Source organism: Chiloscyllium punctatum, chromosome Y, assembly GCF_047496795.1.
Source record: "Chiloscyllium punctatum isolate Juve2018m chromosome Y, sChiPun1.3, whole genome shotgun sequence".
Classification (NCBI taxonomy): domain Eukaryota; kingdom Metazoa; phylum Chordata; class Chondrichthyes; order Orectolobiformes; family Hemiscylliidae; genus Chiloscyllium; species Chiloscyllium punctatum.
The window spans coordinates 2,358,300-2,430,388 of record NC_092792.1 but is presented as its reverse complement, the minus strand read 5'-3'; the positions used below and the strand labels follow the sequence as shown (position 1 = coordinate 2,430,388).

General features: G+C 42.6%; 1 pseudogene; it reads left to right on the top strand.

The window, feature by feature from the left end:
* The first annotated feature begins 36,451 nt into the window (after positions 1-36,451).
* On the top strand, positions 36,452-56,136 carry LOC140471382 (Ig heavy chain C region, membrane-bound form-like; annotated as a pseudogene).
* The last annotated feature ends 15,953 nt before the right edge of the window (positions 56,137-72,089 follow it).

Genomic DNA, 72,089 nt, shown 5'->3' with positions numbered 1-72,089 from the left:
GTTGGGTGTGTTGAAGTCACCCATGACAACAACCCTGCTCCATCTGCAGTTTTCTAACATCTGCCAGCCTTTGAGTTCTTTGATCTCCCTCCTGCAATTTGGGGATCTACAAAAAAAAAACCAATGAAGTAGCTGCTCATTTGCTGTTCATAACGTCCACCCGTACTGACTCAGTCGACAAGCCTTCCTCAACAATTTTCATTTCAGTAGCTGTGACGCATTCACTGATTAGCAATGCTACACCCTCTCCACTTTTTCGACTCTCCCTGTTCTTTTTAAACGTTCTAAATCCTGAAACATGTAACAACCATTCCTGCCCCTGTGCAACACATGTCTCCGTTATGGCCACCACATCATAGTCCCAAGTACTGATCCATGCTATGAGTTGACCACTCTTCTTCCTGACACTCTTTGGGTTAAAGCAGAGACACTTCAACCGATCCCTTTGTTTCATTACGTGAAAAACCTTCCCGATAGGTTTACTACATACTGCACCCTCTTCAAAACTTTCCCGTCCTTTTTGGCAATGTGACAATCAGAACTGTACACAGTGTTCCAAATGTGGCTGAACCGAAGTCTTATACAACTGTGACATGAACTGCCAACTCTTGTACTCAATGCTCCGTCCGATGGAGGAATGTCTTCTTGACCATTCTACTGACTTGCGTCGCCACCTTCGGGGAACAATGGACATAAACACCCAGATCTCTCTGTCCATCAAGTTTCCTCAGGACATTTCGTTCTTTCTTAACAATTCGCTCTTGAATCGGATCTTCCAAATGCATCACCTTGGATTTGCATGGATTGAACTCCATCTGCCATTTCTCTGTCCAAATTTCCTCCATATGTTTATTCTGCTGTATTCTCTGACATTCCCCTTCACTATCTGCTACTCCAGCAACCTTAGTGTCCTCTGCAAACTTGCTCATAAGGCACCTATACCTTCCTCGAAATCACTTTTATATATCGCAAGTAACAGTGGTCCCAATACGGATCCCTGTGGAACCACTGTCACATATCTCCATTTTCAGGAAGTCCCTTCCAACTACTACTTTATGTTTCCTGTTTCCTAGCCAGTTCTCTACCGATCTAGTTCAAGTACCCTGGACTCCACGTGACTTCAACTTCTCCATCTGCGTACTTTATCCAAAGCCTGGACAAGGTCCATGTCCATGGAATCTGGATCCTTTCCCTCATCAATCAACTTTGTCACCTTTACAAAAAATTCTATTCGATTTGTAAGATACGACGTTCCCTGCACAAAACCATGTTGCCTCTCACTGATTAGCCCATTTTCTTCCAAATGGAAATATATCCTAATCTTCAGTATCTTCTCCAGTAACTTCCCTGTCACTGACAACAGCCTCACAGGTCTGTAATTACTGGATTATTCCTGCTAACCTTCTTAAACAAGGGGACACCATTAGCAATTCTCCAGTACTCCAGATCCTCACACGTGTTCAATCATGTTGGAAAGGTATTTGTTAAAACCTCGGTTATCTCCTCTCTCACTTCCCTCAGAAACCTGGGATACATCCGATCCAGACCTGGAGACTAACCCACCTTTATGCCTTTTGGAATACCCAACACTTCCTCCCTCCTTATGCCAGCTTGACCTAGAGTAATAAAACATCTATCCTAACCTCAGCATCCACTATATCCCTATCCTTGGTGAACAGCGATGCCAGGTACTCAATACGAATTTCACCCATTTTCCCTGACTGCACGCATAAGGTTCCTCCTTTGTCCTGAGTGGGCCAACACTTTCTCTGGTACCCTCTTGCTCATTATATCTGAATAAAGGCACTTTCTTTTACCCTGCTCACTGAGGATATCTCATGACACCTTTTAGGCCTCTTAACTCCTCGTTTCAGATTGGCAGTACATTCCTCATGTTCTTTCAAACGTTCGTCTGTCTTCAGTCACTTGGACCTTAAGTACGCACCCCTTTTCCTCTTAGCCAGGCTGGCATTTCACCTGGCATCCATGGTTCCCTTGTCTTGCCATTTGTATTGCTCATTTTCCAGGAACATCATCTCTCCTGAACGCTAATCAACCTTTCTTTAAAACCACCCACATATTGAATATGGATATACGTTCAAACACTTGTTCCCTTTTCATCTGCAGAATAGTCTCTACTTGCATTCGAGCATTTACACATTGCAAGAAGACATTTCAGCCCATCATGCAGTGCGGCTCATCAGGCATCCATCTAGACTCGTCCCAGCTACCAGCTTTGACCCATAACCTTGTGTGTTCTGATGCTCCCAGTGGAAATGTCAATGAGATTCCTCTTGTGATCTTAAATAACATAGAAATGGGACCGACATTTGGCCTGTTCACACTGTGCTGTAACCCCACTGACGAACACATCTCCCTTTTCACCCACAGAGGGAGATAAACAGACTCATTCCCTGTGAGGGTCAAAGGTTTCAGAATTATATCCGCCCTTTGCGCTTCACTTGCGCCCTTCACATACAATGTTCTCTGACAAAAGGCAGCTTTAGGTGGAACACAAGCCAGTTGCAGAGTCAATGAGAGACGTTGAGGTGAGTTGGAACTGAAAATGGGCAATGGGTCCAGGTGCATCTTTCAAATTCAAAAATACAGTGATCCAATCGCTGCAGCTCCTCAGACCCTGACATAACAGGACCGACCATCCAATTGTCTGGCAATGAAATGCAGTATCCACAAATGCAACTTCCAATTTCAATGAATCCCTGCACCTCCTGGAGAACCCAAAATGGACGTCCAACTCGCACAATGTGCCGAAAAACTCATTGTGCTCGCCCCAGGTATAACCTACGATCTCCTGAGCCGAAGTCAGATGCGTTACCCATCACGCCGTTGGCCCAATTCCCTGGTACAGACCCCAAAGGTTGTCATTGTGGAATGTAAACGCGGACATTGGGGAGAGAAAGCATTCACGAGGTGTACAACCAGCAGAGATAATCCCCGTCACTGCTTCACTTGGAAGTCCCCACTTTGTGAAGCAGTGCTTTTCAGTGGAAAAGGGAAAGACATCTGTTCCCATGTGCCTACTTCGGGGTCGCCTGTTCCTCTGCTGGACGTTTCCAGCGTTTTATTCACAGTCACTGCGCGATTTCACGATCCACTCCAGTGAAATGTCCTTGCATACTTGGCGTCACGGTCTCTTCCAGTCAAAGCCCCGTCCAAATTCAGCGAGAAAACGCTCGTTATTTCTCGCCCCGGGATCGGGAATCAGACGAGTTGAATGACCCCATTTATAGATGGCGCCACTTCACCACAACCCATCGCCTCAGAACGAGCCCTCGTTATCATCAGCCTGTTCTGTACCTTCCTTCAGTGCTCCTCCCGAACAACATCAATTTATCAAAGCTCCACCTCGTTCACATTGAAACCCAGGGCGATAACATGAACTGTTTGGAAACTTGGAGAGAGAAACATTGCTGCCGAAGGTGGTTATAACCCAAAGGACAGGGACAGGGTGCTCCGGTTTCCTCCCAAAATCCAAAGATGTGCAGGTCAGGTGAATTGGCAGTGCTAAGTATCACATAGAGTGTTAGGTGCATGAGTCAGGGGTAAATATAGGGGAGGGGAATGGGTTTGGGGGGGTGTTTCTCTTCGGAGGGGCGGTGTGGACCTGTTGGGCCGAAGGGCCTGTTTCCACACTGTAGAGAATCTAAACTAAAAAAAATACTGTGTGTAAGTCAGGTCAGAATGGTTACAGTCAGCAGCACTGGAGGGAGTCACTGGTTAAGAGTCCGAATTTGCATCGCACAGACTTGGATACGATTCCCAGTCAGGGAATGAAGATTTATTTCTCTTTGTGTGAATTGCCTGAATGAGAACACGTTTCTTCGTTGCACATAGAAGAAGCATGTGGTTTCTGCCAGAATCAGTCCAGTGATTGTCTGCATCGATCTCAAAGGACACTGGCAGCAAATACACGGGTGAACCTAGCACCGGAAATCCCTCTCCAATCATCTCACCGTTCTGAGATGGAAATGTTTCGATGTCCCTTCAGTGCCGCTGGTTATAATTCCTGGACCACCCTCCTGAGCGTTATCATGGCTGTACAACCGCGCTGAGGAATTCAAGTGTTCGGGAAAGTAAGGCATTACCTGCATCTCTGGGGTAATTAGGGATGGGCAGTGAGTCCTATCCCATTGAGTGACAGCTTTATCCCAAGAATGTTTTTCTAATAGTGTTAGGGTCTATTTGGACACCTGCAATCGGCTGGTTTTAAGTTGAGAAGTGGAGCGGGGAAGTGAAATAAAAATGAACCGTGTTATGGACTCGGCCAGACCTGCTCAAAACATTCTTGACCAGGCAGCCCAGGCCTATAACTTTGCGATTTGTATCGGTAAGTGTACAGTTACAATTACCCAGATTAAGTCAGCGAAGTTGACTACCAGGTTTACATCAGAGAATCAAATAATTCACAAAATTACACAATGAAACACGAACGACAGAATTAGGAACCGCTGCAGAACTCAGTCTAGCCAAACTTGATCTAAACCTGCTGTTCTGAATATACACAACAGTCCCAATAAGCAAACCCCCTTTAAAACAGAGTACAAAAACAGGTCAAATGCTTCCAGGTTGAGGTTAGAAGCGCAGAACAGGGAGTTTCCACACAGCTCACTGTTGAACTCCCAACCAGTTCTGGACTGAACTGAACTGCTCAGCTACAGAGATGTCCACTCTCCTTTCATTGCACAGGTCACTTCTAAAACATGACCACTTTGGAATGAAGTCTCATCTGTTTATATATAAACAAAGGCTTCTCAAAACCCTTTACATCTCTGTACCAAACCGGTCTCATCGTAAGCCTGGTCTGCTGTATTATCCATCTGAAAAAAATCAAGGACAGAGTATGCTTGAGAGAAGGAACAACTTTTGGAATAAAAGGGACCAGGTTTATGACAACAGCAAAGATGACTGGGAGGCATGAGGCAGGATGTGAGGTGGAGCTGAGTGTGTATTAATATGATTAAGGGAGGCCAAGAGATTGAACACATCCTCTTTACCCTGTCAGTACAGACAGTTGGAAAGAATCATGTTGAAGCCAATGCAAAAACAGATTGTCTTTTTTCCCGTCCATTTTCAGTGAAGAATGTTCAGCTGTGAACTGTTTTTGCAAAAGTGCAGGTTGATTGCAATTCTCACTGAGCAACATTGATACAGAAAACACATTTCGGAGTTAGTGACCAGGTGGTTACAGGACTGCACATATCAGTAAGTGAATCTGCTCACGTCCTGGTGCTGTGATTTAGTTGGTTAATGCACCTGCGAAGTAGATGGGGGTTATTCCGTTGAGATCTGCGTGGTGATCGCTTATTGTGTTAATGGGTCGCTGTGTCAACTTGTTGCAAGTGTGTGATCTCTGATCAAACAATTCCGCATCCTGTTTGAGTCGGTGATCCTCCTTATGTTTCCTGGTTTAATACCACGAGTGAATTATATTTCTCTCGAACTATTAATTCAACTTGGAGTTTCTTTCAGTTGTTTCACAAGCATTTCTGCTTCCGCTCCTCTTTTACTCCACCCCACCCCTAGCCCCGCTTCATTCCCAGTTTGGTGGAAATGACGAGGTGAGGCAGGAGACTCTGCAGACTTGCTGGCGAATGATCTGGTCATGGCACAGACACCACGAGCCGATCCCCTGATTCTCTACTGTCACCGTTCATTCATTTTACACCCACAGCAAGGACTCATTATGCTCCTATAGTTGACCTGTAATTGTGCTTGTTTTCCTGGTGGATTAGGAATTTTATTTTGATTTCGAAAGGGTCATAATTTATTGAGGAGGAAATGTCTCCTGACCTCAGGTCGAAGGGACAGACACATTAATCGGAGAACGTGAGCCCAGTTCTACAGAGTCCAGCCAGTGTGGAGAAAGCCACTCAGCCGCTCCACTCTCAAACTGCCTCCTAACGTCAGGCTTGTGAAGAACAGAAATGGGAAACGAGGGATATGGACAGAGAGATTCGGAGAATGTGGAAGAGGGTCAGGTGAGTACACAGAGAGAGAGACACAAATGGTGACACATGTTGATGTACACACTGAAAGGATTAATTCTCCTTTTGACATGGCTGCGAACCGACAGAAACGAAACGACAAAAAAAAGCAAACATTTAATCACAATCTTTCAGCAGCTCAGGGCAATGGAAACAGCATTCCAGCCGATAGAGTCCTTTTGAATTTGTAATGCTGCAAGCGCATGAGAGTTTTTGATGAATATTGTGACAGATAATTTTTTTCCCGACAATATTACATAGAAATGTAAAACTAACCTGGTTCTGTCGCTCTGAAACACTAACCCTGCTTCTCTCCACAGATGTTGCCGGGCCTGCTGAGTTTCTCTGTCAATTCTTGTTTCGGATTTCCAGCATCTGCAGCTCTTTGTTTTCTGTTCAGCTTATTAACGTTTGGGACAAATCCAATGAACTGGCAGGTTTGGAAAATTGGTCAGAAACACTGTTACCACGATATGTTGACAGAACAAAATCCCCATTCCCTGACAGGGAATAAAACCAGTGTTGAGGCGGTGAGAGCACCGAATCTGAACCAGGAGCTCACATGAGAAGGTGAGAGAAGCATTCGCATTTATTCTCAGTGAAACTGCTTTTGTCTTTTTCTTCCTGATTATTTTTTTATCTGCCCATTAGTTTAAATTTGTCTTTGAACTTTTGCAGAATAGGAACCGACCATTCAGCCCATCGTGCTGTGCGGCTTAAAGACACCCCTCTATTCTGGTCCCAGCTTCCAGGTCTTGACCCATAACATTGCATGTTCTGAGGCTTGCAGTACAAATGTCCAAGAGATTCTCCCTGTGATCGTACATGGCACAACAATGGGACTGAAGTTTGAAATGGTCACACTGTGTTGTGCCCCCCCCTTGAAGAACACATCCTTATTTTCACCCAGAGAGAGAGACACACAGACTCATACCCTGGGAGGGACAAAGGTGTCAGGATTACAACCGCCCCTTGTGCTTCACTGTTGTCCTCCGACCCCACAGACCTGCTTCTCCAAGTTTTAGGTGTAACTCAAGCCAGTTAGACACACAATGAGAGACGCTGCGGTGAGCTGGAATTTTAAAACGGTCAACAGACCCAGTTGCAGCTTTTAAATTTAAAAACGTACTGATCCAATCCCTGCAGCTCCACAGACCCTGACATAAGAGGAGCTGTCATACACCGGCCTGACAATGAGCTGCAGTGGACACAAATGCAATTTTCAACTGCTAAAAACACACGGTTCTTATCCCAGCAGCTCCTCACATCGTGTCAACTCAGGACCTGCCACACATCGGTCTGACAATAGACTGCAATGGACCAGAATGCAGCTTTCAAATTCGGCGGAGCACTGATCAAATCCCTGGAGTTCCTCAGAAGCTGACAGACACCTGTCTGACAATGAGCTGCATCGTGATGAAAGGCAACTTTCAAATTCAAAAAACGCACGAACTCAATCCCAGCACCTCCAAACAAAAATACAACAGTTAACACGCGCTCGAGCCAAGTAGGACTCGAACCTATAATCTTTTAATCAGAAATCAGACGCGTTATCCATTACGCCACTGACCCCATTCGTGCAAAGTGCTTTCACAGGTTGTCCATATGTAATGTGAACATGGACTTCGGGCAGAAACGGCATTCCTAAGGTGAATAACCAGCAGAGTTAATCACCGTCACTGCTTCACTTCGAGGGTTCCCCTTTTGTGAAGCAGTGCCTTTTACTGACCAAGGAAAGATATTTCTCCTCACGTGTCTCCTTCAGGATCTCTTGCTCCCGTGCTGGAAGTTTCCATTGTTTTCTTCACAGTCACTATGCGGAATTCGGTTCCACCCCAGTGAAATGGACTTTCATACGTTGAATCATGGTCTATTCCAGTCGAGGCATTGACCAAATTCAGCGTGACAGCTCTCGCCAGGGCTCTGCAAACAGACGACTTCAAACAAAGTTGGCAATGCAAGTGTGAATCCGCGCTGTTCAGTGAGTGTATGGGAGATTGACACCATTTCTGACCTGAAAGAAGTTTTTCAAGCGCCGGGATTGGAGTCCCAAACAAAGAAATGCGAAACAAGCTCCCTCTTGCTCTGCCTTTAGCCAAAAGGCAGCAGGATTCGAAACCGCAACGAGAAACAGGACTGCCCGTTTATCGGTGCAATCACTCAGCGAAACCGACAGAACCACGTCACGGCGCTGCTTTTCTGAGTTTCTCTGTCTATGGAGCTGAGGGAAGTGCATCGTTCTGCATTTGTTTTAATTCAATTACCTAAGCTTTGGAAAGATTTAAATATCGGTACATGGTGTGTCTGGGTGTATCATTCCGGTCAATGGAATAGACATTCAGCTAAAAGCAAAAGCAGAAACTGCAGGGAAAAAAAAAAAATCATCCGGGCTGGCAGCATCCGTGGAGAAGAGAATCAGAGACACCGTTTCAGAATTTCGACAGAACTTTATGAGAATTCCGTTTCCTCCCTCAGGTACTGCTGCCCCTGCTTGAGTTCCCTCAGCAATTCCAATAGCAGATCTTGTCACAACTATCCCCTTTATTTCAGTCCGGACACCTGAGAGGCACAGGTGTGCTTGCAAGGAATTATACGATCCTGGAAGGTGAAGAGGGAGGAGTGAAAGACGTGTTGGGTTTAATTGAGATGTGGACGAGAGTATCCCAGTTGCTCTGCTGAGGTTTGGAGGTGAAAGTACAAATTCTCACATTCGGCGCCCTCTCAAGTGCGGAGTCCCTAAATCATCAAACAAGTGTGTCTGGGCATGAGTACGGAATGGATACATATGACTTGTGAATTTACTTTTTGCATGGTGAGATTTCTACAGGAAGGCAAAGGATCCTCCTCAAGAATGATTAAGAATAATAGGGTCTTGCTCTTGAGGGAGTGCAGTGAAGGTTTACCAGGCATGTTTCCGGGGTTGGTGGGGCTGACCTATGAGGAGAGATTAACTGCGTGAGGATTGTTTCCTCCAGAGTTCAGACGGATGAAAAAGGAATCTCTGAGAGACTTATAAAATCTAAACAGGACTAGACAGGATAGATGACACATTCCTCAGAAAAGGAGACCAAAACTGCACACAATATTCTAGGCGTGGCCTCACCAAGGCGACAACACATCCCTGCTCCTGGACTCAACCTCTCACAATGAAGGCTAATATACCATCCCTTCTTCAAGCAGCCAAGCGACATTGCATGAAAGCACATTACCTGAAATGCACTTGAGCACCTTCCAATGACGAGAGCATGCTGGTGGCCTCTGATATCCGAACTGGTTTCAAGGCAATATGATGTGCTAACATGGCAATAGACACAGAAATGTATATGCAGTTACATAATTAAACACACGCGCTGCTGTGGAAAATCACTGCAGGCAGAACCTTGAGCATTAATCAGTTTATTGCACGATGCATCATGGGGACACACTCCGTCCCAAGAGTGGCTGAGTAGAACTCCGAACTACCGCAGGAAATTACAGGGTTATAGAGGAAACAAAAACGACGTCTCCAATTTGAATGTTCGAGTGATATCCGCTGCTCTCCAGTCTGCAGGGACTGTATCGGAATGTATACAACCCTGACAGTGAATGCATTCTCTACCGCTGGAACCACTTTGTGAAGTACGCTTGGGTGTAGATTATCAGGCCCTGGCGGTTGGTCCACCGTCCATCCCCGCAATTTTCAAAGCAACATTTCTTTACTAATATTGATCAGCGTCAGTTCTCCCACTCAGTAAAATTTGCATTCTCCAACATTTCTGGTATCTGATTTGTATCCGAGAGTGTTAGAGTTGCGCATCACAGAGGCAGGGCTTTGGCCCAAACTGATCCATGCTAAACAAATTATCCTTCCACGATAATCTTATTTCCCTGCACTTGGCACTTTATCCTTCTGAAACATTCCTGTGCATGTATTTGTCCAAATACCTTGATAAATATGGTTAATGTTTCTCCCTCAATCACTTCCACTGGCAGCTCATTCCATATGCTTAACAGTCTTAGTGTATAAAAGTTGGACCTCAGGTTCCCTTATATTATTTCCATCTTAACCTTAGACTGATTCCTTCTAGTCCTGGATTACCCAACGCTGGGAAACTACTGAGTGCATGCCTCTCATAGTCGATTACTTTTGTATAAGATACCCCGTAAACTTCCTACCCTCTAAATGAAAAATTGAAAATTCAGCACCCGAGTCTCCGCATCAATGATCTCACTCTCCATTTTGATTAAGAAGTTCTAGCGTGTCATAGTTGCTTGCCCCCAAGGGATCTGCTACAGTTAGATTAGCAATGATTGACTTCTCATTACACAGCATCCAGTGTAGGATGGCCTGCTTTCTAGTTGGTTTCCGCACGTATTGGTCAGGGAAACCATCCCACGTACAATCCAGAAATTCCTCATCTCCACCATTGTAACTAAATAGATGAGTCCAGTCAATGTGCGGTTAACATCATGCATGATCACCAAAATATCCTTATCTCATGCATCTCTAATTTCCTGTTTACTGCCATTCCCAACATCACTACTGCAGTTTGTGGGGGAGTGGTGGGGGGAAGCATGTGACACCCACTTATATTTTTTACCCTTTCTTTTCACTCTAGCCATGAAGACACCAAATTGTCAGAGCTGGTATCCTTAAAAGAGATGAACAAACCTACATGCCAAGTAATGGAGACATTTTGCTCAAACGTTGACCTTGATTTGATGCTAATTAGTCTTATCCACTTCCAATGAGTTGTTTTATAATACGATAGCTGCCAGTGGTGATGAGCTAGAATAAGCGTGCACTTGCTTTCTCAATAGATTGACATCAGATTCGTATCATTGAATTTTCACCATCAGTGTAATGTCAGTGCTTCTCCAGCAGATGGAAGTGAGGACTGATAGTCGCTTCTCTGATCAACACATTCAGGCCTGTTGTGACACACTGCTGGTAAAACTGAGACTGAAGTGCCGGGTTTCTTAGTCACGTCACAACCATTAGATGTTTTAGAGTTTTTGAAAGACATGACGGAAAGCAGGCATGTTTAAGTATTATTGAGTCATAGGCTTGGTCATTAGTCGATATAGAATCCATGTAGGTGAAGGTCAGAAAGACCATGGGAAAGACAACGTTGCTGGAATAAATGCTGGAATCATGGAATTATTAATAAAGCATGACAGAGATCAGAAGATAATGAAGCATGGAAAGAAAGGCAGTGTATTAATCATTGGCTAATTAATCTTCACATCAATTGACAGACAGTCAGAAAGACTTTTACACTTAATGTTAAGGTCCCAGGGAGTGTTGCTGAACAAGGAGACCTTGGACTGTAGGTTCATAGTTCCTTGAAAGTAGAGTCACAGGTAGATAGGATAGTGAAGAAGGCATTTGGTATGCTTTCCTGTATTGGTCAGAGTATTGAGTACAGAGGTTGGGAGGTCATGGTGTGGATGGACAGGACATTGGGTTCGGGGCCCCTGTTGGAATATTGTGTTCAATTCCGGTCTCCTTTCCATTGGAATGATGCTGTGAAACTTGAAAGGGGTTAGAAAAGATTAACCAGGATGCTGCAAGGGTTGGAGGATTTGAGAGGTTGAATAGGCTGGGGCTGTTTCCCTTGGAGCATCGGAGGCTGAGGAGTGACCTTATCGAGGTTTCCAACATCATGAGGGGTATGGATAGATTAAATAAACAAAGTCTTTTCTCTGGAGTGGGGGAGTCCAGAACTAGAAGGCATACGTTTATGGTGAGAGGGGGAAGATATAAAGGATACCTAAGGGGCATCTTTTTCATGCAGAGGGTGGTACGTGTATGGAATGAACTGCCAGAGGAAGTGGTGGAGGCTGGTACAATTGCAATATTTAAAGGACATCTGGATAGGTATATGAATAGGAAGCGTTTGGAGGGGGATGGGCCAGGTACTGGCATGTAGGACTAGACTGGGTTGGAATATCTGATCGGCACGGACGAGTTGGACCGAAGTGTCTGTTTCTGTGCTGTACATTCCTATGACTCTATCAGCAAAGGTAGTCACAAAGAAGAATTCAGATAGATTCCTGAAACAGTATGTCGTGGTTCAACCTGGAATCTTGATGTACTGAATCTGGTAATGTGCAATGAATCAGATTTTATGCATGGTGACAGACTGAAAGATTGCCTCGGATCAGCAAAGTTTGAGCATTCATTTGGAGAGCGAGGATCTGACATCCGAAACAAATGTGTTCAGCTTATATAAGAGTAAATTGTAAATGGATGAGGGCAGAGCTTGCTGGAGTGGACCAGGAAACGGGTTTAGAGGCAAAAACCCTGTGAAGAACAGTGACAATCCATTCAGAAAAAAAAAAGTTCAATGCTCACAGGAATTAAATAACTCAAGTGAGAAGGAAGAAATCTAGGAAGGGGACGAGTGTATTACGTTTATGTAGAAAAGTTACAAATCGCAATAAATTGAATTAAACGGAAAACATGAAATGAGGGAAATATTTTCGGTGAGCAGGACATTCGGAATGTTTATAGAAATATCAATAAGCCAGCAAATTGGACAGGCAAATGGACGTACATGGAATTGTGTAGGTGGGATGGGCTTCAGGTTAGTATGACAGGGCGGCGCAACATCGCGGGCCGAAGGGCCTGTACTGCGCTGTAATGTTCTATGTTCTATGTAAAGGTTAATAAGGAGGGAGAAGTAAACATCGAAAGCGAAGCTGTAGCTCATATTAAAGTGGACAGCAAGAGCATTCTTAAACAGAAAGAACTGAAGAGAAAAGCCAATGTGAATATAGGCCCATATTGAACGAAGCTGGGAATTCGTGACTTGGAACCACGAAATAACAGAAAAGATGAATAAATAGTCTGCATCTGCCTTGGAAGAAGCAGGCAAAGAACATTGCATAATTACAAAATAATGAAGGGCAAAAGAAACGGCGAGCAATGCGATCCAATGACTTTCACAACAAAGAAAACGTCTGAGAAATTTACAGGAGTATTTACCGCAAAATGGACTGGAACGAAGGAGGTGCAATCCAAGATAGAAAAATAAATAAGAAAAAAATGTGTTGGATGCACTAGTTGTAACTTTCCAATAATCATTAGGTTTCAGAAAAGTATTACTGGATTGGAAAAGGGACAAGGTAACACCTTTACTCAAAAAAAGTATGGACACAAAAAAAATGACTCAGGCCGATATTGACCAATTAACATAATGTATTGGAAAAATTGCCAAGGCTATAATAAAGCACGTAACACCAGAGCATTTACATTTACATGTCATGATCGAGAGGATTGAGAATGGATTTACAAAAGGGAAATCTTGCTTGCTAAATGTATTAGAATTCTTTGAGAATAAGGAGGAAATTGAGATTTTTTTTTGTTTTCTGAAGACATTTGATAAGATACCACACGTCAGATTATTTAACAAGATAACAGCCTGTGGTTTCGGAGGTATTATGTTGCCACGGAGAGACGATTGTGGGAATCACAATCGTAAGAGTATTTGATGACGAAGTTTACTTTACAGGATGTCAATCAGTAGCTGGTGAATGCCACATAAATCCGTTTCAGGGGACACAAATATTTACAAAATATTTTAACGACTTAAATGAGGGAAGTGAATGTACTGCAGACAAGTTGGCAAATGGCACAAAAAATTGTAGAGGAGGTAATTGGTGGGTACGAAGCAAACCAGTTTGCTGAGGGCTATAGATTGGAAAAGAGAGGGAACAAGAAACTTTGCATATTAATATAACGTGGTGAAGTAAATGAGAAATGCCATAAAAAATGAAGTTATGAATTTTAGCAGGAACGGTCGAGCAACTGAATATTATTTACATCGAGATTGAATTCTGAAATCTACAGAATAGGTTTGGGAATCCTCATCACAGAATGACGAAAAGCTAGCTTTTAATTTTAACTGCAACAAAGGCAAACATAATACTGGGCTTTGTTTAAAAAGGAATGGAATATTGAGAGTTGGAATTAAAAAAAAGACCGAGCTGATAAATGTGTGGCTGAGGAGGTGTTCCAGGGGCAAGGATTCACATTTTCCTATCACTGAGATCTCTTCAGCAACAGAAATGACACGTATGAGAGGGACAGGTTTCACTTGAATTGGAAAGGGACCACTACTCTTGCAGGAATTCTGCCTCGTGGTACCCTGAAGACTTCAAGCTGGTAAGGGTGATGCTGAGAGTCAACACAATAGTGAGAAAAAGGAAAAGGTTGAGGATGGTAAAATAGACACGGTGAGTCAAGGCAGGCAACAGTTTGGCATAACTGAGGTAAGACTGCAAAGCAGCATTTACTTGAGTGCAAGGTGCCTGATAGATGGGGCAGTTGAACATAGGGCATGGATGGGAATGTGGGATGGGAATATCATAAACAATACAGAAAGGTGACTCAGGGATGATCAGGACTGGCAGCTTAATCTTCAGGGGTGCAGATGCTATATAAAGGATAGACGGGGTGAGGGGGGGAAACAAGAGAGGAGGAGGAGTGGTACTTCTGGTTCGGAAGCACATTATGGCTGGATGTCGCGAGGAAATTCCTGGGAGACTGCCCAGAGACGTGACATGGATGGAACCTAATTTTGAGAAAGGGATGATCCCCTTGCTGGGAGTGTGATATAGTCCTCTCAATAGTCAATTGGAAATTCGCAAGTGAATATGTAAGGGGGTCTCAGCTATGTGTAAACACAATCGGATAATGGTCGGTGATTTTTAAGTTTCCAAACATAGTTTGGGACTGTCATAGTGTTGAGGTCTTGGAAGGGGAGTAATTGGTTAGGCGTATACAAGTAAAATTTCCTATTCAGTGTATGGAAGCACCTCCTAGAGGTTGTGGAATACTTGACCTTCTGTTGTGAAACGGAGCAGGACAAGTGACTAAGATGTCCTGGGGCGCAGATTTCGGAGCAAATAATTGTAATTCTATGAGTTTGAAAACCTTTATGGAAAAGGGTCGAATTGATTAAAAAAATGAATGTTTCAAATTGGAGAGAGGCCAGGTTTGACGTTATCTGACAGGTACTTTGAAAATCTTTTTGGGGTGGGGATTGCGGGCTATTCGCTGGAAAAGGGACGGTTGGGAAGTGGGAAACATTTAAGCATGAGATCATGAGAGTTCAGTGGATGGTCTGTTCCAGTTTGTGTGAAGGACCAATCTCGTCGGTGCAGGGAAAGCAGAATGACAAGAGAAATTGAGACTCTGGTCAAGAAATAGGAGATATATAAATCAGGTGTAGACAGCTGGGATCGAGTGAATCCGGAAAAGGATATAAGGGCAGTCGGAAATCACGAGGGTCAAAAAGGGGTATGAAGTCACTTTGTCAATTGGAGTTAATGAAAATCCCAAACGATTCCATAAAAACAGAAAGGGTACAAAATTAATCAAGGAGACAATACAGCCGCTTAAAGGCCAACATAGCTGTCTATGTGTGAGACAACAAGAGATGGATGAGACACTGAGCAAATATTTTGCTTTAATAGGTCCATGGAAACTAAGGAAATCTGGGAAATACATAGCGATGCCTTAAAAAGAGTTCATCTCAGAGTAGAGGAGGCACTGCATGCCTAGAAACCAAAAACAGAGGGAAATCCCTGAAATTCCTGACATCTGATCAGGTGTTTCCCAGAACTTAGTGGGAAACTTAGGAGAAGATTCCTGAGCCCCTTGCTGAGATATTTGTATGATTGATAATCATGGATGAGGTGCTGGAAGATTGGAGATTGGCTAATGTGGTGGCATTACGTAAGTTGGCTCGAAAGGAAAAGCACGAAACCATGGAGAGTTGAGCTTTCTCTCCCACAGATGCTGCCAGACCCTCTGAGTTTTTCCACAATTTCCATTTGTTTTTGTTTCAGATACACGACATCTGCAGTTCTTTTGATCTTTATTCAGCGGTCGTGGAGTGTTGTCTTCTGGATTGGAGGTCTGTGAAAACATAACAATACCAGAACGTAAGAAATGTGAGAAGGATTCAGCCATCTGACCCTACGAGCCTGCTCCTCTGTTCAGCAAGACCATGGATGATCATTCCATGGACTGAGCTCCACTTACCCACCTGGGGGATCCCTGCCTCCATTCCTGATGAAGGGCTTTTGCCCGAAACGTCGAATTTCCTGCTCCTCGGATGCTGCCTGACTCGCGGTGCTTCTCCAGAAACAAACTCTCAGCGTTTAATCAATAAGGTGACCCTGAATAGGCGAGGGCTCTTCTTTTCCCTGCAGCACGAGGAAAGGGGGCTGAGGGTTGGCCTGAACAAGATCCAGAAATCATGAGGGGCATTGTTATGATGAATAGCCGAGGTCTCTTTCAAAGTGTTGGAGAGTCCAAAACTATAAAACAGAGGATTATGGCGAGAGGAGAAACGTTGGAAAAGGTCCTGAAGGGTAACGCTTTCACTTAGATGGTGGTGTATACACAGAAAAATCTGCAAAAGGAAGTGGTGGAGGCGAGTATCACTTTAAAATTTAAAAAGCACCTGGATATGTGCACGAGACGGAAACATTTAGACAAATTAGATTAGATTAGATTAGATTACATTACAGTGTGGAAACAGGCCTTTCTGCCCAACAAGTCCACACCGACCCACCGAAGCGCAACCCACCCATACCCCCCTACATTTCCCCCTTACCTAACACTACGGGCAATTTCGCATGGCCAATTCACCTGACCTGCACATCTTTGGACTGTGAGAGGAAACTGGAGCACCCGGAAGAAACCCACACAGAGACGGGGAGAACGTGCAACCTCCACACAGTCAGTGACAAATATGGGTCACCTATTGGCCATATGATACTCGGTCAAATTCGGATATCAGTTCAGCACAGATGAGTTGGAACGAAGGATCTGCTTCCGTGCTGTATAACTGTATGACTGTAAGTTTTGTTAAAACTTAGAAGAAGCTCTCGTCATATCACAGCTGAATACTGTCAACGACTGTGGGACTCGGATTAAAGGAAAGATACTCTGGAAACCGAGACAATCCACATGAGGTTCAATGGACTGATCTTGAGGATGGAGGGACTGTCTTGAGAGTAGAGATTGAGTAGTTTGAGCTTGTACCAATTGGAACATAGATTATTCAGTGGTGACATTCTGAACTTTCAGGAAACATGGTGCTTTAAATGCAGAAATGTTGTTTCCACTTTTGGGAGAGTTCAGGACCAGGGAGTGTAATCTCTGGCTTAGAGGTCACAGATTTAAGGAAGAAGAGAAATTCTTCTCCCAAAATGGAGTGAATCTGTATAATTCTTGACTGCAGGACACCGAGGTTGGGCCATTGAGTACTTTAAAATGTAACTGGGCAGATTTTGAATTTGTAATGGAATCAGTGCTGATTGGGAAAAGGTTGAAAAGCGGAGGTGAGGATTATCAGTTCAACCACAACGTCATTGAATAGAAGACAAAACTCCATTGACAAAATTGCCAGGTTCTGGTTCCTTATAATTGACCTTAAATCCCCAGGACCTGATCATGTGTAGGTTCGAACTCTATGGGACGCTAAGGAAGTGATTGCTGGTCCCCTTGCTGAGGTACTTGTGTAACCAATAGTCACAGGTGAGGTGCTGGGAGACTGGAGGTTGGCTGACGTGGAACCTCTGTTTAAGAAACAGTAAGGACAAGCCAGGGAACTGTAGACCAGTGCGCGTGCCGTTGGTGGTGGGAAGGGTTTTGGAGGGAATTATGAGTGACAGAATGTACATGTATTTGGAAAGGTAAGGACTGATTCGGGATCGTCAACATGGCTTTATGCGTGGGAAATCATGTCTCACAAACTTGATTGAGTCTTTTGAAGAAGTTGCCAAGAGGATTGATGAGACGAGAGCAGTGGATGTGATCTATATGGAATTCAGTAAGGCGTTCAACAAGGTCCCCCAAGGGAGATTGGTTAGCAAGATGAGATCTCACAGAATAGAGGCAGAACAAACTATGTTGATACAGAACTGGCTTAAAGTTGGTGGTGGAGGATTGTTTTTCAGACTGGAGGCCTGTGACGAGTGGAGTGCCACAAGGATCGGTGCTGGGTCCACTATTTTTCATCATTGATATAAAAGATTTGGATGCGAGCATAAGAGGTATAGTTAGCAAGTTAGCAAATGACACCAATATTGGATATGTAGTGGACAATGAAGAAGCTTAACTCAGATTTCAATGGGGTCTTGATCAGATGGGCCAATGGGCTGAGGAGTGGCAGATGGATTTTAATTCATATAAATGCGAGGTGCTGCATTTTGGGAAAACAAATCTAAACAGGTCTTATACACTTAATGGTAAGGTCCTGGGAAGTGTCGCTGAAGAAAGAGACCATGCAGTGCAGGTTCATAGCTCATTGAAAGCAAAGTTGCAAGTCGATAGGATAGTGAAGAAGGCGATTGGTATGCTTTACTTTATTGGTCAGAGTATTGAGTACAGGAGTTGGGAGGTCACGTTCAGTTGTACAGGACATTGATTAGGGGTCCCTGTTGGAATATTTAATGAAATTCTAGTCTACTTCCTTTGGGAAGGATACTGTGAAACTTGAAAAAGGTTCAAAAAGGATTTAAAAGGATGTAGCCAGGTTTGGAGGATTTGAGCTATAGGGAGAGATTGAATAGGTTATGGTTGTTCTCCCTGGAGCGTTAGAGGCTGAGGGATGACCTCATCGAGGTTTATAAAATCATGAGGGGCATGGATAAGATAAATAGAGAAAGTCTTTTCCCTGGGTAGGGGAGTCCAGAACTAGATGGCGTAGGTTTAGGGTGTGCCGGGAAAGATATAAAAGGGACCTAAGGGGTAACTGTTTCACATAAAGGGTTGTACATGTATGGAATCAGCTGCCACAGGAAGTAGTGGAGGCAAGTACAATTGCAACACTTAAAAGGCATCTACATAGATTTATGAATAGGAAGGGTTTGGAGGGATATGGGTCGGGTGCTGGCAGCTGGGATTAGAAATTGTAGTTTTTTTTGGACTAAACATGGAAATTGATATCACTGTGATTTTAGTATCAGACAACTTGTATATTTAAAGGGACTAACATCAATTAGTATGGAAATTCCCTCCTTACCGGCATAATGGGTTAATCCACAACGGCGATTCAAGAAGGCAGCTGACCATCACCTTCTCGAGGTCAAATAGGGATCAATTCGAGCCACCCAAGAGATGCCCAGGTCCCAGAACTGAATAATAATTTTTAAAAATCCGTTGTTTTATTTGCATATTTGCCATAATTTGTGTGCTGTGCTTGTGGGGAAATATAACCTGGGGTTTTGTTGTTCTGTCATCTATTCTGAGAGTTCTATTTCTGTGTTTATTTACATAAACGTTTCACTGGTTTCAAAGCAGAGTTGATGACAGTAAAGCCAGATGAACGGAGTTTCAAATGATAAGTTTCAAACCAAACCAAATTTATTTGAAAAATGTTGACAGTTTGCAGAAGTGAATGCAAATTTCATGACTATCGGTTGCAACAGATATTATTTATATCTGGAAGATCAACCTAATTTAACATTTGAATTTAGCTTAATATTTGAATTCTGGAAGTTCATGCAATGAAACATTTCTCTTCAATTGGATCCACGTAGAACATTGATTTATATTGTCGTCCTTTAGACAGTAAAATTTCCAACAGTGCAACATAGCTCAAAGTGCGTTTTAGAATATTCATATAAAATAGTTGAAATGAAATCAAGAACTGCCATAACAATTTCATCGAATTGATATTGTTGTTGCGAGGTCACGCTTATATTTTCTTTTAATCTTTCCTAAAACGTTGATGTTGCTGGCTCAATCATCGATGGAACCCTATCCCGAATTACCTGCTGTGTCAAATGCTAATGCCACTTCAGAAATCATCAATTACCTGAAAGTGGGTGCGGATTCTGACGATTAGATTCTCTACAGTGTGGAAACAGGCCCTTTGGCCCAACAAGTCCAGGCCGCCCCTGCGAAGAGGAGCCCATCTCTCTACCCTTTCTTACCCCTGACTAGGGCACATAACACTGTGAGGAATTTAGCATGGCCAATTCATCTGGCCTGCACAGCTTTGGATTGTGGGAGGAAACCCAGACAGACACAGTGGGAATGTGCATACTCCAAACAGACAGGGGGGAGATCGAACCCAGGACCCTGGCGCTGTGAGGCAGCAGTGCTAACCACAGAGCCACAGTACCATCCATGATGCTAGCTGATGAGTTAAAGGCGATAGACGGATTTTCTAATGGTAATTAGTAAACCAGCTGTTTTAGTATTTTTCCATTGACTATGGTTCCCTTGTCACCATTTATTCCCCTGATTCCAGGATTACTTTGTATTCAAATTTCCCCTTGGCAAGTGGTGTATTCCACCTCCTGTCCACTCAAAGTCCAACTGCAGTTTGGAATACTGTTCCAGTGATACTCCCACTCTGATCCCCATGTTGAAAATGCAGTGAGAAAGCTCTCTCAAACAGAAATGCAATAAATCTGACACTTTATATCATGAATAAATATTGGAATGGAATACTGACAGCATCACAGGAGACTTTGCATCCAATAATCAATCTAAAATCTGTATCTGATGCTCTGGCTGCAGAACCTGATTCACCTGGTACATAATTCCCAAATTTCTGTTCTGTTTTCCTTTCAGATTTCCATGCTCCCCCATAATTTGCACGTGTTGGGTTCTTGGTTGAAATATGAAAATGTTAGTCACATATTCGAATGTTGTCGTCAGCTATCTTTTCGAAAGTCTGCCATCTTGCTATACTAATTAAGGTTAATCTTTCTGAAGCAGCTTTAATACAAATGTTTGGCTTCTGAGTCACGTTCGCCACATGCAAGGAACAAGCGCCTTATTGTTGAATAGGGTGGGGAGATCAGGTCGGAAGGGCAGGCGTCACCTGAAGGACAATACTGAGCCATTTAACTTGCTTCAGAACTTTGGAAAGTCCATGATCATCGTTCATTACACCAAAATTTTCATTTCATTTCCTTCAATGAATTGAAGCTACCATGGTAGAGATTGAACCCTGAGTCTGGAACTTTCGATTGTTTTTCAAGTATTCATAAGGCCTGCTTAACCACTTTATTGAACTGATATGTTCGCTTCAAGGATCTTTTTTTTAATGACATATGCGACACAATGAACGCTATTACCCTTCTGTAGGTGTCCTTCATCAGATTGAAATAATCTGCCTTTCTGAAATGCTGTGGTCCAAAATGTTCTTAAGAAGGGAATTCCTGGAGTTTTGATCCAGTCACAGTGAAGGATCGTTATAGTATTTCCATGTCAGGATGATGAGTAGTTTAGAGATGAGCTGACAAGTATTGCTGTTCTCATATATCTGCTGCTCTTGTCCTTCGAGATGGAAGTGATCATGGGAAGGTACTGTCTAAGGATGTTGGTCAATTACTGCAGTGTAGTTTTTAGATTGTGGATACTGCAGGTACTGAGTATTAGATTTGGAGGCAACGTGTGCTTGTGAGAGTGCTACTACTGAAGTGGGATGCTTTGTCCTGGATGATGTCAAGCTTCTTGAGTGTAGCTGAAGCTGCACCCAACCAGTCAAGTGGGGAGCTGTGCCATCACACTCCTATCTTCTGCCTTTTATAGAGTCAATTAGCTTTGGGGGTCAGGAGGGTGAATTAGTTGCCACAGTATTCCTAGCCTCTGGCCTGCTATTCTAACCGTTGTGCTTATATGGAATGTCCAGTTAAGTTTCTAGTTAACAATAATATCCAGCATGTTGATCGTTGGGGGTTCAATGATGGTAACACCATTGAATGTCAAGGCGTTTTGCGAGATTATCTCTTATTGTCTGGAAGTGGTGTCAATGCCACTCGTCAGTCCAATTCCGGATATTGTCCTGATATTGTTACATTTGAATGTATACTGCTTCCATGTACGAGGTGTCATAAACAGTGCTATCATCAGCGCAGATATCAATTCTGGTCTGATGATGAAAGGAAGATAATTGATGACACAGCTGAAGACGCTTCGGTCAAGGATACTTCCTTCAGGAACTCTAATGGAGATGTCCTTGAGCAGAGACGATTGACCTCCAACAATCAGATCCATCTTTCAATGTACGAGGTGCGACTCCAGGCAGTAGAGAATTTGTCACCTGATACTCACTGATTCCAGTTCCCATCGTGCCCTGTAATATCAATCTCGGGCGAATGTGACCTTTAAGTCAAGTGCTGTCGCTCTGCCCACACTTCAGGAGCTCAGTTCTTTGTCTATGCTTAAATCAAGTGTGTAATTCGGTCAGGAGCTGAGTGGAGCTTGTGTAGCCCACATTTCATGTCACTGAGCGGGTTATTGCTGAGCCAGTGCTGCTTGATTACTCCGTTGACAGCATTTATCACACACCCAACTCAGGGCTGAGCATGGGAGCAGAAATTGGTCAGTTTGGATTGTCCTGTTTTCTGTGCTCAGGACGTGCCTGGCCTATTTCCCACACTGGGAGAAAGTAAGGACTGCAGATGCTGGAAACCAGAGTTGAAAAGTGTGGTGCTGGAAAAGCGCAGCTCGCCAGGCAGCATCCGAGGAGCAGGAGAATCGACGTCCTGATTCCTGAAGAAGGGTTTATGTCCAAAACGTTGATTCTCCTGCTCCTCGGTGGCTGCCTGACCTGTTGCACTTTTCCAGCACCACACTTTTCAACTATTTCACACACTGTCGGATTTTTGCCGGTGTTGCAGCTGCACTGGAAGTGCCTGCCTCGCTCAAGTCATCAGTACTTTTGTTGGCTACATAACGTTTGAGTAACCAGTGCTTCCCAAAGTGTCTTGTTATCACGTGGAGAGAAGCGAATTGGCTGAATACATATATCTGTAATATTGCTGATACTTGGACAAAGCCGAGATGGATCGAACAATTGGCACTTCTGACGATAGAATGCTGTGAATGCTTCAGCCTTAACTTTTACACTGATATGTTGTGCTCTCCATCAGGGACGATAGAAATATCTGTGGAGCCTACCCCTCCGATGAGTTGTTTAATTATCCACCAGAAAAATGTTTAATGTGACCCTTTACTCAATGCACATTTGGAAGATTGATGGAATGTTAGCCCTTACTTTAAGATAATTTGAACACTGGAGCAATGAAGCTTTGCTTTAGTTACATAGCAGTTTGGGTAGACCACAATTGGCGAACGGTGTGCACTGTTCTCAAAGAAATCCCCCACTGCAACGTCTACCACCTGGCCTGGATCTTCCCTCAACCTCAGGTCCAATATGGCCTCTACCCGCATTGGACTATTGACATACTACTCTCGAAATCTTTACTGGATGCTCCTTCAAATTGTGCCCATCCAGACCTCTGACACTAAATGTATCCCAGTCAATGTAGGGAAAATAAAAATCTCCCTTCACCATCAACCTGTTGTCTCTACATTTTTCCATGATCTGTTTACCTATTTGTTCTTCTACCTCATGGTCACTGTTGGGGAGCCTGTAGTTCATCCCCAAAAATGGAACTGCACCTTTCTCATTCCTCAGCTCTACCCATAATGCCTCGCTGCTCAAGTCCTCATTAGTGTCCTCCTCTAGCACAAACATGATATCATCCCTAGCCAGCAAAACAACTCCTCCCACCCGCCCAACCTTCAATTTTTACTTCCCTCCCTGTCTTGTCTCAATCATCTATATCCTGAAACATTTAGTAGACAATCGTGCCCTTTCTTCAACCACGTCTCGGTGATCGCAATAACATCATTCTCCCAGGCATCAATCCAAGTCCTCCATTCATCTGCCTTACTCACTATACTCCTTGCATGAAAGTGTGTGCCCTTCAGACTGCCAGTTCTTTTGTGTTCATCAGTTCTTTGCCTACTCTTCCCCTCGGTAATGCTAACTTCATGATCTTTACAGTGTATAGTTTCCACCTCACAGTCTACGAGTTTCTCTTTTTCCCAGCCCCCTGCCACATTAGTTTAAAGCTTCCTTACCAGCAGTAACAAAACTTCCCAAAGAACCTGGCAGGTTCTGGTGTAGACCTGAATTTGTAATAGCCCAACCTTTCCGGGATCTGGCCCCAATGTCCGACAAATCTGAACCTCTCCCTCCATCACCGTCTCTCAAGCCACGTGTTCATGCTGCCTATTCTTTCATTTCTATCCTGGCCAGTACGTGGGATTTGTAGCAATCCTGAGATCACTACCTTCGAGGTCCTCATCTTTAACTTCTCTCTTGGCTCCCTGAGTTCTGCTTTCAGGACCTCATCTCAATTTTTACTTATATCATTGGTGCCTGTATGCACCACGATAACTGACTGTTCACGCTCCACTTTCAGGATGCTCTACAACCGATCGGTGACATCTCTGACCCGAGCTCTAGGGAAACAACATTCCATCCAGGAATCTCTTTATTGGCGTTAATAATTGGCACACCGTTATTAAGTATTCCTTTGAATGATTTACCAACTGTTTTTAATTAGTTCTGTGTTTATACCTTCATAGTTATCCTTATTTAATTTAATAATACGAGTCTTAGCCCACTGTTTGTGCCCTCAGAACAAAGAGAAAATTCACAGCAAGATCCCTACTCTCTGGAGTCATTATTTTACCAAATCTCGTGGCGTAACACCAGAAGCACTTAATCTCTTCACGTTCTCTTAGAAATACCTGTGATTCACTAACTAAAATCTTAAATTGCTTCTTGATATCTGACATGAATGAAAACAAAAAGTGAACACCAAAATCTGACTGAAGATAGGTACAAGGTAGAAATACCTGTGCATTGATGCAAACTCTCCTTGCCTTTGATCTGAGATGTGGCCGAAGTTTGCGAAAGGTTTCCCTGTTCAAACAGAGAATTGCAACTGAAACTAATAATTGTCTTTTGGCATGTTTCGCCCAGTGATAACTCTCAGCTGACAGTTAATGTACTTTAGCTGAAATAATCCTGGGTGTTTTATGTTTCATTCTGGAAGCTGGGAATGGAATTGAATACAATGTTGAAACCAACCGTAATCTGCCTATTTGGTTTCGATGCTGTCAGTGTGTGTTCACCCTCACAGGCAGGAAGACTGCTCGCATTGATAACAGGGAATTGTTGCCCGATGTGTCATTCTCAGCTGACACAAAACTTCCTGTTTCTGTGTGCCACACATTTCACTTCTGATCAGAAAATAAAAACACAGGGGAAACAGTCTGAGGAAACATCTGCTAATGTGGCCTGTATCTGGTAACAGGTTCATGAGGCGGTATGCAATCACGTTGAAGTAGCATTTACAAATCAACCCTGTCGAACTCAGTTTAACAGTCTGATTCCATGACGTTGTTGGACGAATCTCCAAACCATCGAACAAGATCATTCAATTCTCAATATCTGGAACACTTCGACTGCACCTTTTAACATTTCTGATCTTGCACTTTTTGTTACTTTGTCTTATGGTGTAAAGTAATTTTAATCAGTTTTAGATCCTATATTCTGCAGCCATCATCTCCCCAGCAGTGTGGGGAGGTGTGGAGGGAGACGCACAAACTCCCGGGAGCGGGGATGGAGATGTGGGGCCAGGGAGACACACAGACTCCGGGAGTGGGGATGCAGATGTAGGGGCCAGGGAGACACACAGACTCTGGGAGTTGGGATGGTGATGTGGGGCCAGGGAGACGCACAAACTCCCGGGAGTGGGGATGGAGATGTGGGGGCCAGGGAGACACACAGACTTCGGGATTACGGATGGAGATGTTGGGGCCAGTGAGACACACAGACTCCGGGAGTGGGGATGGAGATGTTGGGGCCAGTGAGACACATAGACTATGGGAGTGGGGATGGAGATGTGGGGCCAGGGAGACATACAGAATCCGGGAGTGGGGATGGAGATGTGGGGGCCAAGGAGACACACAGACTCCGGGAGTGGTGATGGAGATGTGGGGCCAGGGAGACACACAGACTCCGGGAGTGGGGATAGAGATGTGGGGGCCAAGGAGACACACAGACCCCAGGAGTGGGGAAGGAGATGTGGGGGGAGGGAGACACACAGATTCCGGGAGTGGGGATGGAGATGTGGGGGCCAAGGAGACACACAGACTCCGGGAGTGGTGATGGAGATATGGGGTGAGGGAGACACACAGACTCCGGGAGTGCGGATGGAGATTTTGGGGCCAGTGAGACACACAGACTCCGGGAGTGGTGATGGAGATGTGGGGGCCAGGGAGCCACACAGACTCCAGGAGTGGGGATGGAGATATGGGGGCCCGTGAGACACACAGACTCCGGGAGTGGGGATGGTGATATGGGGGCCAGTGAGACACACAGACTCTGGGAGTGGGGATGGAGATGTGGGGGCCAGGGAGACACAGAGACTCCGGGAGTGGGGATGTAGATGCGGGGGTCAGGGAGACACGCAGACTCCAGGAGTAGGGATGGCAGTGTGGGGTAGAGGGACACACCGTCTTTGGGAGTCAGGATTGGGGTGTGTGGGGAGGATGATAAACACACGCTGCCGAGTGTGGATGGGGTTGTGGGGTAAATGGGAGCACACTGACTCTGGGAGTGGGGATGGAGATGTGGGGGCCAGGGAGACACACAGACTGTGGGAGTGGGGATGGAGATGTTGGGGACAGGGAGAAACACAGACTCCAGGATTGGGGATGTAGATGTGTGGACCAGGGAGGCACACAGACTCCGGGCGTGGGGATGTAGATGTGGGGACCAGGGAGACACACAGACACTGGGAATGCAAATGGCAGTGTGGGGGGAGAGGGAGACACATTCTTTGGGAGTCAGGATTGGGGTGTGTGGGGAGGGTGATAAATACTGCCTCGTGGGGATGGGGTTGTGGGGTAAAGGGGAGCACACAGACTTTGGGAGTGGGGATGGGGGTATGGTGGGGTGGAGGGAGACAGAGAAACACGGGGAGTGGGGATGGGGCAGTGGAGCCAGGGAGGCACACAGTCTTTCGGAGTGGTGATGGGGGTATGGAGGCAGACTCACAGACCTTGGGAGTGGGGAGGGGTGTGTGAGGGAGAGGGAGACACATAGACTCTGTGAAGGGGTGGAGATGTTGCGGGAGGGAGATACACAGTCTGTGGAAGTGGGGGTGAGTATGGGTGAAGAGACGCACAGACGCTGGACTGGGGAGTGTGGTGTAGGGGAGGGAGTCACACGGACTCTTGGATTAAAGATGGGGGAGAGAGACACACAGACTCTGAGAGTGGGGATGGAGATGTCGGGGGATTTTGACAACAGACACTGGGAGTGGGCATAGAGGTGTGGTGGGAAGAAGATGCATAGACTCAAGGAGTGAGGATGGAGGTGTTGGGGTGGGAGAAACACAGATTCTGGGAGTGGTGATAGAGGTGTGGTGGGAGGGAGACGCACAGACTCTGGCAGTGAGGATGGGGGTGTGGGAGGAAGGAGACACACAGACTCTGGGAGTGGGGATGGAGTTGTTGGGGAAGGAGATGCATGGACTCGGAGATTGGGGATCGGGTTGTGGGGATGAAGTGAGACTCACAGACTTTGGCAGTGAGGATGCGGGTGTGGGAGAAAGGAGACACACAGACTCTGGGAGTGGGAATGAAGTGTGTGGTGTTGGAGAAACTCGAACTCTGGGAACTGGAAATGAGGGTGTGTAAAGAGGGAGGCCCTCAGTCTTTGGAAGTGCGACTGTGGTGTGTGGGAAGCCATACAGATTCTGGTAATGGGAATTGGTGTGAGTTGGGGAAAGGGAGCCATACAGATTCGGGGAGTGTAGTTTGGGTTGTGGGGTGAGAGACACACTTCGACTCTGGGGAGTAGGGGTGTGGGTATGAGGGGGAAGGAGACATGCAGACTATGGGAATAGGTTGGGGGTGTGGGGTTTGGAGAAACTCAAACTCTTGGGACAGGGAATGGGTGGCGTGGATGGAGGAAGACACACAGACTCTGGGAGTTGGAAAGGGGGTGTGGGGAGCGTGAGGCACAGACTCTAGGGAGTGGGGATGGGGTGTGCGGTGTGGGAGAAACTCGAACTCTGGGGACAGGGCATGGGGACGTGGGGGGAGGGGGACACTCAGACTGTGGGAGTGGGACTGTGGTGTGGTGGGGAGGGAGACACGCAGAGCCTTGGTCGTGGGGATGAGGAGACATGCAGAATCCGTGAAGTGGGGAATGGGATTTGGGGTGTGGGGATGAATAGGCTGGGGCTGTTTTCCCTGGAGATTTAGAAGCTTAGGGGCGATCTTATAGAAGTTCATAAAATAATGAGGAGCATGGATATGATAAATACACAAGGCATTTACCCTGGGGATCGGGATTCCCAGACTACTGGGCATAGATTTAGGGTGAGAGGGGTAAGATATAGAAGGTTCCTAAGGGAACAAGTTTTCAGGCAGAGGGTGGTACGTGCATGGATTGAGCTGCTAGAGGAAGTGGTGGAGGCTGGTACAATTGCAACATTTAAAAGGAATCTGGATGTTTCCACAAGTATTAAGGTTTTAGAGGGATATAGGGTAAGTGCTGGCGTATGGCGCTAAGATATCTGTTCAGCATGGATGAGTTGAACCGAAAGGTCTGTTTAAGAGCTGCACAACTCTACGACTCGACGAATGTAGTGAACAGCAGTCCCAGCTACCAGAGGCAGGAGTTGCACTCGAGTCTCTGGTGCTGTGAGGCAGCAGTGCTAACCACTGTGCCACCGAAGAAGAAACTGGCACCACCATGTTCATTCTAAAATATGAGAGACTTAACAACCAATCCAGGTCTTTTTCAATACACAATTTCAGTTAGGTCACACTGTAAACTTTTGTGATAAATTCTGTGTCTTATGGTCGTATACTCTAAAACCACCCAATGAAGGAGGAGCTCTCTGAAAGCTAATGCTTCCAAATGAACCTATTGGACTATAACCTGGTGGTGTGTGATTTTTAACTTTGTAAATCACAGTCCAACTCCAGCATCTCCAAGTCAAGGAGAGATTGAATTGCTGAAAAAGCACATCCTGTGATATAAGCTGACACCAGATCGAGTTGGGTTACTACTGAGAGAAAGTATGGTGTATTTTAGATAGAGTCCTGTATTCATTAAATAAAGGAACTATCTTAGCTCAGGAGAAGACATGGTGTATCAACCACAAACAGATAAAGACACCAGTATTTTAGACTATAAAGGAAAAGTAATTTATAGTGGATGGAAATGCAAACAGAGACGTGGATTTGTGTTTCTGTGTCCTTCCGAGCTAAATTAATTATGTCAAATTCCCTGTGCTAAATGTTATTGTCATCTCATCGTCCCATCTGCAAACCTCGCTCGGTCCTTACTCAATTTTGTATTACCGTCTTCCTGGTTCCCAATGGTTGGTGTTATAGCAACTTGAGAAGCTGTCCATTGTTTGCCAAGAGCTTAGTCAAAACTAAAAATGAAAGCAGTCACAGGTCCAAACACTTCCCCCATTGGCTATGCTAAATTGCCCATAGTGTTAGGTGCAGGGTAAAAGTAGGGGAATGGCTGTGGGTGGGTGGGCTTCGGCGGGTCGGTGTGGACTTGTTGGGCCGAAGGGCCTGGTTCCACGCTGGAAGTAATCTAATCTAATCAGATCTAATCTCCACCTGCAAACTATCACTATGGATCTTTCTTGAGTCGAAAAAAGCCAACTGCCGATTTTGACCCATAATTTCGAAACTTTGCTGGCATGTCAGTTGTGAAGAACGTCTTCAAATAACTTTTGACGTGTAAATGGTTCACATCAATCGGATTAAAGTAACATCTCGAGTGTTACCCTGCAAGAAATTAAACAACTTGGTTCGCAGGAATTAATCTCAGCATGTCTACGATGGATTATTTTATCAAACAAAATAATTTCCAATGTTATGAGGTCTCATCTTTCTTCACTACATTGTTCTGAATGTTAAGTTGTGTCCACTGAGACATGAAACTGTCTGATCTGCCTAAATGTATGGAGTGTGGTTTTCACTTTGTTAATTACATTTATTGACCTTAGTTGAATAAACTTAAAAATCACACAGCTCCAGGTTATAGTCCAACAAGTCTTATTTGGAAGCACGAGTTTTCGGAGAGCAGCTCCTTTATCAGATGGTTGTGGAGTATAAGATCGCAAGACAGAATTTATAGAAAAATTTGATAGTGTGATATAATTGAAATTATGTAATGAAAAATACCTGGATTGTTTGTTAAATCTCTCATGTTTTAGAATTATCATATTGGTTTCAATTCTTTCATATGTAAATCGCATCCTCAAGTGAACTTTAACAAATGGTATCATATTGGCCCAGATAATGTAGTTAAGGTGTGAGGTGCCCTGTGCGAGATTGTCCATGAGAGTGATTCTAATCTTAATTAAAAACTGATTCTCATCCTAAAAAATAACTGATTTACAGAATCTTACATGCATTCAGGCAATTTTTGAGCAAAATAAAATCTAATTCTGCAAGTACAAATTCAACTCACAAACTTATTTGTGTTTGTGTGTGTTTGTGTCACGGAGGGGTGGAGAGTGTGAGAGAGTGGGCATATGTGTGTGAGCATGAGTGTGAGCGGGAAGGGGTCTAAGTCTGTGAGTGGATGCATGCGGATGTGGGAGTGTACGTGTGACCGTATGAGAGAGCACGTGTGAGTAATAGAAAATAGGCAATAGACAATAAACGCAGGAGTAGGCCATTCTGCCTTCGAGCCGACACCACCATTCATTATGATCATGGCTGATCATCCTCAATCTGTATCCTGTTCTTGCCTTATCCCCTTAACCCTTGATTCCACTATCCTTAAGAGCTCTATCCAACTCCTTCTTGAATGTATCCAGAGACTTGACCTCCACCACCTTCTCGGGCAGAGCATTCCAGACACCCACCACTCTCTGGGTGAAGAAGTTTCTCCTCAACTCTGTTCTAAGTGGCCTACCCCTTATTTTTAAACTGTGTCCTCTGGTTCGTAACTCACCCATCAGCGGAAACATGCTTCCTGCCTCCAGAATGTCCAATCATTTAATAATCTTATACGTCTCAATCAGATCCCCTCTCAGCTTACTAAACTCAAGCGTATAAAAGCCCAGTCCGCTCCTATCTTTCAACGTAAGATAGTATCACCAAGCTGGGAATTGACCTCGTGAACCTACGCTGCACTCCCTCAATGTCTTTCCTCAAATTGTGCATCTGTCGGAATGTTTGATGATCTGTAGGAGTGTGTGTGTAGGAGTGTGTGCATCTGTATCTGTGTGTGTGTGTGTGTGTGTGTGTGTGTGTGTGTGTGTGTGTGTGTGCCTGTGTGTGTGTGTCTGTGTCTGGGTGTGTATCTGGTTTTCTCTCTTTGTGTGTGTACATGGCAGGCATGCATGTGACTCATCCAACGTTGTCTATCTCATACACTGTAGGCAAGGATGCTTTGCGGCATAGTAATTTTAGCGGGAATGAGCAGAAGCTACTGCAACATATGAATGGACACCATACAACAATTAACAGACAGGAGTGTTCCCTTCCAGACGGTGAACCCTTCAGTGGTACAGGACATTCGACCTTGGATCTTCATGTGATCGTTCTCCAAGGTGAACTCCGGGGTGGGCACCAAAGCTAAGTGGCCAAGCAGAGGCTGATAGCCAAGTTCGGTACCTGTGGGGATGGCCTCAAACGGGACTTTGGGTTCATGTCACACTAGAGGTGACCCCACTACACGACACACACACACACGCACGCACACACACGCACACACACACACACACACACACACGCTCATAACCTCCCCATTCATACACTCACACAAACAGACGTACACCCAGATAAAGACATGCGCACACATACAGATGCATGCACACACACAGACACAGCCACACACATTCCTAGACACACGCTCCTACATACACACACACAATCCTACAAATACACTCATGTGGGTCCTCTCATGCACAAGATCTCTCTCTCATACACTCACAAACTCACATGGTCAGACGTGCAGCCTCTCACAGAGTTGTACCCGTTTACACTCACAATCACACACATACACACACGCTCACACGAACGATCATAACCTCCCCTCCCCCCCACACAAATAAATTTGTCGGGTGAATTTGTACTTGCAGAATTACATTTTATTTTTCTCAAAAACTGCACGAATCCAAGTTAGATTCTGTAAATCCTTTTTCTAGATCAGAATGAGTCTGAACATTGTGTCACAGACAGTCTCACAGAGGACATCTCACAACTTAAATGCATTATCCGGGCCGACATGAGACTAATTGTTAAAGTTCACTTGAGAATGTAACATTAAGAATGTTCTGCGATTTACAAATGAACGAACTGAAACCAACATGTTCATTCTAAATGATGAGAAACTTAAATTAAATATTGAACTGGATTGTCTTAAGTTTCTCATCTTTTAGAATGAACATGCTGGTTTCAGTTCTTTCATGTGTAAATCGCAGATCATTCTTAAAGTTACATTCACATTGTAAACTTTTGCTGCAAATTCTGTGTCTTACAATATTGTAATCCACAACCACCTGATGAAGGAGCCGCGCTCCAAAAGATAGTGCTTCCAAATAAACCTGTTGAACTATAACCTGGTGTGGTGTAATTTTTCACTTTCTACACCCCAGTCCAACACCGGCGTCTCCAAATCATTATTTGAGGAAAGGAATGTTCTGCCAGGCATCATTTGGGATCATTAACTGGACCATTAATTTCCACATCACGAGACATAGTGTCGGGTGGAGTTTATTGATTTGTGATATCATTGAAATGAAAGTTTGAAACATTTCCCGTATGAATCATATGAATTACAGCCTTCGAATTAAACAAAGTAGGAAGGGTTGATTTAGAGTAATAGAAATGTTTAATGACAGAGAGGGATCACGTCGCCCATCAGGACTGTGCCACGTAAAAACAGAACCTCCCAAACTACACCCACTTCATAGCATATTATCCGTAACTCTTCAGGTTATAGCACATGAAGCATATAGCCAAGCTTATTTTTAATGATTTGAGTGTTCCTGCATCTACTATCCTTTCATGTTGTGAGTTTCCCGAATCTTCCCCGTGAGTTTGCTGTCTATCACTTATGTCTAAGCACCTTAGTTATCCAACTCGCCACCGTCTCCCTCCCCCTCCCCCAAGCTAAGGTGGTTTTTCCCATCTATTTTATCCTTGCATAACATTTGAGTGTTTCTTTAGAAAAATATCCCTCAACCTCCTCTGCTCCAAATGAACAGCTCCAGGCCACCTCGAATTTCATTATGACTTTTTTGTTTCCAGTCTTAGCAGCATCCTCCGAGATTCATTCGAAAATACTTCCATTCTGACAGTAATGAAGTGATCAAATGTGTGTGTGTGTGCCCACGAGTATGTCTGCGTGGATGTCGTATTTTTTGTTTTTCAATTTTCATTGTTCTTATGTTTAGTTGCATTAACGTTAACTGATATTGTGTAAACTATCACTTCACCAGCAGCTGGGGAAATTCCTTGTATTCACGTCAAAATATGATGGAAATAGTGCAAAAGGTGATGCAGAGCCATTACAATCCGGATCATTGTGTAAGGTCAAATCCATTGTCCACTCAGACATGATATCCAATTCTATTAAATGCTGGCTTATGGGAAAACTGTAGGCAGAACTACATCACTATTCAAACAGTTGGTGCAGCCCTGAGAATCTTAATGACCCGGTTCTAATCGTCGTTTCTGGAGTTATTTTAACTGTTCTTGATTAATTATTAAATTTAAGTTAACATGAAAATTAATGCACACATTAATGCTGACAACAATATCCCTGTTTTCAGCCAAGATCAGCAACATAAATTAAGAAAGTCAAAACAAAATATATTTATTTTACTTAATATTGACAATACCGTTTTCACAAAGGGCAAAGGAGAAGTTGTGGCGACGTGCAGAGAGGGTATTCACTCTTCCCTGGTGTATAATTGCGTTTGTGAGCTAGAGGTACACTTCTGAAGTACATTCGGGATGTTAATGTAGTTATTTCAGGAGACATTGTGCGCACAGAGATCTCCCATGAATCAGCAATGACATGCACAACTGATTTTGTGATGATGTTTGGAGCAAAATAAAATTGAACAATACAGGAAGGACAAGTCCCTTTCAATTCTTTAAAATATTGAGAAGGAATGTAATATGTGGACCTGGGGAGGCAGGAGGATCTCTAATTGAAACACACGGGAGAACGTGAGACACACATCCACCGTTGGAAATCCAGATGGTTGGAACTTCTTTCACTGGAGCGTAAGAGTTCCAGAGGTGACCTTGTACAAGTTTGTAAAAGTCAGGAGTGGTAATGAAAATGGCAAATGTCTTTTCCCTAGGGTGGGGGATTTCAAGAGTAGAGAACGTTTTTTCAAGGTGAGAGGAGAAAAGATTTAAAATTGTATCAGCGGCAACTTTTACACAGAGAATGGTTCATGCAAGGAATTATCTTCCAGAGGAAGAGTTAGATATGAATACAGTTATAACTTTTAAAAGACTTTTAGTTAAGTCCATGAATATTTGCTGTTTGGGAGGATATGGGCCAATACAGGTGGGATTAGGTTCGTTTGGGATTATGGTTGCTCATGGACTGTTTGGACCGAAGGATCTGTTTGTAAGTGTTTTCTCTCCATGACTTCATGAACAACTATCTATCTGTTTTTCCTTAATTTCATAGAGTGCTGTAGTGATCCTCTCGTGAAATGTTGATTTTTCCGTTGTGACTAAGACTCTGTGAATATTTGTTTTAATGAGAGAAGGGACCAGTTCTCCAAGTTGCACAGCTGAAAATTAATATTTTCTGTAGCATTGCTGCTGAGTAGATTTATTTATGCCGAGGCAGTGGTTATGGTTTGACGTTGGCTTTCTGGCAAGTGGTCAACAGTGAGACAAAATATCTTTGATCAACTGCAGAGACTCCAGATGCTTCCGGTAAATGTAACTGGAAACTCGAGAACCATTTCTGCAGTCGGCTCAATTGCTGCCAACGACTGTATCTGGCAGATTAAAGGCAGTATGAATCAAATAAAACAAAATCTATCCAAAAAAACTGTATTTTCCCGTTTACCCAAAATGGACACACTCAACTTGGCATTTCTTCTTTAACAAGGATGGCCACTCAACGCAGCATTCACTGTGTGACAATCAGAAAACAGGAAATTGACTGCATGACAGACATTTATATTAACTCTGGCTGAAGATCAGCCTAGTTAGTAAACCGTTTGTTTTGAGGATTTTTAAAGCTCTTGAATATAGCGTTAATGCTCCCAAATTCCCACATTGCACTAACATATGTCATTTTCTCAGAGTAAGTTGATAAACTTGAATTGGCTTGAACTCCCTTAACCTGTTGCACCATTCTCTGATTAATGCATCTCATTAAAACCGACTGGGCCATTTATACTTAGGGAGCACCGGTGCAGTGTAACGCATAGGTTTAGCTGATTTCTACTCGTTGACAGTCCCGTGTCACAGTTACCAATGCGCGGAGAAATGTGCTGTTTATGACCGACATCCGTGGCAATTATTGATGTAATACTCTGTAACTTGCCAGACACTCCTGATGTACCCAAACAGGTACCTGCAATGGTTTAGATGTTGAGAATTAATTTCTAACTTCCCACCAGCCTGCTCCACTTTATTAGATTCTCTTTCAAAGGTTTACCTGAGTGTTAGGTATCACTGTCAATCCACTTTTTATTTCTCGGGCACACAGCTTTCCTTTACAATACATTTTCAAACATCTATCTTGTGGTCGGTGCATGTTGAAAAAAGATACAAGGAGAGAGATTCTGTAATATGGTGAGGTTCTTCTAATCTCCGTGCCCAAACAGTTTAGTCACATACACACACATTCTTAACATATTCATTTTAGACATGCTCGATATTAACTTGCCTAAACTGAATTTAGAAACGCCAGTTAGAAATGATATCTTATTTTGTAATTTGAGGGGAACTTGGAGTGGTTGCAGAAATAAAGTCAGTAATTGTATTGTCTGACAATGGTATTAAACTTCGTTTTAGCTTTTTCTACTTGTGGTTGAATGTAGAATTAAAGGGAGTTAATTTCCAGCTGAATATTCTAAACATAATCACTTTGAACACGCTCTGTATTCAGTTGCACAAAGTGAATTTAGAAACATCTGGTATGATTTACAAATTATTTTGTCGTGTGACAGAGACTTGGAGTGTCCAGAAAAAAGTATGGCCAGTTAATTATTTGGCTGATAATATCTTCGAACTTTACTTTTAGATTTATTTACTCGTGAATGCATGTTAAAATACAGAGAGCCAACTTCCAATTGAAATTGTTTTGTTGGTTTAAACAAAATATCTGAAAAATACTTCAAGCTGTTAAATTTCACTTTCCCCTTTCAAAAAACACTGCCTAGATGGCTAATCAGCAAAACAATATCCCAAGGTGTGTCTATATCCATGTTTAAGAATAATCTCGTGTAAATATGAACCCATCTGTTAGGGCTGTGCAAGGTGATACAAGGATCCTGTCTCAGACTCCAGCAGGAAACCAACAGGCGGAACCTGTAAACCTGCCCCTTCTGATGATCATATAAATCCGGGTCACTGTGCTTTAGTTCAACACTCCTGGATCTGGTTTGTTTAGAAAGCTCTTGACAGAACCGTTTTCCACAAGTTATCAGAATGATCAAGTCAACAATTTTTCTCAGTTTGTTACTGACATTTTTATCATGTGAGTGTTTTTTTGTTCATGTCTCTCTTTGTTACTGTCTCAATGTTAGTCTGCCTCAGGAATGTAAAAGACTCAGGCTTCTTTGTATCAGCATTAATTCTCATGGGTTCTTTTTGTTTTCATTTTTAAAGGTGTCCAGTCGGAGATTGTTTTAACTCAACCAGAGTCAGAGAGTGGCCATCCTGGAGCCACCCTGAAACTGACCTGTAAAACCAGCGGCTTCGATCTTTCCAATTACTGGATGCACTGGGTCCGACACGTTCCCGGACAGGGGCTGGAGTGGCTGCTTAATTACAAAAGTTCATCCAGCAGTAACTATGCACCAGCGATTAAGAATCGATTTACTGCATCCAAAGACACTTCAAACAACATCTTCGCGTTGGACATGGAGAACCTGAAGATCGAAGACACCGCCATCTATTACTGTACAACACACCACAGCGAGACAAACCAGGGATGGACCCATTCAAAAAACATCTCAAGGGGACATTTTGCCAATTTCATCGTTCACTGACGGTCAGTACCCGTTTTAAATTCAGTTCAACCAACTGCGATCTGAAACACACGTCCGGCTGCCTTTTACAAACCGATCACAGAGGAAACAGACCATTGAAACTAACAAACTGTGTGATATCACAGGACAATGTTTTTGGCATGTCGTATGTACTGCTGATACTTCCACCAATTAAAGGCTTGGACATAATGTTAGCTTTCATATATCTGACAGTTCGGGAAATGTCTACTAATCGTGGTCTGCAAACCATGCCGTTAATTCTATAGACTATCAGCACTAAATGTCCATTTCACCTGAGAATTGAGACCCAGAGTGTATTACAGAAAATGTACGGGTCTAAATCACTGTGATACTACAGTGGGTCACAGTGATGTGCACAGTGACATCCTCATACAAAAACCACTGACAAGGGTTTGTCTCAAGCTGGCGATTTGTACCATTGAAGGACCGGGAAAATAATGTGAGACTTAATTTAAATCCCATCCAGGAGTGACTAGTTTGGACAAATGTATAAAATGATTCTACTTTCCTCATGTTTATGGCTACATTAATGCACGCCAAACTTGCAAAAGTATTCCGACCTTTTAAAATACAGTGAATATGTAAAGCTGAAATATTCCAGTAAATAATTTTTAGAGGAGCCTGAATCACTTCTTTCCAGGAATTAATGAAATTAAATATCTGCATTTTACAGCTTGCAGCCCGCCATAGTATTTGACACAATGTGTCTCACAATGACATACTGGGGTGACACTGCAATTATGATCAATACAAAAACCCGTTCCAGACCCCATTGTTTGAAACGAGTCAATGTTTCCCTGTACAGACTACCTAAACTCACATTTCAGTATTAGTTCTGTGGGGTATTGTGCAATTATGGCTGTTTAAATTGTAAATTTAATTCGCAAAATCGGTGATTATTATTGTAGCAATTGGTGATTTTGAGAATCAGCTCATGTGTTACTCTGTGAAATATAAAACATTATAATAATTTAGTAAGAATGATCAGTATCCACTGTACAATTATAATGTGATGAAGATTTATCGTGACTTCATTTTGACAATGGTTCTGAATATTTAGAATAATGCAGGATTTTGTTTGTTTTTAATCAGAGTCAGTTATTGTGTGACCCAGTCCACAGAATGTAACGCTGTGAAAATTTTGGTTACTGGGGCCAAGGGACCATGGTGACGGTGACTTCAGGTAAGAACCTTGAACTTTCTTAGTGACTTTATTTTTTACTAACGTTCTATTCATGTGAATAATTCCTGAATTAAATGAAACTTAGATCCTGTGCTGAGCTTGATTTGGTTCCGTTTGATTATTGTTAAAACTGATTATAGACTTACATTAAGTCTCAGAAAATGACTGAAGTCGTTGTGGCGGATTCAGATGCTCAGTGTATATCTTTTTAAAAATCAGATGGGCATTCTGTGTGGCTGACTTACTTGAAACACCCAAACTCTCTCAATCAGTCAGGTACAAGCAAAGTTTAGTGACACCCACTATCTGTGAGTTTTATTATCGACAACAAATGATAAGAACTTAAAGATATTGGAAATATCACTAAACAGGATGAAAATATGTTAATTTATTGAATATATTCCCCGGGTGCATAATGCTCTTACCATGATTGCATTTTGTCATTTGAGTTGTTAATTTTGTTAATGACAAGCACGTTGGATATTGCCATGGAATCTTCTTGCGGCATTACGTTTCATTCTTTTGATTGGATGCTGTTTGTGTTTTATTTGATTTTGTTGAAAAGTTGATTGGGTTCTGGCTTTGCTTTATTTGATTGTGTTGAATTGAGTTGATTCATCTTGTGGAATTGAACTGAGTTTTCATGCTTTCAGTAATTGGTGTTTTATTTCGGCAAAGGGGATTGTCTCTCTGGATGACTCTCAGTTACGAATATCTGTGAAGTTCTTTGTACTGAATCGTTTCGGCGTTTGTTAAACGAGGGGCAATATTTTTTCTGATTGACTGAAAGCACTATATCCGTTTGTAACTGTCTGAAGACCAACTTAACGCAGAAATACGGAAGTGTGAGAAACGGAAAAAAAGCGACGTCTTTTTAGAGCTTTTTTTGAGATACACAATCTCAGTTCTCATTTTAAACGAGTTAAAGTCTGTTTTGAGCAGCCTCATTCAAAATAAAATTTGGGACTAAAATCTTAAGCTACCGAATTCATCAGATTTCATAATTGAGACGAACTTATCATAACATTCAATTCTAATGTTTGTCCATTGAACTCATTTTATTTTGACCTTAAGGCGATTAATCAATAGATGCCTTAAGCTGCTCTGCTGTGCACTGCACAAGATTGACATGATCAGAAATACTAAATGGGTTGGTAATAAATTGAGTTGTTGCCGAAAGTGTTAAAGCTTTAAGCGTTGTTCAATAAGTTATCTCAGAACCATGGCAGCTGTTCTGACTTTTTATTTCTATTTGATTTAATTATTCGCTTGTGTGATGGTGAGCAGTTTTGATGGTTTCCAATTTGGGATATTTGTTGTGAGGTTACATTATGTTCTTGGTTCTTTTGAAAATGTTTGCAAAGAGACAGTTTTGCTGCAAACACATCGTTGATCCTCAGTGTTGTGATTTGGTCATCGTTGTTCAGTTGGTGAGCGAATGTGCTTCGGTAAAATTAAGCTAATATATTGTTGAAGCTGTCTTTGATTTCTACATTGCTTTAGAAATGTTTACATGGTTGTTGATAGTGAACTGCTCCAGTTTCCTCATTCAATGCAATCAGCATTGGAGTTGAACTTTCATTAAATCTAATATTTTAGTGAAAGGCAAATCGCAAAGGATTTGGAAATGAAGGGAAACCAGACACGTTAGGGTGCGAGTTTTATTTGAAAGTAACAATTGAGGACTGGTCTAATCCAAACCTTAAATTCGAAACTCAGAACTTAATTTACTACTGAAATCACAAAGTTTGTCTTGAAACAGTTTACAAGTCACAAGAAATATAAATATAATTTTAAAAGTATAATGTTCTAATTTTTCTTGTCATTGAGCAAAAATGCCATTACTGAGATATCATTAATCAAGAATTACTTTTCAATTCCGCTCTACCCGACACACAAGTTTCCTGGCTGGAAGAGATCATTGGAAAAGACGATTAAGAAATTCTGCTCCAAATATTTCGATGCTGAACAAATTGGTTTCACTGAATTGATCAGCTTTTCAGTTTAACTTGAAATGATTAATTCTTGTATATCTGATTAAATTTGATTTACTGGATTAAAAAATGAAACATTAACTGAGTGATTAAATCCATGCCATGCTTTAGATGTTCCCAATCCGTGTGTTTTAAGTAAATAGATACATTTTACAACACATCGGAACTGAAGAATCATTCATTAGGAAACAGATGCTATAGTCGATTGTGTCACCAAGTCTAGATTTCGAATCAATTAAAATAATCCATCATCAACTCACCATGGGAATAAATGATGCAAAATCGTAGATTTTAAAGATTCCCTTCGGCCCAACAAGTCCAAACCCACGCTGAGCAACCACCCAGACACGTTCCCCGACGTTTACCCCGAACACTATGGGCAATTCAGCTTATCCATATCGCCTAACCTGCACATCTTTGGAATGTGGAAGGAAACGGAAGCATCCACAGGAATGCCATCCAGACACGGGGAGAATGCGTAAATTCCATGCAGACAGATACCCGAGGTGGGAGTTGAACCCGGATCCCCTGGCACTGAGAGGCAACAGTGCGAACCACTGAGTCACCGTGCCACCCCCTTAATTTTCCTGTGCATGCATTCCAAAAGTTGCAGAATTAACAAATTTAGAGAAGACAGAAACTGGAGGGTAGTAGAGCACATTGTTTATTTAGACACTGAGAATAGAGTAATATTCATTTCAATTAATATACTGGCGCGATGTTTGGAATGTAGCAATCTGAATGAGATTGTTCACATTAGTTTAGTGTTAATGATCATTTATTTCGACATTTGTTAAAGCGGGGAATGCAGACAGAAACTGTTTTTTTTATTTCTTTTCTTATTTACAATCACGATTCAGTTGATTAAATCAGTAGGTAATCTAATTTCATTGTGAAAACGTTCTGAGAAGCATTGATGCTTTCTCTCTGGCTCGCCCCTATTATGAAAGTTAAATTGCAGTGAACACATTTGATGTGACGAATTGATATATCTGCTCAGATCAGGACTGTTGTACAGTGTGGTCCCGTGTTATCTCAACCGAGTTGTCAGCTGTTCCTGACCAGTTGTAAATCGACCTGTTCGGACACCTGAGTCTCAGACAGTTCAATTTCATGTGGCGCTTCAAAACCACTTTTGTCTGCCAGAAATTAGGCACCACGGAATTGTTACAATCCGAATAAACACTTCAGTAACAAAAGTCAAACTGTAGATCCCTGAACTCAATTGTTAGCAATGAAGGATATATCATTCAGTGAGACAGAGGGAAATATGCTGCATATTTTCTTTGTGCCTCTCTTGTCAGTGACACATTTAGTGGCACAATGTGGAATCAAATTATTCAGAACTCATTGTCAGCATGTAATGTTACTGGCAAAGGTGATGTTACACTTGCAAAGATTCTAATCCATTTCAGCCTTAGCAGACCATCTGGTGCAGCAACATACAAAGGGTTAAGAGGAAGGGCGTTCTCAGTTGAAAGCCAGTTAAATTTAAATTTATGGCAACGCAAATCCTAGTTTTATTCCTCTAGAGTTCCCATAGAGCTTGAACAATTCGGAATTGCTATCAAAGCATTCTTGGATAATTGTTGAAATGCTACTTTCATCTTGTAAGCATTTTGTAACAATCCCTGGTTGCTGAAACCCTTGGTTAATTATTAACAAATTTGTGCACTCTCAAACCGGTGGTCTGTGTTGTTGGAGATTGTGTTCGGATCTGTTATAATGTAGTGGTAGTGTCTCTGACTCTGAGACAGGTGGTTTGTGTACATTTACAACCTGTTAGAGAGGAATGTAATACCATGTCTCATCTGGTTAATTCGGGGGAAAAACCATTGAGTTCTTTGAGTACTGTTGGAATGCCACTCACAGAGGCCTGTGAAATCGATTTAATCGCTGACCAGACTTGGGCCTCAGGTATTAGACAGAAGGTTGTCAGTTTGGAGCCTTTTTCAAATCAATATTTGTCACAAGCTTTTGGGAATTGTGAGCTGGGTTAATAGTGTAACTCCTCAAAGAAATCTGGAATTTTGACTGGCTGTTCTATCAATACCATTTATAACTAACCCACAATTAATTATTCCCAAAGCATATTTGATGACATTAAGTCGGACCAGTTTTCGTTTGTATCAAACCATTACTGTGAGTGAATTTGACTGTTCAGTCTGGTGGGATTTTGGTTGAATCCAACACTTTGGTGGTAGCTTTTCAACTAGTTTTCAACTGATATCTCAGATCATCCAGTACATCTTCTTATAATGCTTTTCCAACAGAAGTCAGGTAAACTTAATCACCGTCTAACTCAATAGGTATGGAGTTCTCGTTCAAGAAAATATGAAAACAATTTGCTGCAGAAGGATCACTGCACTTGAAATGATAAGCTTCCTTTTTCTGCACAGGAACTGCCAGACCTGCCGCTTTTCTTCCGAGAATTCTGTTTTTAATTCGGATTTATCGCATTCAAAGTTTGTTGTTTCTTTTAAAAAAGAATTCCTTATATGAAACATGTTGTTCAGAGAGAAAATATATTTTACCAAATTGTGAATTTTCAGAAATATTTAGTACCTAGTCATCGTTGAAAGTGAGTGATCTGGTGTCGAGCCATAATTTCAGAAGAAGCTGTATGATGAAGTAACAACCTGTTCCAGAGGGCAATGGCTGCTGTATAGAATTATAGAATCTCTACAGTGTGGAAACAGGCCATTTGCCCCAACAAGGCCATATCTCCCCTTTGAATAGAAACACACCCAGACCCATTCCCCTGCCCTGTAGACCATACATTTAACGCTAATGAACACATCTAAATTACATATCCCTGAACACCACGTGCAATTTAGCATGACCAATTCAACTGACCTTTGCATCTTTGGAGTGTACTTAGGCGGGAGTTATTCTGACCACTCAAATAGAGAATGTCGATGCTCCTGTTCCAAATAATCAACAGGAATATTTAAAGAACATTTTCAACAATTAATTCGTTGAAATGTTTTAGTAAATAGTGTTCAGCACCTTTGCTAGCTGAATTAATGACACAGAGATAGGAAGGTATAATCAGGAGTAAAACACTCAGCCCCTTGAGCTATTCCACCACTTACTTAAAACATGGTACATTTGCGAGCTAACCTTTGACTAAAACTCTTTAACACATCTGATTAACAAGCAATAACTATCTCAGATTTAATGATTCAACTGCACGTAACAGAGGGAGACACCATTTCTGAAAGGCATTTGTGTATGTATGTAATGTGACACAATAAGGCTGTAATTAATTGCTCGTGAAAATAAGTTTTAAATTTGTGACAATTTCCAACTCAATCATCCCAATCGTCAGGTCCCTTTAATTAAACATTATATTTCTTTATTCCAGGGAAGTATAATGTATGATTGCCGTGCTAAAAATGAGGAAAGCTTCTTGCCCATTAAATGATTAAGAAGTGGTTCACTGGAAGTACAACCAAACGACACACAACAAAACTATTGAGCACGTCATCTTTGTGTGGACACGCAAGCGCCAGAAAAATCTTCATTTTTTCTAGTAGTTATTTGCATCTGTAGATAGGCGTGGAAATGTTAGGAATTTTGCATCTCCTTGAGAGATCAGTCGACTTTGGCCTCCTTGACTTTCTGACATTTGTGCGGTATTAACATTTTCACAGCTCTGTCAGGAAGTGAGTTCAATGGCTGTGATCCAGAAAGAGTAAAGGGCCAATGAAAGAATTGCAAGTCAAAATGTAGTAATGTTTGCAGGAACAGTCAACAGTCTTACCCACACACGATAAGATTGAACCCTTTTTTGTACTGTTCAACTAAAGAATGAACCTTTGGATTGCTCTGTCACCGAAAGGGTTTGAGGTCAAAACATCAAATGATTTCAAGAAGGTGACAGTTTTTTCAAGAGTTGAAGGAAACAATAGATATGTAGGGAAAAAAAAGTTGAACCGTGTACAACATTGGTTGAAAATTGTGAAGAAATTGAATGGGGCCTGGTTGTTAAGTTTCACATAACAGCAAAATTGGTTCTATAATTGACAATAAAAGTTATCTGAAAGAACAACGAGATCATGATCAGCTGGGCCAATGGGCAGAAAGAGATCAGTTTCAACTGAATATGAGTCATTGCATCTTGGGAACAGAAATCAGGAAACAACCTGAAGTGAATGGTAGTGCACTGGGTCGTGATGTCGAACAGAAGCACCTAGGGATTCAGATACATAGATTCGTACAGAGTTAATGATATGGCAATGGGTAGCTTTGTCGAACGTAGGGACCTGAGGGATCAGATACATATATTGTTGAAAGTGGTGTCTCAAGTAGCTGGCGTGTTGAAGAATATGTTTGTAAAATGTTTTCTCATTGCACACAGCATTGAGTATAAAGGTTGGGAGTTTGTGTTGCAACTGGACTTGACATTGGAATCAACTGCCAGAGGAAGTGGCAAATGCAGATCTAGTTAGAAAATTTCCAAGACATTTGGACAGGTACAGGAAGTGAATAGATCTGGATTGATATGGGCCAAATGCAGGCTAATGGAATTTGTTTAATTTGGGAAACCTGGTTGTCATGGACGAGCTGGGCCGAACGGCCTGTTTCTGTGTTGTATGACTCTCTTAATCTCTGACATTATGGTGGAGTAGGCTGAAAGTTGGAACCTGGTGATCTAGTCAGGAGGTAGGTTGGTGATGTGGTAGATTTTGAGCTGATAGGCCGTGAGGTGTTGTGTGGCTGCTGGGTAAGCTTGCATGCACCTAGTCTGGCAGGGTGGCATCAAAGCAAATCATAATGGTCAGAAGGAAATAACTTGGTCGCATTGTGCTTGGTAGGTCCTTTGAGCAGCAATGCAGGGTGTCTCTCTGGTGCCAAGATGGTTAATTGAGTGGCCAGCAGGCTGCAGGGCTGGGTAGTTGAGAGCTGAGGAGGGTGCAGGGCTGGTTATTTGGAGGTGGGCAGCGTGCCAGGCCAATTTGTTGAGAGGTCAACAGGGTGCAGGGCTGGTCAGTTGTGAAGTGGGGATGGAGTCAGATTGGTTAGTTTAGTGTTAAACAGGGTGTCAGACTGATTAGTTTAGACATTGGCAAGACGTCAGACTGGTTAGTTGAGAGGTTGGCAGAGTGTCAGACTGGTTAATCGAGAAGTGGGCAATGTGTCGGACTGGTTAGTTGAGAGGTGGGCAGGGTGTCGGACTGGTTAGTTGAGAGGTGGGCAGGGTGTCGGACTGGTTAGTTGAGAGGTCGGCAGGCTGCCGGGCTGGTTAGTTGAGAGGTGGGCACGGTGTCGGACTGGTTAGTTGAGAGTTGGGCAGGGTGTCGGACTGGTTAGTTCAGAGGCAGGCAGGGTGTCGGACTGGTTATTTGAGAGGTGGACAGGCTGCCGGGCTGGTTAGTTGAGAGGTGGGCAGGCTGCCGGGCTGGTTAGTTGAGAGGTGGGCAGGCTGCCGGGCTGGTTAGTTGAGAGGTGGGCAGGGTGTCAGGAAGTTTAGTTGATCGCCGAAGCAGAGTGCTGGACTGTTTCAGTGACAGAAGTTCATTGTGCTGATGTGACACGTGGATATGATGTCAAAATGTATAGCTCGAAGTGTGGCGAAGGACAGATGGGAACAGAGCTCGGATGCAATGTGCACAGGTTGACTTGGGTAAGATGAGAGATCAGTGGTGAAGGTCTGAGTTCATATCTGGGGGAGGGATATCCTGTCAGGGGTTGTGAAAAGTCTGGTGTCAGGACTAGATTCACCAAGGACCAGTTGCAGTGTAGCAGGAGTGGAATTGAGTGAAAGGAATCGAGATTACATTTTTGTCTGGAATATGGATTGCCTTGAATGTGTGTTATCTCTTGTGATGAGGGTCATGCTTTCCGAGGGTGAATGAGCGTGTAACGGTGCAGGGGTTGTCAATGTGAGTGGAAATTGAGGTTGAGAAGAGAGTCAGAGCGGTGGTTAGTCTGAGACGTTAGAGTTTTACCATGAAGTGCTTGTAAGTTTGTTGGTTATTGAAGTAAAAGAGTCCTTGTTCATTTCTCGAATCATATTCACATAAATACTCAGTTCAGCTAGCTGTCACATTCCAAAGTCTCTGAACCTTAATGGTCCTCTATATTTCAGAAGTCTCCAGAATTCAGATAATTGCCAATTCGATCATTGAGCTTCCAGATAATTCGCATGACATCAGCTGTGACAGGCATTCTCTCAGTCCCAGTGCCCTGCAACTGCCTTCTTTCCAGAGAGTAGATTCTGACTGACATTGATAAGCGAGGAAGGGATACTGGACTCGAAACGTTCATTCTGGTTTCGCTGCACAGATGCTGCTAGTTGTTGGGTTTCTCCTGCAACTTCGGTTTTTATTTCCAATTCGAACTTCAACGTTTTCTTGGTTTGCATTTTGTGAAACGACTCTGCTCGTCACCTGCATTCCAATGAAAGTGTTCGTTGGTGAGATTTTCTAACAGTAACTTTTCGTGGGATCAGGGTGTTCTTATTTCTAAGTTTTATATAGTAATGGTCAAGGTCGAGGGCATGTTCCTGAAGAGGGAACCAAAAGATCAAGATCAACGAATGATTGGAAACAAAAATAAACTCAACGTTTGCTGAAGACTTTAGCAGGAACACACTAGCATACATTTACAGCTGAGGAAACATTTGGGTAACCAATCAGGTCGAATTAACAGAAAGTAACTTGCTCAATTGTTCATTCTATCCTAGAGACTGCATCTCTCCCCACACTTTATGGACTGGTCTCCTCCTGTCAGCAACACAATGCCGACGGTTCTGTGATCTTTGGTTGTTTGGCCATGGACTATTCCCCTGACGTTACCAAGGTGACCTGGAAGAAAGGTGGGAACCCAATCACGACTGGATTGAAGACTTATCCATCCGTGAGAAACAAGAAGGGAGCTTACACCCTGAGCAGCCAGTTAACCCTGCCTGAGTCAGAAGCGGATTGCAGCAAAATCTCCTGTGAGGTTCAACACAGCGGGTCAAAGCAGAGCACTGAAATGCCATGTAAGTCTTGTGGGAACTGAAGCGAACAGCACATCTGTGGTTAACATGATTTGGGCATTAGTTATAATATATTTGACATAGCCATAGAGATATACAGCACAGGGAAAGGTCATTCGGCCCATCCAGTCCAAGCCAATCAATAACAGCCCCCTAACTATTCCAGTTCAATATGTCCACAATTGATCCATTGCTTTGTGTGACTTGGCATTTCTTATATCCATCTAAATATTTCTCACATATTATGCGGGGCTCAGCCTTGACATGACTTACTGGCACTGAGCTGCAGAATCACACCCTGTGTGTGATTTTGTTTTCCCCGATATCCTCCTGTCCTTAATTGTTAATTGTCCCTAACCCTATGCCCTTGAGTCATTGCTCCATCCATGAAGGGGAAAGGTTTAGTTCTGTTTACTCTGTGTATGTCTACCATAATTCCAGACATCACAATCATCTTCTCTCTCAATCTTCTCTGTTCCAAGGAAAACCCCAGTTTGGTGAATCACATTTCATAATTAAAAACTTCCAGCCCAGGAAACATCCTGGACTATCTCAACAACGCTGCCTTCTGTCTAATCACATTCCTTCCGTAACATGCAGTCCTATACTACACATGATGCTTCATGTCTGACTTAACATGTATTTCATTAATTTCCAATATCATCTCCCAACACCTGATGTAAATGTATTGGCTCATAAAAGCAAATACCCTTCACACATTCTTAGCCTTTTTATCCCTCTGCCACATTAGTAGAAGGGATCGATGGGCATGCAATCCTTTTCAGGGTTCCACCATTGAAAACATGATACCTCTTCGTTTCTTCTGACCAAGTGCATCACCTTACACTTATCCAGAATGATTTTAATTTGCCATTTTTCAGCACAAGTAGCCAACCCTTCTGTATCTTGCTGCAATCTAAAGGTATCATGGTCACTCCCTGCCAACTCGGCAACTTTTGCTTCAGCTGTGAACCTACCAGCTAAATCTTCTGCAGTATATTCTAAATCACTTTTACATAATTGAGGCATCAATAAATAAACACTGAATCCTGCAGAACACCACTAGACATATACTTCCAGCCACACAAACATCCTATGGCCATTATCCTCTGCACTCTGCCACTCAGCTACCTCAGGATTCAATTCGTCAAATTGACTTGACGACAACTGGCTCTGATCTTTACTATCTTCTGGACATCGACTTATTTCTTTGAAAACTACCATCAAATTGCTCAGACATGACTTCCCGTCAATAAAATCGTGCTGAGAATTGTTGATTCATCTTCCAGATGAAGTTTAATTTCCCTCTCCATAGTTACAATATATTCCCTACTACTGAGTCTAACTTGAGCCCAGCCTGTGGTTTCATTGCTTTTCCCTTCATCCATCCAGCATAACAATACCACACTGGCAGTTTTGCCATATCCCCTGTGGCCAGGAATTATACATTATTGCCAGCGACCCACTATTTCATCCTTTGCCTGGCATACATTTTATGTGCCCTGGAAATATATCTATTTTTCTTCCAGCAAGACAGAACATCACATCATCTATCCTAATTCCTGAAAAAACATCATACTTCTCCATGTTTTCTATACCCACATATTCCCTCACACTGGTGAACATCAACAATTTTTACCGCCCTTCTAAATCTTTCCCTGTCTCGCTTGAAGGCATTATATTAGGAATATTGAACTCCACTCTTGCCCCTCTCTCAACATGTCTCCATGATATCAAGTGCACACTTCCTCCTTCATGCCGTTAACTCATCTGCCTTGTTTATCATGCTCCTTTCATTGAAATGAATACCATTCAACCTTACTATCTCACCCTCTGATCTAACTGACCTTCTTGACTTCCTTGCTGTGACCTCTCATTTTTATCATTACATTGTCATTATCACATCGTCCTGCTAATTGTACTGTGTTGATTTCATCTTCTATAGCACTCTGCATAATTATGATACTTGTAATGTTAAGGTTAGTATCTATTAGCCATAATAGAATTAGTTATAATAGAACTGAATGTATTTGTTATCAAATTTGTCAGATAATTTATGCATTGTTTTTCATAAAGGCCCATTTCTCGAGCCAACTCTTCTTCTCACCGTGAGTCCCAGTGAAGAAATCGCAAGCAGCAAGTTTGCAACCATCGTGTGTTCAATCATTGATTTCCATCCGAAGGAAATCTCCGTGACATGGTTGAAAAATGGCCAATCCGTGGATTCTGTTGTCTTCACGTCTCCTGTGTGTGAGGCGAATGGGAACTTCTCGGTGATGAGTCGGCTGACAGTCCCTTATAGTGAATGGTTCAACAGCGCAGTGTATACCTGCCAGGCCACTCATGGAGAGAACACTCAAAGTCAAAACATCACCACACCGCAGGGTAAGACATACAGACGAGAGAACTAGAAATCATTTTGAACTCCGATGTCAATCAGATGCACACATTTATCAAATTTAGTGAACAGCACTAAGCTGTAGAGCATCCCATTCACAAACGTGTCATGTATTTCAGCTTGAGTGTTACATTAGCATTGCTCATAATTTAACATTATGTCAAATCAGAAAAGCATGTTTCCCTCCATATTGAAGACATATAGACAGTGAGCTGGATTAATAGTCTTTTTTAAAAGTAGTTTGTTGGCTGACCACACTTGGAGAGGCAGACTGCCGAATTCATGCCTGGTGACTGGCTTAAGGATAAAGGAGTTAGGGGTGGAGGAGGGGTGCGTGTCTTGTGGGGGCAGGGGAGCAGGGTCAGAGAGTTATTTCTTTGAAACTTAGAACATGCTGCTGGCCGAGATTGGGTGAACGTGGAGTAAATGTTTTGGCCAGTAGGCCAGAGTCGGCCATGAGGGCATATCCTCAGAGTCAAAGGGTGCACCATTTGGAACTGAGATGGGGAAAAACTTCTACAGCCAGTGGGGTTGCAGGTGTGGAATTCATTGCTGCAGAGGGTTATGGAGGCCAAGTCAGTGACTGTACTTAAGGTAGCGATAGATCGGTTAGTACATGGAGAAGGCTGGAGAATGGGGTGGAAAAACATACCAGCCATGATCGAATGGCAGGGCAGACTCGATTGGCCGAACTGCCTCATTCTGCACCTTTATCTTACGATCTTGTGGTCTCAAAATGACATGGTAAAACATGCAGCGACCCTTCTTTCAAAATAAATCAAAATGTGTTCAATGCTTCATTTCCAGCTCAGGAATGAACTCTTGTCCTTGGGCATTGTACGTCATAGATTTTATCTGGTACTGAGCTCTTCAACTTCATTCATGGGACCAGGCCGCGGACCAAGTTGGTCTCACATTTGATTAATCTGGATAAACATGACCTAATTGAGCCTCTTTAAGTTACTCTCTGTAATTAGTGGATGTGGCAGGAGAATACATTCTAGTGGTAAGGCTACAGTAGGGATGAACGATCTATGAAATTGAGTTAGGCTGATTGAGCCCAGGTTGAGGATGGAAATGTTCATGCAGTGAGCAGTGGAAATCTGAATAATACTCGCGCAAATTTCCATCAAGTTGGTAGAATAATTGAAGACACTCGTATTTGTTCAGTCTTTGTTCTACTAAGAAATTCACTGTTTTGTTTTTAGATCTACTCCAAGTTTGACAGGAGTAATAATATCTCATAGTATGTTTTAGAGAATGATCTCACACTAATAATGTCAATTATTTTCAATAACGTTAAACATGTTGAAAAGAATTTCTGTGACTGATGACTGCCCCTGTCACACATTATATCCTCTGCAAATGCATGAGAACAAAGACAATAATTATGATTGATTACAATTTGCTCAAACTTGGGGATGTAATTTGGCATTCAGAATGCCCAGCAGCATTTGCAAGTAAATTTCATGAACATAGAAATGAAGTCGTTATATTCAGATTACTCTTGTTACAAGTATCAATGGATGGTCGTAATTGAGAGAAGAACTCTAGAAGAAAGGTAATTCCATGTGTTATGCCGTGGTGTCTTTGATTTTACTTTGTCACAGGTTTCACTTGTGACAATTCCAGTGTTCTATATGAATTATTACACGGTGCATGTTATAGATAATAACAAATGATTTCACAAAACAAAATATATAATCAACAGGAACAATCATTTCAGCAATATTTGGAAGCTGCCATGTCAAAGGTGGTTTCTTCACTTCATGTGGGAGTAGCCTGAAGGCTCGGTGTTTTGATTCTAAAGAGGCATTTTTCATTGATTTGATTTCTGTTTCATAGGAGTTAATGAGTGCCACGATTACACAGTTAAAATCCTACCACCACCAGTAGAACAGGTCTTACTGGAGGCGACAGTGACATTAACCTGTGTTGTGTCCAATCTTCCTTCTGGAGTCAATGTCACCTGGATACAAGAAAAGAAGACTCTGAAATCAGAGATTGCTAACCAGCCTGGAGAAGATCCCGACAGCGTGATCAGCAAATTGAGCATTTCTACCGAATCCTGGCTGAGTCACGTTAGTGTTGAATGTGTGGTGAACCATCCATACCTCCCGACACCTCTGAGAGACTCCATCCGCAAGGGAAATGGTGAGTGGTGAGAGGAACGAACAAAGTATTCCACGTGTAATCTAGATCCAGTTACATACATGGCATGCTTAGATTGGCTCCAAATAACTTGGCAGCATGAAAGATGTGTCTGATGGCAGGATAGCTAAATATCTGACTGAGAACAAAATGGACCAAAGATTGATCTTTTATGATTATAAGTCAAATAAAGTGGGAAGAAACCTGATTTGTGTTTTTAACATCAGCAATGACAAATGTACAGGATGTGTTAGTTGTGGGTTAGAAACATGGAGTCGACTTTCGAATCAAATTCGTTACTCTTAATGCATAGAATGGATATCATTCTGCTGGTTTAGAAAATGAGAGCGTATAAAGCCCAAATTAAAAAAAAAACAAAACTGGCATATTTTAATATGTAGTGAAATGCAAAATTGATTCTGGATTTTTATAATTGATTTATATTTGTTTCAAATATTCTGCAGGAGAAAAGCTACTGGAGCCATCAGTTTCTATCCTCCTGCCACCAACAGAAGATGTTTCTGCTCAGAGGTTTCTCTCCCTCACCTGTTTAGTGAGAGGTTTCTCCCCCGAGAGATCTTCATCAAGTGGACAAACAATGACAAGCCGGTGAATCCCAGTAACTACAAGAACACCGAGGTGATGTCGGAGAGCGAGAATACCTCCTTCTTCATGTACAGCCTGTTATCCATTACAGCAGAGGAGTGGGCCAGCGGTGCTTCTTACTCCTGTGTGGTGGGACATGAAGCGATTCCATTGAAGATCATCAACAGAACAGTCGATAAATCCAGCGGTAAACCGAGTTTTGTGAACATTTCACTTGCACTGATGGACACGGTTAATTCATGTCAATAAAAAAACTCAAAGTTGCTTTTAATAATTCAACAAAAGTAATAAAGCTTTTTCCTCAAATTGTGATTTAAATATACAACCGTTTAATTAATTGTGTTTCCCACTTTTACTTATATTCCACCTGTAAAGTTAAGTTGGATTATTAACAGGTCTAAAACTCGTGTCTTGTGCAGTTAATGTTCCCTGCTCAGGTCAATTTAGGATTAGAGGCAGAGTAAAGCTCACTCAATACCAGATTCTGCAAAGAACCTTATCCATCTTACATTCCATTAAAACGAAATCTTAAAATGCCCAATTTCTCTCAGGTAAAGACCACGGATTTTGAACTTTGTTTTCCTGATTCCCCGATTGCACATTCTCACAAAATTCATGTCGGCTTTAAACTGCCACAATGCAACAATTGGGAACGCAATCTTAGAAGACATTTGGAATTAGTTTTGATTGGAAAATGCCAATCGCAAACAGTGCAGAGTAAGTTGAATATGACACTTGTTTCTGTGGAACGAGGGATCTTGTACCAGTGCGGTGGTTGACAGAATGCATCTTTATTTCCACACCAAAGAGACCCGAAATGAAGGTTATTGTTGTTGAGCCCAGGTAGGGGGAGAGGGGAATTATTAATGGTCTGTACTCTTACTCACTCTGCAGAGTTTTCAAGATAGAAGTCCTCTGTAATTAACCCAGTTTCTGACAGTAACTGTCAGCTTCTTCTATCCTGTTCGAAGATTCCATGTTTCCATGCAAAATAATACCTTTGTGTCTGCCCAATTCGATTGACCCTATTAATCGTTTGTTAACATTGACTCCCCTTAATCCAAAACTGGTATTTACATCATCCCAGTGTGTAGCGCATAGTTTTGTCTCCGGTTTCTGGAGCACATGGGATAAATTCTGGTATTCGAACATCTGACATCATTTTGCTACAAGCACAGAACATTTGTAGATATTTTGTAATCAGCATGTTCAGAAATGCAACTCTGCATATCTGGAGTAGTGGGGATTTGATCTCAGGTCTCTTGTCTCAGAGACAGAAATTCTTTCGCTGTAACAAAAGAGTTGCTCACATCGAGGGCCGAATGGCCTGTTCTGCGCTGTATTGTTCTATGTTCTAAAGCATCTATCTCTCCACGACGATCAGAAATGTTCCTGACAACATCAGGGTCAGATATAAATGTTGACAATCCATAAAAACTGGAACAATAATAAAAATTACAATCTAGTATTAGAGCTGAAACAGTTACAGAGAAATGCTCACAAATATACATGTAAAAACACATACACAGGCTCTCACCTAAAGACACATGCTTATGCACACACATAAACGTGCACAGAGATGAACAGTCACACACTCTTATATACACAGAGCCACACATGCAAATAGTACTTGAACACTCTTCTAAGCTCCCACAAAAACGCACGTACACAGAAAGAATAGCACGTGCACGAGTGAACAAGGATATCCACACATAATTACGAAAAGCATAGATGCAAATTCATACACAAATGGACATGACTGCATTTCTATTCATGCAGCATAATGCTGACCGACATACATTCATACGCACAAAGCTACAACATCTGAAAAATGTCCTCCCTCATGTAAACTCACACAGGCACATATGAGCACAGGGTTAGACATTAATATTATTATTTTTTAATTTTCATAATGACAAACATATGATTGCAGAGGCAGCTTAATTTATTTTTAAACCACTTTGATCAGCACTTATATATGTTCACACACAAACATAAATTGAGAGTCTCACGTGCAGACGCGCAAGTAATGGGGTGTTTATTAAACAAGGAGAATGGCACAAGCGTCAGCAAATATCCACACATAATAACACAAACAAACACATCCGGCAATGGTTTAGGATAGATTGCCACACAGACAGAGATCATCACGCAAAGATAAACATCCATCAAACATGACGTTGCATGCTCACATTTATTGAGCACAAACATGAAAATAACCGAATGTAGGTAGGACCTTAAATAGACAGATCCTGCTGTCTATTGGTAGGATGGCACTGACGAAAACTAGACAATGACATTAAATGATAGACATAGGCGTCAAAGAAGTGCCATGTTAGCATGATGATGCTTACGCATTGTGAAGGGAACAAGATTTACATACAACAAGCACGTGAGCACATCAGCAGTAAAGAATATGAGTATGTTTATTCATGCACACACTCCAAAATGGGCAGGTGTAATATAAGAGACACGCATTACCACATCCACAAACACAAGGAAAAATATACACATCAAGCAGCAGAAAAAATAAATTAAGAGAGACATGGACAAAAACTTATTCCTAAATATGCAGGTCCTACAAACAAAAATATGAAGCAATGTTTTTACTGTGAATGAAATTTATGTTCATGACTTGCCAAACAATTGGTCACCAATATATCATGAAGATGAGAACCATATTTAAACTTCATCCAGTGACGGACTAAATATTGAACTAAACTGCGGTCACATCCCATATTTAAAATATAATGATAAAATTAAAATATTTGTTCTCTGTAAGTATTCCTCAAATGATAATATTCTTCAATAATAGATTAAAAGGCAAAGTAATTCGAAGTTTTCCGGCACGGACAATAAGGAATAATGTGCAGTTAGTTTTAGTAATTTCTTGCTGAGAGTCAGTAATGCATTAATACATGCAGATAGAGAGTCAAACCTGAGAAACACCTGACTGCCTAAAGAAGATGTAGCAGTCTCTAATTACAATACTAAGGTGCAGATAGATCAGTCAGGATCAATAAACAATCTGAATACGTTCTCTCGGTTTTATATTCATAGATTCAATAGATCGCACTTGGATTGAAGACTATGAGGATGATAATGGCAACATCTGGACAACTGCTTCCACATTCATCACCCTGTTCTTCCTGAGTATTTTCTACAGTGCTGCCGTCACTCTGGTGAAGGTGAGAGTAATCAAATATTTCACACAGCAAGGAGCTACAGATGTTTTGTGAAATAACAAAGTGTGCCACTGAATGCAACTGAGAACCTGAATACATCGGATCATAAACATCTGCATCATGACTTTATCTGTCTTTTCCAGGTTAAGTGAATGAGTTGTGGACACCGTAGATTTTCCTCATCTGACTATCAAGCCTTCTGAATTCCCAATCTACAATCTGTCCTGTTGCTGACTCGAAGAGTGAGATCACTTAAGTTTGTCAGTGTATAACTAAGAAAAATATTGATGGCCTTTCGTTTTCACTTTGATATCATTGAGATTATTATAGTTGGAATAATTTATAGCTTACCAATTCAATTTGTTTTTTTTACTTGTTCCTTATTCAGAATGGTTGCCTCCCTTATATGTTGAGTCCTTGTATTCTCTTTCTGGCGATTGTTACAGATGTACATAAAATTCACGGCTCATACTGCATGCAATCTCGTCTCAATGTAGCATCCAGTCAATATATTCACTTCTATTAACTTTAACAAAAGCTTTTCGATAAAAATGCTTCTGAAGTGGTTAATAAATCTTGAATGAAATGCACTAACTTTGAGTTTGCTTGATTCTTTTTTCAAGGCCAATAAGTAAAAATATATTTTCCCAAGTTTACACGTCCCACTCCCTTCCCAAAAACACTTTTCACTTGATCTGTCCAGTTATGTTTCATTCAGTCATAAGGTTAATGCTGCACCACCAAGTGGACCACTAACATAAATGCATCTTTCACACTGTCGGTCTTCGAGAATTCTCCAGAGGCAGAATGATTAGACACCATTTCCTCTTAAGCACAAATCGTCACGCCCACGGGTCACGTCATAATAAATATCAGGAACATCGCTCCACAGAAACGTATAAGAGGCAGCCAATGGAATAAGAAAGTTGAATCTGTTTAACAATTAAAAGTTCTCCCAATGTCAGGACAGCCTGGGTTAGCAATGCTGAACTAAGAGAGGATATTTCTGAGGGGTGGTCCAGTAAAGCAAAATAAATGGAAGTCCGAAATAAGAAGGTGATGCAATTGTAACAGTCCCTCCAGTTGTCAGAGTGAAATTGAAGAACAAAAATGTAAAGAGATCTCATTTATATATAAGAATAATGGAGTTGTAATAATAGTGAATTTTAACCTTCCAAACATAACCTGGGACAGCCATAATGTTAAGGACTTGGATGGTAAGGAATTTGGTACATGTGCTCAAAAAAAGTTTCTCAATTAATATGTAGATGCAACCACAACAGAGAAAAAAATCTTCACCTTGCCTTGTGATATAAAGCGGGGCAAGTGATTGAAGTGATTGCAGCGGAGCAGTTTGGGGCCAGTGACTATAATTCAATGAGTTCGAAAATACTTATGGTAAGGATAGGTCATGTATAAAAGTTAACGTTCCTCATTGGATTCGGGGAAACTTTGATAGTATGAAACAAAAATTCCAAGAGTAAATTATAGTAAACTGTTTGCAGGTAAAGGGATAGACAACAAGTGTGAGGTTTCCATAAGTGAGATAACGAAACTGCAGCAGCATTGCATTCCCGTTAGAGTGAAGGTAAGGCTGGTAACACGAGGGAACAATGGAGAAATAAAGATGCTAATGTTCTGGTTAACAATAAAAATGAGTTGTATATTAGATATAGACAAATGAGATGAAGTGAATTTCTTGAAGAATATAAAAGTTGTAGAGACATTTTTAAAAAGAGAAATCAGGAGGGAGAAAAGTGATATGATATGATATATGATATATGAAGATTGTACCAACCTTCACCACTTCCTCTGGCAGCTCATTCCATAAATTCATCATCCTCTGCATTAAAAGTTGCCCATTAGGGCCCTTTCATTTATTTTCCTCTCTCACCCTAAACCTACACCCTCTAGTTGTGGACTCCCTCAACCAGGAAAACAAAATCCTGTCTATCCACGATATCTACGCCACTCAAGATGTTATACCCCTCGCCCTCAGATGCTCCAGGGTAAACAAGCAGCTTATTAAGCCTCTTATTATATTACTGAATGTGGCCGTGAAGATGTAGAAACCGGGAGGGAGTCCTTCATAAATCATGCTGCATTTTAAATTAACGATATCATTGTTTTAATATCAGTTAGTTTAAAATCGAGGATGGATGTCTTTTCAATTTCTAGAGCTTGCAGTTAATAGAACCTACAAATTATTTCTGTATTTATAATAACTTATATCAACCCATCATTTTACATTTAGTTGTTGCAATTATCATGTGAATTACTGCACTTCACTGAGTACTTAACCAAAACAAATTCCCAAAGCACAATAAAGTATAACTGAAAATTAAATACTGTCTCAAATAAGGACAAATCAGGGAGCTACAGACCAGAGCGTTTGATGTCAGTGATGGGCACGTTGTGAGAGGGAATCCTGAGGGTCAGGATGTACATGTAATTGGAAAGACAAGGACTTATTAGGGATAATCAACATGGCTTTTTGCGTGGGAAATCATGTCTCAAAAACTTGACTGAATTTTTTTGAAGAAGTTACAAAGAGAATTGATGAGGGCAGAGTGGTAGACATTATCTATATGGACGTCAGTAAGGCGTGCAACAAGGTTCCCCATGAGAGACTGGTGAACAAAAGAGACCTACGAGGCAACATTTTCACTCAGATGGTGACATATGTATGGATTGAGCTGCCAGAGGAAGTGGTGACGGCTCGTATAATTGCAACATTTAAAAGACATTTGGATAGGTATATGAATAGGAAGGGTGGTAGGGGTATGGGCCATGTGCTGGCAGGTGGGACTAGATTGGGTTGGGATATATGGTCGGCATGGATCAGTTGGACCCAAGAGACTATTTCCGTGCCGTACATCTATATGACTCTATGAGTTCCCATGAAATCCAAAAGGGAATTAAGATGAACCTGCGCTCCAAGGTCTCTTTGTTCAGCAACACTCCCTAGGACATTACCATTAACTGTCTAACTCATGCTAAGATTTGCTTTCCCAAAATGCAGCACCTCGCATTTATTTGAATTAAACTCCATCTGCCACTTCTCAACCCAGTGGCCGAACTGGTCAATATCCTCTTGTAATCTGAGGTAACCTTCTTCGCTGCCCACAACACCTCCAATTTTGGTGTCATCTGCAAGCTTACTAACTGGAACTCTTAAGCTCGGTTCCAAATCATTTATATAACTGGCAAAAAGTATAGGTCCCAGCACCAATCCTTGTGGCACTCCACTAGTCACAGGCCTCCAGTCTGAAAAGCAACCTTCCACCACCATGCTCTGTCTTCTACATTTGAGCCAGTTCTGTGTCCAAATGCCTAGTTCTAGATCTAACTTTTCTGACCAGTCTCCTCTGGGGAGCCTTGTCTTACTGAAGTCCATATAAATCACCTGTACCGCTCTGTCCTCATCAATCCTCCTTGTTATTTCTTCAAAAACACTCAGTCCAGTTTGTGAGACATGATTTCCCATGCACCAAGTCACGTTGACTATCCCTCATAAGTCTTTGCCTTTTGAAATACATGCACATCTTGTCCCTCAGGATTCCCTGCATCTTTATGCGTTTCAAGACATCCAGCACTTCCTTCTCTGTAATATGGACACTTTGCAAGGTGTCACCATCTATTTCCCGACAATCTATACCTTCTATATCCTTTTCCACGTTAAATACTGATGCAAAATACTCGTTTGACATCTCCCCATTTTCTGCAGCTCCACACAAAGGCCGCCTTGTCGATCTCTAAGGGGTCCTATTCTCTCCCGACTTACCCTTTTGTTCTTAATGTATTTGTAAAATCCTTTTGCATTCTCTTTAATTCTATCTACGAAAGCTATCTCTTAAATATACTCCTCCTGCCTTTATACTCTTTTTAGGATTACTCTATCTATCCTGTTTATACCTTACACATGCTTCCTTCGTTTTCTTAACTAAACCCTCAATTTCTTACATGGATAGGTGCAACTCTGACAATCCTTAACAAGCTTGACACAAAGCTGCCTGCCTGTTTGGCACCACATCCACAAACATTCAGTCCCTCCATCGCCAGCACTCAGTGGCAGCAGTTATTACACTCTACATGGTGCACTGCAGAAATTAACCAACGATTCCAAGACAGCACCTTCCAAACACACAACCACTTCCGTCTAGAAAGACAAGGGGAACAGGGACTTGGGAACACCACCACCTGCAAGTCCCCTCCAAGCCTCTCACCATCCTGACTTGGAAATATATCGCAATTCCTTCACAGTCGTTGGGCCAAAGCCCTAAATTTCCCTCCCTACTGGCATTGTGGGACAACCCACAGCACGTGGACTGCAGCAATTCAGGAAGGCAGCTCACCACAACCTTCTCGAGGGGAATTAGGGATGGGCTATCAATGCTGGACAGCCAGTGACACTCAAGTCCCACAAATGAATAAACAATAAATCACCATTGTATGAAACCAATTGACTATTAACAACATTATAAATCCTTTCGCACAAACACACGCAAAACCGTCTCTAGTGTACAGCACTGAACGTGAATACTTTTTCTCGCGTGGCTGCTCTCCAATTTTACCTTGATAGTACTGAAAAAGCTGTGTTCACAATACTCCCGCTCGGTGAAGGTCCATGTGCCAACTGGGGGGATGTTTAATGAATCATTAATGCCCTCAGTGGAACCTGCCAACCTGGCCCTGGCAAAATTGTGTACACTCCGCCTTCCATGGCCCCTTCTACTCATTTGCCTGGATTTCCAGTTCCAGTAATGACTGCGATCATGGATAGGAGGCTGTTCCAGTATGCAGTTGGGATACGCTGCTGTTATCTATATGGTCTTGTTTAGGTGGGACACCCTGAGTCTTCAGGATATGGCATCCCACACAATGGAGTTCCCACCGACTGCTAATAAAATGCCATCATTGATGGGAACAGACTCCACATTGTCCAACTGAGTGGCCATCCTTTCCCTGTTTTGAAATCAATAAAATACCATTCAGATGGAAATATAAGAGGCACTGCAACTCCTTCCTTCCCTTAGGTGAAAGTGTGGACTGCAGATGCTGGAGATTGGAGTCAAGACTGGAGTGATTCGGGAAAAGCAGAGCAGGTCAGGCAGCATCTGATGAGCAGTCTTCACCATTCCTGATGAAAGGCTCTTGCCCAAAGCGTCGATTTTCCTGCTCCTCAGATGCCGCCTTACCTGCTGTACTTTTCCAGAACCACTCTAATCTTGACTCTTTCCTTCCCTTGAAATTTTACAGCCACTGATTCACTGAACGACCTTGCAGCCTGTCCCGTTGCGGGTACGTTGCGGTTCGAGTCTGTTTGTATTTCATCATTCCTGACACAATATGTCGACAAGTAAATAAGGGTCGAGGACACATTGAATTTGGAACTGGGGAATGAACCCGGCCAGTTTTTAGATTTGATGGTAGGTGAGCAACTTTGGTGACAGTTCCCACAATTCGGTTATGTTTACTTTAGCGCTGGAAACGGATGTGCATATACAGGAGGGCCGGTGTTCGAGCTAGGGAAACGGCTATTATGATGTGATTAGGCAAGATTTAGGATGCATAGGATGTGGAAGGAAACTGTAGGGCATGGCACAATTGAAATGTGAAGCTTATTCAAGGAACAGCCACTGCGTCATAAGTGTATGACTGTCAGGCAGGAATGAGGCTTTCTAGTGAAGGGACCATGGTTTACTCAAGAAGTTGAATCTCTTGTCAAGAGGAAGAAGAAGGCTTATGTTAGGATTAGATGTGATGCCTCAGTTATGGTGCTTGAGAAGTACAGGTTAACTAGGAAAGACCTAGATCGAGACCTGGGGAGATCCGGGAGTGTACACGAGAATCCATTGGCGGAGAGGATCAAGGAAAACCCGGAAGGTTTATCAGGAATAAAAGAATGGCTCTAGTAAGATTAGGTCCAATCAAGGATAGTAGTAGGAAGTGTGTGTGGAGTCAGAGGAGATAGTTTAAGCACGAAGTGAATATTTTTTATCAGCCTTCGTGATGGAAAACGACAACGCTATTGAGGTGAATATTGAGATACAGGCTACAAGACTAGATTGGAGTCGGGTTCACAACGAGGTGGTGTTAGCAATTCTCGAACGTGTGAAAGTCGATAAAACCCTCTGTTAGGATTACAATTCAAATGCATTTGGCATAAGGGTCGGAGCAGTTGATCAGCAGCGTATCACCATGACTCCAAAGGTCTGTGAGTACTAAGGAGCACAGTGTGCGATCGTTGAAGGTACGGTTCTCCAGGCGATATTTGTCAACATGACAAGCTGTAGCTGGGCTGGTGGCATTGCGTTTGAAATTGCATGTATCTGGACTTTGTGGACAATTTTGATTATCAGAGCAAATGGTTATCTCGAGTTTCTGAGTTGAGAAAAGTAATGTGGAAGCATTGGAAAAGATGTTGAGGGGATTTACCAGTATGTTGCCTGAGAGATTTGGGGCTGTTCTCATTGGAAAGAAGAAGGCTAAGGAGGATTTGATAGAGGCGTACAAGAGGTTCAGGTGGTTAGATAGGGTAGACAGAAAAGCCTATTTCCTAGGATGATGACGTCAGCTTGTATGAGGGGGCATAACAACAAATTGAGGGCTGATAGATTTAAGATGATGTCAGATGCACGTTCTTTACATAGAGAGTGGTAAGTGCATGGAATGCCCTACCGGCCAATGTAGTCAACTCAGCCACATTAGGGAGATTTAATCTATCCTTGGATAAGCACATGGATGACGGTGGAATAGTGTAGGGAGATGAGCTGAGAATCGTTCACAGGTCGGCGCAACATTGAGAGCCGAAAGGCCTGTTTTGCGTTGTATTGTTCTATGTTCTATGTTCTGCAATAGGGCCCCTCAAATATCAACAAGGCGGCCATTGTGTGGCATTGATGTCGATGGAGGAAATAATAACCGAGTGTTTTGCATCAGCGTTTACTGTGGAAAAGGACATGGAAAATATAGAATGGAGGGAAATAGATGGTCACAACTTGGAAAATGTCCATATGAGAGAGGAGGAAGTGCTGGATGTCTTCACACATATAAAAGTGGATATACCTCCAGGTCCTGATCAGGTGTACCCGAGAACTCTGTGGGAAGCTCGGGAAGTGATTGCTGGGCACCTTGCTGAGATATTTGTGTCATCGATAGTCATTGGTGAGATGCTGGAAGAGTGAAGGTTGGCAAACATCATGTTACTGTTTTAGTATGGTGTTAAGTAAAAACCAGGGAACTATAGACCAGCGGGCCTGACGTGTAAGACAAGAGTAAAGGAGAACAGTTCTGAAAAATATTTTCACACTTAGAATAAACTATCTTGATGCAGCAATGGTTGAAATAGTTTCTAATCTAGGGATGGAACTCATCGTGTTTGAGTGGACAGTGTTATTGCTGTAAAATTTCAGATTCTGTTTTTTTTCTTATTTCATTATGACGTACTGAGCAATAACATTCCTTGATAATTTGCATTAAGTTTGTTATTGTAAATAAATTGCTCATTGACAGAAAATTGGAAAAGAGCAAAAAAAGCTGCGAAACTGAGTCATGTTGTAACTTTGATCTCCCCAAGGAGCTTCCACACAGTAATAAGGTGGCATTTCAGGGAACGCAGCAGCTCAGAGTTTCAAACAGGGAGCTTGCCAGTTGTCTGGAGGGACTGATCATCTCGCGCGGCAGAAATGTTTCAACCAATTGATCACCTGGTCTTCTACACCACCCTTGCCTTTGCTGGCATTCCAGGTATGGCTTCATGACAATTGAATTTGTTTAAATCTGCTGCTGATATGCTCTCCACTTTTTGCTGTTGAAGTATAACGTCTACAGTTCACTACTGGTTTGCCTTATCCAGACACGAGAACAGTGATAGCAATTCACTGAGCAGCATTCTTGGTACAATTCTCCACTGACAGAGATGCCCAACTTCACTGCTGTTGCAGCATTTTCAGATGTAACTGTTCTATCAACTGTTCGACTTTCACATGATTTGAAGTTATGCAGAGCGATCGGGCAGGTTAGTTCTGAAGAAGGGTCACTGGACTGGAAACATTAACTCAGCTTTCTCTCATATAGATGTTGTCAGTCCCACTGGGGAATTTCTGCTTTTGTTGTACAAATGAAGCCTGATTTCGCTAGAATTTTGAAGTTTGAGGGAAGATCTGAGCGAAATCCTTCAAAATATTAATGGGAAAAGACAGGGAAGATTCGCTATTTCAATCTCTGGTAGATTGTAGAATGAAGGAGCACAATATGAGTATCGGGGAGAGAAAGTTAAGAAGAGATGTTCGGAAGCACTTCTCCGCACAAATAATGGGAAAGGTTTGGAACTCTCTTCCGCAAACAGCAGTGGATGCTTGATCAGTTTTGAACTTTAAATCAGTTGTCATTTTTTTCTGTAAGCAAAGGAATCGAAGGATATGCGCTGTACTGTAGTTTGCAAAGCTTTTTCTAAATATCATATCTTCGGGAAAATCTTTCTTTCTCACTGTCTTTGGTCAAGTAATTCCAGTCTTGAGAGTTTTCCCTCCTCCTCCCTACATGTTGAGATTCGTGTCATGTACAGATGTGAAGATTTACAGTGTAAATATATCAGCATTCCATCACGCACAAATTGTCCTGAACCAGCCACTGCATGCTGTGGAATGTTGTCCTGTGTGTCTTGTTTGAAATCTTGTGCAGTTTTTGATAATCATTTTTTCCTGATCCTGATGTGACTCTGATCAGAATTTCATTCAGTGCTGAGAGCGGGATATACACCGATCAAACGAGGCTTGCGTTTGCTTTATTGACAGTCCAATCACCAGCCCTAGGAATGAGTTGGGAATGAGTTTTCTAATGGGGTTCTCCTCTTGCCAGAGTTGGAGCTGAGAACTTAAAGAGTTTAGTCCAATCATTTTTTAAATCGTTACCTGGAATTCCTTTTGCTCTACCAGCATGTGCTCAACTTCTGTCCAAACTCCATAATCTCTGAAACGACTGGGCTGGAGGAGCATCTGAGGTGACTGCAAATGTCTTAGACATTAAACCCACTCAACACCAACTACTTCCGCTCACACAGTGCACTGGGTATTGGTGGTAAAATCTGACTGTTTTTCTTGGAACAGGCGAACTAGTTTCTAATCAATCATTCATTGCTTCTTTTCCCATTTGTCTTCCACAGTTAATTTGCTGGTGATTGTTATCCTTTCCCGGGGAAATTGCGGAATTTCTCGTTCCACTACTCGGTCCCTGGTGCTTATGGCAGTTGCCGATCTGATGGTCATTATCTCTGGTGTTATACTGCGGAGATTTACCTATTATTATTACCCACTCTGTTTTTTGGCCATCCCTCCTGTGTGCAGTGTTGCTAGGGTCTTAACTCTTGCTGCCACCGATTGTTCTGTCTTAATCACCGTCACTTTCTCCTTTGACAGATTTGTAACGATTTGTTGTCAGAAGCTGAGAACAAAATATTGCACTGAGAAAACTGCGACTGTGGTTCTAACAACAACATGCACCCTGTTCTTTTTGACAAATATCCCCATCTATTTTACAATTGAGCCTCGGTGGATGATCAATAATGTGCCATTCTACTGTAAAACAAAGTCAAGCTACTATACTGAGACTTGGTGGGTGGCATTCGATTGGCTTGATATGGTTTTAACCCCTTTTGTCTTTATCGTTTTAATTCTGTTGCTCAATGCTCTGACAGTCAGACACATTTTTGTAACCAGTCAAGTTTGGAAGGGGTTAAAGTGTCAGATCAAAGGAGAGAAGTGCAGAGACCCAGAGATGGAGAGCAGAAAGAAATCTATGATTTTACTCTTCGCCATATCTGGGAGCTTCATCCTCCTGTGGTTAATCACTGTTGTAGATTTCTTATATTATGTCATTCAAGGAGTCCATCCTGATGATTACTCACCTTTTCTTTTTCACTTGAGGAAAGTTGGTTTCATGTTGCGGAATCTAACTTGCTGCACAAACACATTTATTTATGTAGTAACATTGTCTCTGTTCGGAGCAAAGATCACTAACACAGTAACTACCTGGTTATGCGAATTCCTTGTGTCATGAATAAATAAAACTCATCAAGCAAACCCACAGGAGGGTCCTTTTGTTTCCCGACGGATAAATGAGTTTTAAAATTTCACTCATGGGATATGGGCAACGCTGGCTGGGTTAGTGTTTATTACCCTCAGCTAGCTCCCCAGTGGGAAGTTGTTTGGGAGCTGCCTTCTTGAACTGCTGCTGTGCATGTGCTATATGTCAACCCACCTAATTAATAGGGAGGATAGTCCGGGAATTTAACCCAATTTTACGAAACAAACCGATCTATATTTGCAAATCAGGAATGTGAGAAGCTTGGAGGGGAACTTGCTGAGGTGGTGCTCCCATGTATGTACAGGCCTTGTACTTCTGGATGGAAAGGGTCAGTTGCTGTCTGAGGATTTGTGGTGAACCTCTACCGTGCACCTTATAGATGGTACACACCACTGCTCCTGAGCATTGATTGTGGAGGCACTCGATGCTTGTGGATGTGGTGTGAAAGAAGCAGCTTACTTTGTCCTGGAAGGTATCGACCATCTTGAATGTTTGTTGGAGCTAGACCCATCCAGGCAAGTGGGAAGTATCCCATCACACTCCTGACAGAGTGTCTTTCGACCAATGCAGGCAAAGCGTTGAGCTGAGAACATGCGGATTCCCTATTCTCGCACAACGGAAATGAATTGGCCAGGTAAATAGAATTTCTTCCTGGGTTATTCTTTCAGCTTAGAACCGTCTGTAACCTTCCATCAAAATTACATTTTTCAGTGGAGTCTAATGAAACTAAACAGAATGGTTAAAAGAAAATGTTTCACTATTAAATACATGATCTCACTGTTGAGTAACATTTCAACAAACCCCATACAAATTCACACAGAGTAACATTTGAACCGTTTCGACGTGTGAAGTTGCAGCATGATATCACAAATCGTTACCAGAACCCAACCACCAAAGGAATGATAACAAATCCCTCGGCTCCCTATTTTTTAATGTCAAGCTGCTCAGTTCCAATGGTCTGCTACTCCAATGTGGTCTAATCAGAAATTTTCTGTCCGCGGGAGCAGAGTCAAAACAGTGCAACATAGTTCCCTCTCTGTTGGCCTCCCCACGGCATTACATGGAGTTGGTGGCGAGTGACAACACTCAAGGATTCAGTCAGAGAGGAATGATTTGGAGGTGCCAGTTTTGGACTAGGGTGGACAAAGTTAAAAATCACACAACCCCATGTCATAGTCCAACAAGTTTATTTAGAACCCGAGCTTACAAGGCACTGCCTCCTCATCAGGTGGTTCTGGATCATAATCGTACAACACAGAATTTACAGCAAAATGGTTACAGGGCAATGACAACTTCAGTTGTTTAAACAAGAAATCACACAACACCAGGTTATACTTCTTAAACAAATTTAAATTACGCCTATCATCTTTTGAAATGGGATATGATGGTTTAGGTTCTTTAATGTGTAAATATCAGAATTGCATACTCAAGTTGGCGTCAGCTTATCGAAGAATAGAACATATGACATAAAACATAGAAATGTACAGCACAGAACAGGCCCTTCAGCCCACGATGTTCTGCTGAGGCTTAATCCTAATCTCAAATAAATTAACCTAACCGAAGCTCTTCTCAATTTACTGCTGTCTATGTGCGTATCCAGCAATCACTTAAACGTGCATAATGACTCTGCTTCCACCACCGCCACTCGCAATGTAGTCCATGTGCTCATAACTGTCTGTGTAAAGAACCTACCTCTGAAGTCTCCTCTATATCTTCCTCCTAACACCTGAAAACTATGACTCATCGTGCAGTCAATGGTGGCCTGGGGAAAAGTGTCTGACTACCATCTCGATGTTTGCCTCTCCAGAGAGAATAGTCCGAGCTTTATCAACCTCTCTTTATAAGACAAGCCTTCCAGTCCAGACAGTATCCTGGTAAACCTCCTTTTCACCCTCCCCAAAGCCTCCGTATCTTTTCTAGAATAGGGCGACCAGAACTGGTCACAGTATTGCAAGTGAGGTCTCATCAGGGGTTTGCAGAGTTGCATCAAAACCTCGTGGCTCTTAAACTCAATCCCCCGTTAATGAAAGCCAAAACAGCATATCCATTCTGAACAACCCTATACACTTGGGTGGCAACTTTGAGGGTTCTCTGCACTTGAACACCAAGATCCCTCTGTTCCTCCACACTGCCAAGAATCCTGTTTTTAATCCTATATTCAGCATTCAAGTTCGACCTTCCAAAAGGTGTCGCTTCGAATTTATCCAGGTTGAACTCCATCTGCCATTTCACAGCACAACTCTGCATCCTGTTAATGTCATGCTGCAGCCCACAATAGCCCAGGATATTATCAACGGCACCTCCAACCTTTATATCATCGGAAAATTTCATAACCCAACCCTCAACCTCCTCATCCAAGTCATTTAAAGAGCCTACAAAGAGCAGAGGCCCAGGAACACAGCCCTGTGCGACACCACTCACCACTGACCTCCAGGCAGAATACTTTGCATCGACAACTACTCTCTGCCTTCTGCCAGCCAACTAATTCTGAATCCAGGGAGACAAACCTCCCTGTATCCCATAATTGCTGACTTGAAGAATGAGCTGGCCATTGGGAACCTTCACAAATGCACCCCCCTGCCAGCCCCCCAGCTCTCCTCATTCCATTTCTGAGCTCTTTTCAACAGTTGCAATCCTCTGAAGCGGTGCTAGATCCTTGCTTCCTCCACCTTACGTAAGCTGCCTTCTTTCTTTTGATGAGAATCACTTCTGTTCTCGTCATCCAAGTCTCCTTAATCTTACTCATTCTTGACTGTTTCAGGGGAAGAAATCACTCACACCAACTGCACCTGAAACTTTCTCCACATGTCTGTTGTGCCCTTTCTGTGGATCAATTGCACACAATCTGCATTTCCCAACTCCTGTCTGATAGCATCATAATTTCCTTTTCCCCCATTAAATATCTTCCCATGGTAACAGCTCGTTTCCCTTTCCGTGGCTGTGGTACATCTGAGGCAGTTGTGATCACTGTCAACAAAGTCTTCTGCCATGGCTCATTGCCGTGCACCAAATCCAAAAGAGCCTCTCCCCTTGTCGGCCTGTCTATATGCTCCTGTCTGAACACTGACAAAGATGGCTCCATCCAAACCATCTGAACGAAGGAGGTTGGGAAAGTTGAAGTCACCCATGACAAAAACCCTGCTCCATCTGCATTTTTCCAACATCTGCCGGCCTTTGAGTTCTTTGATCTCCCTCCTGCAATTTGGGGTTCTAAATAAAAAAACCAATGAGGTAGCTGCTCATTTGCTGTTCCTAACTTGCACCCGTACTGACTCAGTGACAAGCCTTCCTCAACAATTTTCATTTCAGTCGCTGTGATGCATTCACTGATGAGCAAAGCGACACCCTCTCCACTTTTTCCATTCTCCCTGTTCTTTTTAAACGTTCTAAATCCTGCAACATGTAACAACCATTCCTGCCCCTGTGCAACACATGTCTCCGTTATGGCCACAACGTCATAGTCCCAAGTACTGATCCATGCTATAAGTTGACCACTCTTATTTCTGACACTCTTTGGGTTAAAGTAGAGACACTTCAACCGATCCCTTTGTTTCATTACATGAAAAACCTTCCCGATAGATTCACTACATACTGTCACTGCCTCGTCTACAATACCCCCAACCCCCTTCAGATATGCAACTCTGGTGCCCAAACCCCTCCTGAACCACATGAGCAAATCTCCTACACAATAGATTTGTGCCCTTCCAGTTTAGCTGCAACTTGTCTTTCAGGTACATGAGAAGGCGTCCCAGTGCCTAAAAACCTGAAGATCTCTCTGCTCATCTACACTACCAAGAATCTTACCATTACTGCAGTACTTTTTATTCGTAGTACTCAATCCAAAGTAAATCTCTTCACACTTTTTCCCACTACATTCCAAATGCACCATTCAACCCGGCTCTGCAGCTTATCTGGGTCCCTCTGTAACCCATAACATTCTTCTGTACTATCTACAACTCCATTGAGTTTATTGTCATTCGGAAATTTGGTATCCCATCCATTTAGGCTCGACCCAAGATGTTCGTAAAAATGACAAACATCAGTGAACCCAAAACAGGGTTACACCATGAATAACTGAACTCCAGCATGAACATTTTGCATGAAACATCACTCTCTATCTTCTTCCAGCTAGCCGATGTCTGACCCAAACCGCTAAATCACACTCAATCCAATGCCACCAGATTCTGTGCAATAGCCAACCGTGTGGTGACAGTAATGGAGGAAATGAGAGAAATTTAATAAAGTTTCAAACCGCAATTGCCCTCATTTCCACCACAGCACCAAATAACAGCGAGTAGATTCAAGACAGGATTTGGTTTCACAACAGTGGTGAAATAATGATCTCCATTCACTTTCCAAGATCATGGTGAACAATCCAACTTGCCTGGAATATGAAACAACAGCGCAGCCTGGATGTGCCCGGGGTTATGCCAGTGGACGTTGGAGTAAGAGGTGAAAGTGAAGACCACAGCACCAGGGGAACACAGCGTGGATACTGACTGGTTGGAGGTTCTGTGCTCTCCCACTTCACAGAATGGTTTGGAGGTAATGATTATGTTTATTTGCATTGAACTTCAACACAGCCACCCCCCCCCCCCCCGGCCTAAAGTTGCCATAAAATTAGTCAGCACAAGTGGGACTCAATGCCCTGTTTTCTTTGAAACTGGAACCTGACCTCGGCACCTGAGATTGCTCAGACAGGCTACCAAACACGCGGAGCTCACAAAGCTAAGGAGGTCGGCACCCAGATGATACCCTGCAACATACGGTGATTTCCAGCGCCTGTTCTGCAAAATTAGCGCTTCAAAGGCGGTCCTACGCCTCAAATTTGAGTTAGCAGAAGAATCCGAGAAGGAGAGATCACATTTCGAGGTTGTTGAATATGGTGCTGTTACAAATTGGAATTTTCCTGATCTTTGCCCTTAACCGGGCGTTCTCATGTGCAGCTTTCCACATCAGGGCACGATCAATGTCACATGGGTGCCAGCTGAGTTGGAAACCAATGTGGGAACCAAAGATAAGCGAACTCACTAAATGTTACTAAATCCCACAGTGCTTGCTGAGAGATATGCAAAAGGCAGTATCTATGTGTATTGACAGAAGGTAAAAGTCATTGCAAGATCTCAAAGAACTGCAAACTGCACATGATTGGTCTTTTATTCGAGGTGTGAAAAGCTCTCCCGTCTGAGTCACAGCTGAAAATCACAAAACGCCATGTTAAAGTACAAATGCTTTATTTGGGGGCACTAGCTTTCAAAGTGCTGTTCTTCATCAGGTGACAACTTCCTGATGATGAAGCAGTTGTTCGAAAGCTAGTGATCCCAAATAAAACTGTTGGACTCTAACCTGGTATTGTGGGACTTTGAGCTTGGTGCAAGTGGGTACTGCAGATACTGGAGATTAGAGTCAAAATAAGAGGAGTGCTGGAAAAACACAGCAAGTCAGGCAGAATCCGAGGCACAGGAAAATCGACGTTTTGGGCCTGATGAAGGACGTTTGCCCGAAAGGTGACTGTTAAATTTGTCCAGCCCATTCCAACACTGGCACCACCGAATCACGCCTGAGTCACCTTCACGTCTCTTGTTGCTGACTGAATCAGAAAGTAGGTATTTCACCAGAGCTGAGGTGAGAGTGGGGCTGGAAAAGCACTGCAGGTCAGGCAGCATCCGAAGAGCAGGGCAGCTCCTCGGATGCTGCCTGACCTGCTGTGCTTTTCCAGCACCACTCTACTCTAGACTCTGGTTTCCAGCATCTGCAGGCCTGGTTTTTACCTATTTCACCAGAGCTGCATGTGGTCCACTTTCTTATCCCTCTCAGTTTAGACATTCCTGCTCCTCTGTGATGTGAAGGAAAATAAAATGGATACAATGTCATTCAGCAGCCTGTCAGTCATTTCCTCAGCTTCAGTTCCCACATGGCTTAGATTTCAGAGCTGAAAATGTGTTGCTGGAAAAGTGCAGCAGGTCAGGCAGCATCCAAGGAGCAGGAGAATCGACGTTTCGGGCATGAGCCCTTCTTCAGGATTTCAGAGCACAAGTTAACATTAGCGACTGTAAATCCACACGTTCAGGCTGTTGACTGAATGAGCTGCAAACAAAGCCTGTGCTTAAAACTCTCGAACATGTGAACTGCTCCAAAACATGATTGAGGATTTCTGCCTTTGATTCACACACGTTGACAAACAGCACAAAGCATCCCAATGTGGCCATAGAGAGCCTGCTTTGGGAAACAGTTGGAGGGCAGTGTACATCAGTAATCCAGTATTCACTGCGGGTTCTCCTTATCTCTGAACTGGTCCGCTTTTGCACACACGCCGAATGCAGTGTTGCTGTTACAGAAAAGTCAGTACCCAGCAACTGCGTTCTTAAAATAGGATGCCCATCGGTGCCATACACAGT